General features: G+C 52.6%; 6 non-coding genes across 6 annotated transcripts; 4 read left to right on the top strand and 2 right to left on the bottom strand.

Annotated features, from left to right (window-relative positions):
- The first annotated feature begins 6,391 nt into the window (after positions 1–6,391).
- Positions 6,392–6,473, top strand: TRNAS-AGA. Its single transcript has one exon. It is a non-coding gene; the product is annotated as a tRNA-Ser (tRNA).
- Positions 6,474–38,959: 32,486 nt separating this feature from the next.
- Positions 38,960–39,032, bottom strand: TRNAR-UCG. The gene has a single exon. It is a non-coding gene; the product is annotated as a tRNA-Arg (tRNA).
- A 4,397-nt stretch (positions 39,033–43,429) lies between these two features.
- On the top strand, positions 43,430–43,501 carry TRNAD-GUC. The gene has a single exon. It is a non-coding gene; the product is annotated as a tRNA-Asp (tRNA).
- Positions 43,502–53,271: 9,770 nt separating this feature from the next.
- On the top strand, positions 53,272–53,343 carry TRNAD-GUC. Its single transcript has one exon. It is a non-coding gene; the product is annotated as a tRNA-Asp (tRNA).
- Positions 53,344–55,730: 2,387 nt separating this feature from the next.
- TRNAI-AAU lies at positions 55,731–55,804 on the bottom strand. Its single transcript has one exon. It is a non-coding gene; the product is annotated as a tRNA-Ile (tRNA).
- Positions 55,805–55,916: 112 nt separating this feature from the next.
- TRNAA-UGC lies at positions 55,917–55,989 on the top strand. Its single transcript has one exon. It is a non-coding gene; the product is annotated as a tRNA-Ala (tRNA).
- The last annotated feature ends 9,424 nt before the right edge of the window (positions 55,990–65,413 follow it).

The following is a 65,413-nucleotide window of genomic DNA, read 5'->3' on the forward strand; positions in this document are numbered from 1 at the left end:
GATCTACTGGCCACTTCCAGGGCGCAGAGCGGTGCCCTAGGACACGTAGAGACCAGCCTGCCTGAGCCCCGCAGCACCGCTGACCGGACTTATAACCTGGTCACCCCACTGGGAGCTCCAGGGTCCCCCTGTCACATGTGGTACCTGGGAGCTCTGGGATCCCCCCACAACAGCTGGGAGCTCTGGGGGCATCCCGCTGCTCACAGTAGCTGGGAGCTGTGGGGTCCATCCGTGGTGGCATGGGCCTGTGGGAGCCCCTTCCGCCACTGGTGGCTGATAGCTGTGAGGCCCCCACCGGCCGACAGCTCCAGTCTTGCTGCCCCAGGGCTGAGGTGGAAAATGTCACTGAGATCTCTGAAAGTCACAGATTCTGTGACCCCCTTTGTATAATCTTAGCCTTAATAGTTCTTGACTGTCTCTCTCAATCTAGTGGTCTGCTCTAGCGTGGATGGGACAGGGAAGACAGACGCTCACCCCCCAGCACAGGTTTGGGCAGAAATGGCTCTTGGGCTATTTGCTGTGCATGCAGAGGACTTGTCCAGGCCGGTGGAGCAGCTCTGCCAGATGAGGAGCTGGAAGAAGGAGACCTGAGCAGCCTGGACATCCCACTTTTTCTCCACAGCCACTGCCTGTCAGCAGGATTCCTCCTTCTCCTCAGTGAGACCAAATCTAAGCACCTAGATAGCTGGTCTGTCCGCTGCACCCCAATCCCTCATGCCTGAGCCTCCCTGCCAAGTCCTGTACCTGGCTCCAGAGAATTGTCTCACATCTCGCTGGGAACTCGACTTCTTGTGCCCAGAGAGTCTCGGCCCCACTCAGTAGAGGACGTGAGAAACACAGTGTCTGCCTTTTCCAAAGAAGTGCTTGGAGAGGTTTTGTTCCTGTGACCACGTGGCCTAACGGATAAGGCGTCTGACTTCAGATCAGGCGATTGAGGGTTCATGTCCCTTTGTGGTTGTACTTGTACAGTTTTACCTTTGTGCTGAACGTCCTGCTCCCTTCAGGGCTGGAACCTCTTCTTGGCTGCTCAGGCCAATGCTCTGGCTTCAGCTAGAGCCCCGGGAAGGAGTTGGGGGGTGGGTGTCACAAAGGCTGGGGCATGAGCCCCAGGTGCTTCCAGTCTCGCCTTTGCCGTTCCTGACTTGCCAAAGAAAATGGGTGGCTGCCCGGGCTAGAGTGTGGAGCAGTTTCCCTCTTCCAAGTGTGCGCCTGTCCCTGTGCTGGAGGGTACTTGCTACATAGCACCTTTGGAGCCTGGGTGTTTCTCTGCTTCTCGCCAGCTGGGGAAACACCTCTTGGGGTAAAATCTCCTGTCCCACTGCCAAAGTCAGCACAGTGAGTGGGAACGGTAAGAGGCCCCACCAGGGGGGCTGGCCCTGCTTTCCTACCATCTTCTCATGTTGGCCACATCAGCAGCTGGTTGTGGGTGGTTTTCAGTGGGTGTTCGGCATGCCAAGGAGCAGGGAGCAGCCTGTCTGAGCATCTCTGTGGCTGTCTGCTGGCCACGCATAGGCATGGTTCTCCCCTCCTCTTGCCCTGCCCTCGGTTGCTCTGTGGCTTTTAAGCCTTCCCTTGGAGCTGTCAGCACCAGCTGCCTCTGTCCTAGGTGCCCAGAGGAGGAGAGGTGTGCTGGGCTCCAGCCTGGGACTCTTCCTCCCTCCTGACTTTCCCTGACTATGAAACCTGGCCCTGACACGCCTTTCTTCAAGCGCCATATGGGCAAGAGGAAAAGTGTGGTAGAGAGCACAAGGGCCAAACTTGCGGGCATCAGAAATCCCAAACACCCAGTCAAACCATAGTCACTTCTAGACCCCATTCCAACCAAAGACCAGGCTCCAGTGGGTATGAGTCACTCAGCACAAGGTAAACAGCTCATTCTTATACAGCTGGAGACAGAAAAGCACTTGGCTCTCCAGGGATTTACCACAAGGTCTCACTGAGATTTGAACTCAGATTTCAGCCTGCCAACCCTTACACCATGGGCCCAGCTTGTGCTAGTTTTGCTGAACATTGGTGACCCTATCATAGAATACCAGACAGACTTTTGTCCCAGATCTCTAAATGGCCTCCTCAGGGACTGAGCTCACAAACCTGGGTTTAGCAGACCAATACTCAAACCACTGAGCTCTTCCTTTCTCACATGGTCAGCTTGTGTAAGGGACTGTTGGCCCTTTACTAAACCTGAGTGGGGTTTTTTGGTTGGCTAGTTCCCAGTCCCAATAGAAGGGGGAAGGGTCAATGGGAAATCGGGCCCCTGAGACTGACAGGCCCCTGGGGCAATGGTCACCGACTGGTAGGGAACAAGTGAGAATTTGTTAATGAGTAAAATTCCTGGTGAAATTGGCAAAGCTGTGGAGAGTTTGAAAAGTTCCAGTGAATTTACACATGAAGATACAAACAGAGAGAAAGAGACCATCACAGACTGCACAGGCCCACACAGACATAAACAACCAAACGCACACAGAGCCATAGACACATAAGGGAAAGCCACACAAAACATAGAAAGAACAAATCCACACCAAAAAATACAGCAAAAGCCCACAACAAGAAAGCACAAAAACCACATACCAAAAGAATACTTAGCAAAAAACAATCTGCATGCAAAAGTCACACACACACACACACAAAAGTATATGGCATCCACAAAAATCACACAGGACCCACATGCACATCAACATGACAGACAACAAAAACCCAACATACAGAAAGCCAGGGGAGGGTTTGAGTCTCACAGCGAAGAGGGTGAGCACACAGGTGGTTTGGGGAGCAAAGATTGAGGGGGAGTCGGGGGCAGTGCTCTGGGCTCTGCCTGACCCCTCCTGACACAGGTGGCTGGTGGAGAGCAGAGCCTGGTAGATCTGTGGAATCTGCCCTGCTCTCTGTAAAGCAAGGGGACCTTGGTGTCTTCTGAGCTGCGACTGTATTTTCTGCAGGGCAAAATGATTGGCAGAAGCCATTTGCTTAAAGGAAATTAGTGCTGTAGCTGAGGTTTAAACTCACAACCTCAGCATGACTCCACTCAGCACTGCTCTGTAAGTACTGGGCACTAACCCATTGCACCACTAGACCCTCTTGCCAGGGGCTTGTCTCCATCTTTCATGGATGGATTAGCAGAGTGGGGGTGGGGGTGCATTAGCTAAAACAAACCCATATTAAAGGCTGCAGGATGGCAGCAGCAGAGGTGGGGAGCCTCCTTCCATGTGATAGAGCTGGTTCCCCCTTCCGTTGCTGAGGGGAAGGTTGGTGCTTTGAGCCCACCCAGTGCTGGAATGTCTCATGGGTGAGATTAACGGGACTCTTGGGAAGGGAAGGGAAGTATTTTCTATCCCTGCCTAGCTCCATTGGTCTCCTGTGGCCCTTTCAGCTCTCTGCTCCCCTGTTGGGGAGATGCAGAGACAAGCCCCCATCTGGGTGAGTCACTGAGAGGCTGTGTCCCATGGCGTGTGTGGGGGAGAGGGGTAGGGGTGGGATGGGGCTCAAGGGGAGAAGGTTCTGTGTGACAGTGTGCGTGGGGGAGGGGGAGGGGGAGGGGGAGGGTGTGTTCCTTAGGATAGAAATGATGGAAAACACAGGGGTAGTGACAGTGAAGCCCCGTGTCTGAGTGTTATGACCCTGTGTGGTACTGCCGTTCACCTTCCCCTCCTATGGGCTCAGCTTTCATTGAATCCAGCATTTTTTCACCTGTCCTCACCACAGAGGTGTCCCACCTGCCTCAGCTACCGAGTGTCCCTCTGAGAGCCGCCGAGGACTGGAACTGATTTCAGCTGCTGGACAGCTCTGCTAGGTCTTTATTCATTTGCACAGGAAAATGCTGAGTGTTTAAATTCATTTCAAGCCCCCTGCCCCCATTCAGCGAACTCCTGAACATACAGGAGATGGGTCTGGAAATTGATTTTCATTCGAAAAAGTTTTTAAAGGGAATCATTTGGCTTGGAAGTAGGAACCCATCACCCTGCAGGGAAACATTCACTCACTGACCTACACTCACAACAGAGAGTGTCCTGTATAGCCCAGAGCAGGAACAGTTTTTAACCTGGGGGTTAGTAAACTTTATCTCTGTACAAACACCACAGCTTACAAACTCCCCACCCCCGCTCCGTGTCACCAGAGCACAACAACAACTCTCCTTGGAGCACACACAGCTCCCCAGCTCCCTGCCCGTCAGTCTCTCCAGCATTGCTCCAATCCCTTGAAGCAGAGTCTTAACCACAATTTACCTTAGGGCCAGGGCTAGTCCTCCAGTCCTCCCAGTGGGCCAATAATGTCACTCATACCGCCCAGAACCCGCCCCCCAAAACTCCACCCTCCACCTGCCTAAGGCTCTGGGAGGGAGTTTGGGTGGGGGGAGGAGGTCTAGGGTAAGGCCCTGGGCTGGGGATTGGGGTGCAGGAGGGGTGCAGGGTCTGGGGGGAGTTGGGTGCAGAAGGGGTGAGAGGCTGGTCTCTGGGAGGGAGTTTGGGTGCGGGAAGGGTTCTGGGGGGCAGGCTCTGGGATGGAGTTTGCAGCGCTGTAACAAGGGCAAGGCGAGTGAGGCACTTGCCTCGGGCGTGCAAAATGGAGGGGCGCAGCTCTACCACGATCAGAGGCGCTTCGGCGGCAGCTCTACCGCTGCCACTTCTTCGGCAGCAATTCGGCAGTGGGTCCTTCTCTCCAAGAGGGACTCAGGGACCCGCTGCTGAATTGCCACCGAAGGATGAATGAAGCGGCGGTGGCAATTCAGTGGCAGGTCCTTCCCTCCGACAGGGACTCAAGGACCCGCAGCCAAAGAGCCTGGAGCCGGCCCTTGCCTCGGGCACAAAAATTCCTTGTACGGCTCTGGGAGTTTGGGTGCTGGGTGCAGGCTCTGGGCTGGGGCAGGGGGTAGGGGGAACAGGAGGAGGGGTGGGGGTGCAGGCTCTGGGAGGGAGTCAGGGGTGCGGCGCTTACCTGGGGCTCCAAGGCGGGGTGGGCTGGGGGGCCTCCATGTTCTGCTGTCCCCAGGCATCACCCCCACAGTGTCCCATTGGCTGCAGGGGCTCGGGGCGGGGGCAGCGCGCGGAGGCAGCGACCCACCCTGCCCTGCCATGGGGAGGGGCCAGCAGCCACTGGAGCGAGCAGGCAGACGCTGCTCAGCTCTGCTGCACTGCTGGGGCCCCTGGGGGGGAGCGCCTGGGGGCAGCATGTGGGGCCAAGGGAGTGACCCAGTTCCCAAAACTGCTGGTGCCCCACGGGCGAGACCTGGGAACCAGGGCTGCCAGCCAGACAAACACCTTTAAGAGGAGGCGTCCCTCTCCCTGTCACAAACTGATCTTCCTCCTTCAGTTCAGTGACAGCCTGAATTGTTCCTTATCCCAGCAGAGCCAGAGGACTGAAACAGCAACATCAAACCCCTGTGTAGCTCGCAGGAATGGACATAAACACTCCCTGGTAGCTGAGGAGATGTTCAGCTTTGCCCTTGGTCAACTACAAGGCTAAAGGGAAAGGAGGTGGTGCCAGGTATAAAGAGTGAAACACGACACATCATAGTTATGCCCATGGTGGCTGCAAAATCTTTTGATGTACTTCTTCTTATCAGCAGTGTATTGTTTTCTCTGGAGCCTAGGCCTTGACCAAGAAATTTGTACTTTGCTAAAATAATCGACTGCCCCTGGTGAAGGCAATGGACTTGACACCCACTGGGGTGTCCCTACACAGGTACAAGTACTAACAACAGTGGCTGCCTTTTAGCCATAGATTATAAACAGGGCAATAAATTGAAACAAACCCCTGTTAAATCATTTCTCAGCCCGAGTCCTTCACCCACATTCCCTAGAGCATTGGGCCACCATGTGGACGTTTCATTTCTGACCTCAGTTTCACAAGGAGACACAATTTCCTTTGCACAGATCCATAAACAGCAAAACCTCCCTGTGTCTCTGGTCTGAGTCAGGGCATTCGATTCCAGTGAACCCTTCTCTCCTGCAGTGGCGATGGTCAGACAGAGGGGACGTGGTACCTGCATCCCTGCCAGGGAGATATTGGCTCAGCTCTTTCTTTCTGCTGCTGTTGTTAGTCCATAAAACATCAAGGGTGGAATGCAAGGCTGAGTTCATGCACCAGCCATCAGTGCCCCAGAGAAATCCTGCCCCCTGCTATTGGAACGATGTGCTGGAGATTTGACTAGGAAAGGGACTGTCTGAGTTGTCAGAGTGGGGAATGAACAACAATCTACAGCAATGTCGTTCACACAAACACACTCTAATCCTGCTCCAGCCAGAAGGGAAATGGGCAGGAATTCTCGCTGTTCAGCCCAGGACACACTTACACTGATGCGCAGTCGTGAGTGTGCTGGGGAAGCTGGTCTGAGCAAACAATTTGAAGTGACTATTCAGTGAGAACAAAATCATCATGCAGTGAAATGGATGTATGTTAAGTAGTTGTGGCTGAGTGGTTAAAGGGATAGACTAGAAATCTATTGGGGTCTCCCTGCGCAGGTTCAAATCCTGCCAACTATGCAAGTACTGCACTGCTGTTATTATTGTAGTCTTAGTGCCTGAGCATCCACAGTGCGAACTGGAGATAAATCTAGTTTTACTCTTTCTAAACTTAAAACGCTGCTGTGGCCCTGCTATACCACTTTGGAGTAGACAGTGACTGGAGGGATTTTCCCATCCCTGTAATAGCTGCATTGACAGAACAATTCTTCCTTTTCTTTAGCACTATCTAACCGGGGCTTAGGTCACCTTAACTATATGGGTTTGTGGGGGGGTCACACCCTGGGAGACATCGCTTTGCCAATTCAGTGCCCAGCGTACACCAGCCCTTAGATCCCTCTGGGTATTTCAATGCAGGCACTGACCTGTGAGAGGAAAACATCAGCTCACAAACACAGAGACTGAATTTCCCACATTTAATCTCGCTGCACTTTCCAGAAAGTCACAAAATTCAATTCATTCTTGCTAGGACAGAGAAAAAATAAGTGATACTAAGTTTTTGGCTTGATTAAATAAAATTAAGTGTTTAATTAATATAGTAAAAATCTGTCCTGATTCCTCTAACTAACACCATAGCATGAAATAGGAACAGAGACAAATCTTGCCAGTGACGACTAATTTCACAAATGATCTTCCCATTATTAATTTCCACATTGCCCCTATTGGAGGTCTGGGCACCTCCAGTGTCACTGCTCTGCATTCACCTTCCCCTTAGAATTGTTCTCGGATATTCCCAAATTTGGAAAACTGTGCAGTTCAGAATGTGAATAGTGACCCCGGCTCCTTCCTGCACCTGCTCTACATGGCTCCACAGCAGCTTCTCCCCCTGCAGAGTCACCCCAGCACTGCAGTGCAGCCACCCAGGGTTTTGCAAAAATTAATAATACAGAGTTTGGAGGAAAGTAAACATTTGTGAGTTGTGGAAATAGCAAAAGGCAACAGTTGTGGTGTTACAAGAAGGCAGTTTTTGGTTTAATAATAAAAACCCAGTTATATAAATGTAACTTTATGTGCAGCTCTGTGCACTCACGTTGGATGGAAGCTTAGTAATTAAATTATACAAGAGGGTCAGGTAAAGTGGCTGCTACCACCGCTATGTTTTGTCCCAAGAAGCCTTTATAGACATTCTGAGGGGAAATGGGCCCTTTGCCCACAGAAATGGTCTATAGGGGACGGCTGCAGGCAGCAGGTGGAGAGATAATCTCATCAAAATTATTTGACTCCTGGGTAATGTAAGCAAAATCACTAAAGGAATGTCCGAGGTTTCTATTGGCACTTAACTTGCCTGCCCCTGGCTGGCTCTGGTTGTACAAGATGGACGTGTAATCGGGGTACAGTTGTGTAAAAAAAAATTATTGCAGTGCAAGGGATGTTAGACAAAACAAAATGGTGTGTGTAATTGTGTAAGGTTTTAAAAACCTAAAGTGAGACTTATGGTTTGTAACATAATGTTATGAAGATTAAACTATGGAAGGAATGTGCGTTTTCCCAGGATGTGTGCAGTGTATATTGGAGAACATAGGCGGCAGGTTCGTATAATTTTTGGTGGGGCCCAAAATGGTGGTCCCCCCCCCGCTCTCACCCTGTAAGCCGATATAAAATGAAGCTACAGTGCGTCAGCACCACAAGATTACAAGGGTCAATTAAAAGTGGAAAGTCAGAAGCAGCACTTGCCTGCTTCAATATACGGTATTAAATTTTGTTGCACCTGTTGTGATAAAGTGGGAATGTTCTTAATGTTTTCTCTGAATACTGTGTGGGTGCCTCAGTTTCCCCTGCAAGGTGCCAACTGATGGTGTTGGGGACAAAGAGGTTAGGTGGCCTCCTTGTCCGGAAGAGACACAAAGGCCAGATGAGAGAGTGTCAGTTTGGAGCTGGCTGGGGAAATCGGGAGAGGCCCAGAACTTGGGTCTGCTCCCCACCCCCAAGATGGACCTGACTGAGGGGTCCTGTTTTCTGTACCTACAAGCTCTGTTTTAGACTGTGATCCTGTCGTCTAATAAACCTTCTGTTTTACCAGCTGGCTGAGAGTCAGGTTTACTGCAGAGTTGGGGTGCAGGGACCTCTAGTTGCCCCAGGACCTGCCCGGGCAGACTCGCTGCGGAAAGTGCATGGTGTGGAAGGGCATGCTGAATGTTCTAAGGTCAGACCCTGGAAGGTGTAAGCTTCTTGCCCTGGAGACAGTATGCTCAGAGAGAGGAGGCTCCCCCAGAGTCCTGACTGGCTTTGTATGGAGTAGTTCCAAAGCATCCCAGCATCCCCTTCCACACCATGAGCTTCCCGGAAGTCTGCACAGGCACTGACACTCCCTCCTCTGGCCTTTGTCTCTTTTCCAGGAATTAGGAGGCCACCTGATCTCTTTGCTCTCCAACACCTTCAGTTGGCAGCTTGCAGGAGAGTGGCCCAGGCCATCAGTTGCCTGGAGACAGGGTTGCAGCCATTCTCTGTGCAGACGGCATCACACTGGCCCTCTAGGGCTCTACAACAATCACACCCCCTTATCCCACCCTCTAGATCCTTGAGAAATGCATTGGGGAAACTGAGGCACCCACACACTATTCAGAGAAGAACATTCCCACTTTGTAACACCTGTATACAACTAGTTATATACTTTAAAGGGGTGTAAAATAATCAAGTATTGTGCTAAACACAATGATACTCCAAACTGACCACCAAATTTAAGTTGCATGTTTTTCCCCTCAGGTGAGGGCTCTGGGGTGGGGCTGGGGATGAGGGGTTCACAGTGCAGGAGGGTGCTCAAGGTTGGGGTGCTGGGGGCACAGGGCTGGGGATAAGGAACTTGGGATGCAGACAGGCTGCCCCAGGGCTAGGGCCAGAGAGGACTCCCCGCCCACCCCGTTACCGGCAGCAGCTAGCTCCAGGGGAGGGACCCCTCCTCTCCCCCCTCCCTGCAGCACACTCACTCTGCACCACAGTCACTGCACATGCTCCTAGGGACTCTCTCAGGTCCAGAAAGCCCACTCACCTCCCCTATGGTGGGTACCGGGTGTCACGGAGTCCCTGGGCGATGCTCTGGAACTGCTCCCCACAAAGCCAGGCAGGACCTTGGGGAGCCTCCTCTCCCTCGGAGCAGCCTGTCTGCAGGGCAAGAAGCTCATACGGCTTCACCTCCTGGGTCTCTCCTTGGAGCATTCAGCATCCTCTGCACCTCCGTGCGCTTCCCACAGCGAGCCCACCCCAGCGGGGTCCTGGGGAAGCCACAGGGTCCTGCCCCCCACTTCGCAGTCAGACGTGACTCTCAGCCAGCCAGTAAAACAGAGGTTTATTCGATGACAGGAACGGGGTCTAAAACAGAGCTTATAGGTACAGAGAACCAGACCCCTCGGCTGGGTCCATCCTGGGGGGCAGTGAGGCAGGACCCCCCATCTGCACTTCACTCCTCGTCCCCAGCCAGCTCCAGACTAACCACCCCCTCCTCCTCTGCTCAGCCCCTTTCCGGGCCAGGAGGTCACCTGACCTCTTTGTCTCCCACACCTTCAGCTGGCATCTTTGCAGAGGAGGGGCCCAGGCCATCAGTTGCTAGGATACAGTGTGCCAGGCATTTAGGTGCACTGGCCTTTTGCTCTGCAGCAAAGAACTGCATAGGGGACACTGAGGCACCAAAACAGTATTCAGAGAAAACATTAAGAACATTCCCAGTTCATCACACCGGGGCGGGGGGGGGCGGTTGCCATCATGTGTGGCCTCCCCACACCTGCTGCTGCCCCAGAGGGGCGGGGGAGAGAGCTCCCAAGCATGTGTGTGCCTCCTTCCTTCTCCTCTCTCCCTCTTCCCCTCCCCCGGTGCTCCAAGAGGCTGCTGATCTCTATAGCCTTAGGCAGAAGCAGCACAAACAAAGGAGAGAGTCATTGGCTGTTTTCTTTCAGGCAGGGAAGCTCTGAGGTGGGGCAGGGGAGAAAGCCAGCTCCAAATATTAGTGGAGCAGAGCCCTCAGCCTTGAATATTCCTGGGGCTTAAGCCCCTTGAGCCCATATAAGTTGGTGCCCCTGCAAATGTGCACCTGTCCCTGTGCTTGAGGGGGTTTGCTACATGGAGCCTGGGTCTTTCTCTGCTTCTCACCAGCTGGGGAAAAGCCTCTTGGGGTAAAATCTCCTGCCCCACTGCCAAAGTGAGCATGGATAGTGGGAACAGTATGAGGCTCCACCGGGGGGCTGGCCCTGCTTTCCTACCGTCTTTGATAATGGCCACAGAGCATCAGCAGCCGCCCCACATGCTGGTCTGTGGGTGGCCTTCAGTGGGTGTTTGGCATGGCAGGGAGCAGCCTGGCTGGGTGTTTTTGTGCCTGTCTGAAGGCCACACATAGGCATAGGCCTGCCCTCCTCTGGCCCTGACCTCAGTTGCTCTGTGGCTTTTAAGCCTTCCCTTGGAGCCATCAGCACCAGCCGCCTCTGCTCTAGGTGCCCAAAGGAGGAGAGGTGTGCTGGGCTCTGTGATGAAGTGGGGGATTTTCTTAGGGTTTTCTGTGTTTTCCAGTGGTTTGCATGCACAGGGAGTGGGAATCAGTGTCCCCGGGTGTTACTGGTTTAACGAGGTGAGTGGAGAGGGAGTTTGTTGTTACAGAGGACCGGAGAGGGACTTGGGACCCTGGCTGATGGCCTGGAGGACGGAGACCCCAGTGACTGGTGACCTGGTGACCCGGAGACCCAGCTCAGGAGTCACAGCCAGTTCTGGCCAGTGAGAGGAGAATGGGCTGCAGAGAGAGGACCCCGTGACCAACCTGTTCCAGTCAGAGGCGGGCGGAGAGGAGAGGAGGCCCAGGCAACCCTGTTTACCTGGAGAACAGACAATGGACAGAGGTGGGGCTTGGGGCCCGGGATATCGGAGGCCCAGCTGGGAAGCAGGGAGGCTCGGGGCTGGCAAGGGGAAGCAGGCAGAGCCCACCTGGCTGCAGGGGGACTGGGATGTGCTGGGCTGAGGGAGGCCAGGCCTGAGGCCCTGAGAGTTTCCTGTGCTGTGTTCAACTCTCAATAAACTCTCCTGTTTTATGGTGGCTGAGAGTCACTCCGGTCTAGAGAACCGGGTTGCATCAACCCCTTCGGGGGTGAGGAGGCCCAGGGGATCCAGAGCGCGTGGACTCCCTGAGGGGGCCCACGGCAGAGACAGACGTGCTAAGGCTCAGAGAGGTGCGGCTCCAGGAGGTGGAGGGGCCTGACCCTGAGAGAGAGTGGACCCCCGAGAAGGGCTGTCGCACTGAAAGGGGCACCCCCCATGGACCGCACAGGGCCAAGAGTGGGCAGGATCTGTGAGTCCGTGACAGGCAGTGACATCACAAAGGCCTTTTGCAGGACCTCAGACTATTGGTCAAAGGTGGTGGGGAGGTGGTGACCTCACAGAGAGATGCTGACATCAGCCAGGCAGGACAGGGGCGAGGGGCCAGGGAAACCTCAGAGACCCCTGTGGCTTTGCTTCAGCAAGTCTCCTTCTCCAGGTCTCTCTTTGAGGACTGAGAGAGTATTCGGGTTCAGGTACGTGAGCGCCAGGAGGAACCTCTTTTGAGTTTTCTCCTTCCCTTTTAGTGATTTTACTAGAAAACATCCGTCCCTGTTTAGAAGGTAAGAGCCTCCTCGAGGGAAGGGGTGTCCTGGGGGTGTCACAGTTCGGATGCCGGTGCCCCCCCATGTAAGGAAGTTCCCACCACCCTGCTCTGTGTTCACAGAGCGGGAGACAGCAGCATCCACGCCAGTGATTTGCTCCTGGCTGCCGCAGCAGAGCAGCAGGCTCAGCTGTCAGAACTTCCCAGAGCTATGAAAGGGGAGGGGCCCATGGCTCTGTAGCAGGAATGCAGGGCAGGCGAGTTCATGGCGGGCATTGTGGGATACTGGAGGAGGCCAGTTATGGTGATATAATGAACAGCAGCGCCTACACTGACACTCTCACTTTAAGTTTGCTGCAAAAAGCTCTAGACCGCTCATCAAAGTGGTTTTATTTTGTCAGCAAAACAGGGCAGTTTTGTCACCAGACGTGGCATTGCAGTGTGTGCACCAGCCACAAGCTGCCGACCGAGGGAGCGTTGTGTGTTTTTCACACACCTGAGCAATATAATTCTGCTGAAATAACTTTGTAGTGCAGACCTGGCCAAAGATTCACTCACACACACAGACACACACACACAGCTAGCAAGGAAAACCTCACCTGCTCCTCTGCTTTGCAGAATCCAAACACAAGCAAAGCTTGTCAGGCCCCAGTGAGGATGGCAGGGAGTCAGGTGTGAGTAGACACTGTACCTTAGTCACAGGCAGGTACTATGGTTTAGCTGGTTAAAGTACCTGTTTTGTAAACAGGAGATCCTGGGATCAACTCCCAGTGGTGCCTTGTTGAGATCATTTTAGAGCACCTGGTAATGGCTACTGTCAGAAGACAAGATTCAGAGCTAGATGGGCCTTTGGTCTAGCCCAGTGTGGTTTTTCTTATGGTTTAAATTACACTCACTGGCGCTGATAATAGAGTTACTGAAAGTCTGGGAGTTAAGAGCTGATAGGTCAGTGGTCCAAGCCCCTTGTAGGTGGCCCCCTCCCTGTGGGACAGGGCAGGTCTGGGCTCTTGCACCAAATGCTCATTGTGGCTGCCAGAATCTGTGGGCAGCTCATTTAGTTTACACCCAGGGCTGAGTCCTTGATTCACACATTGAGGATAACAACCCTTTGTTTCTCCTGATCCAATAACATGGAGACTGGGAATCCAACACCAGCCAAAAGTGATAATTTCGGCAAACAATCCAACATGAGGGATAGCTCAGTGGTTTGAGCATTGGCCTGCTAAACCCAGGGTTGTGAGTTCAATCCTTGAGATGACCACTTAGGGGTCTTGGGCAAAAATTGGTCTTGCTAGTGAAGGTGGGGGGCTGGACTCAATGATGTTTTAAGGTCCTTTCCAGTTCTAGGGGATTGGTATATCTCCAATTATTTCCTATATATTTCCAACATACTGTAAAATCCACATGCAGACTCATACACGAAACCTTGCAAGAAAATCTTCCTGAGGGGGTCTGAAGCACCTGCTGCTGGAGGGAAGGAGGGAGCCGTGGGTTGGGATTGAGGAGCAGCATGAGGAGGGGGGGCCTGTGGGTTGGGACTGAGGGGCACTGGGAATAGGAGGGGGATGTGGGTTGGGATTGAGGGGCACTGGGAATAGGAGGGGGCTGTGGGTTGGGACAGAGGAGAAGGGTGAAGAGGAGCAGGCTCCGGTTGGGAGTGAGGAGCAGTGAGCATAGGAGGGACTGAGGATTGAGTCTGAGGGGCACTGGGAGTAGAGGGGACATAGGAGCGGTCTGAAGAGCATCTTTGTTTGGGGATCCAGCAGGACAGGAGAAGGCAGCAGGTGATTCTAATTCCTTAGGGATATTCTCTGTGTGTGTGTGTGTGTGTGTGTGTGTGTGTGTGTGTGTGTGTGTGTGTGTGTGTTTGTGTGTGTGTGTGTGCAGGGAAGGAACATGCTCTATGCCCAGAGGACTTTATTCCTCCAGCCTGCAAGGACAGAGGGTACGTTTACACTTACCGGGACGGTCGACGCGGCGAGTTCGACTGCTCGGAGTTCGAACTATCGCGTCTGATCTAGACGCGATAGTTCGAACCCCGGAAGCGCTAGTTCGAACTCCGGTACTCCACCGCGGCAGGAGGAGTTGCCGGAGTCGACCCTGGAGCCGCGGAGTTTGTTTCCGCGGCGTCTGGACGGTAAGTAAGTCGAACTAGGGTAGTTCGAATTCAGCTACGTTATTCACGTAGCTGAATTCGCGTACCCTAGTTCGACCCCCGAGCTTAGTGTAGACCAGGGCAGAGAGGATGTCCAGGAGTGGCTCCTTCAACCCCGCCCTGGGCCCTTCTTAGGAAAGGCAAAATACTGAAGAGAAAGAGTAACACCAACGAAGACTCCCAAAAGTCAGATTTTTACAATCATAGTAAGAAGTTTATTAGCTGACCAGGGACTTGAAACCTGGACCCTTAGATTAAAAGTCTGATGCTTTGCCAACTGAGCTAGCCAGGTCACATAGGAAAAGTACAAGTTGGTGCAGAGGTGAAGCTAGTCAAGAAAAAGCGAGACGGCTACAATAGGGGAAACCTGCTGCTCTCTCTCTCTTCCCAGCCCTGGCCTGGCCTGGTATTAGTGCTGGTTAAAAAGAGGGGAAAATATCGGCATCTACCAGCCTTTCACAGCTGTACAAGACTCAGGCACAATACAGAGGTGCCCATCTGCAAGTGCCGAATGGTTGGATTGGCTTATGCAGCCTGTAGACGTCCAGGGCACACTGGGATATAGAGCCAAGTGTCCATCACCATCATCATTTCACAGGGATAATGATAATGATGGGAAGGTTCACAACTGACTCAGTAGTTGCAAACAAAGGTGCACGTTTGGCAGATACATTGGGAAATTCTGGCTCCTTCTCAGTCTCAGGTTGGCCACCCCGGTCTAGATGTAGAAGTTACAACATTTAAACTTGAAAGAGGGGCCAATTTCCCCATCATTTCCCACCTTTACATCCAAACATGATGACTTTCTGAATGAACCCTCCCCGTTCAGCCAGAAGATCTTGGGGTGGTTGTAGGAGTCACTGGGTAAAATTGTCTGGACTCTGTTCTGAATCAGGTCAGAGCAGAAGTACGTAGTGATCTAGTCTGGCTGTAAAATCTATATATCAACACCAAATATGGTGTGAAATTAATCCTCAGAAACGGCTGTTCCCCACCCAGATCCCAGCAAAGGGCTCCCCAAGGAAGGGGGCTGTTGAGGAAGGAAAGAAGAAAGATGTCCTTCTCTCCCTGGAGAAACTGGGCTCTGCGCTTTGGACAGAAAGGAGGGGAAGGAAATGGCCACACAATGACAGCGGAGCCTAAGAAATTAAACACAACAGGCTTCTGGGCACATTGATTCTGCACAGTGAATGAACCTGACCTCCCGTATCATGAAAAGCCAAAAAGCCGTTTCTTTCTATGCCCGGGAGAAAAGAGTTACAATCATTCCTGCCTGTTTACTTTTGAATTATTTTACCTTGTAAAGGAAATTGTAACAAAATTAGTCTGAACTTGAGCTGCCTGTTATTAAAAGCTGGTTCCCAATTCAGTTCCAACTGCCCTGCTAGAAACACCCCCAGGTCCCTGCTCACCCCAGGAAGAGGAAAAAGAGAAACCCCCACTGGGCACTGCCCTTGGCTCCAGGCTGCTGTCCCGGGGTGCGGGTGGGGACTGATTGTTTCCTGCTGAGGAGGGAGCCGGTAGAGGCGTCTGGTGCTCTGCTCCTAGCACCTGCCCGGCCCAGGCTGTCCTCTGCCTCAGCTGCTGCTCCCGGCCTGCTCTAGAGTCAAACACGCAGGGCCCCCAGGGGAACAGAGGCTGGGACAGGGCAGCAGCCTGGGCTGGGCTGGGAAGATGCTGGGAGTTCACGTTCCCTGAGAACTGGCCTGGCTCCCTTCTCAACAGCAAACAAATCAATGAACACAAATACTCCCTCGTATCTGAAGTGATGTTTAGTTTTACCCTTTGTTAACTACAAGACTAAAGGGAAAGATGGTGGTGCCAGTTATTAAGAGTGAAACACAAAACAATCATCATAGTTATGCCCATAGTGACTGCAAAATCTTTCTATATACTTCTTATTATCATCAGTGTATTATTTTCTCTGCTGTCTAGACATTGACTGGACCTTGACCAAGAAATTTGGATCTTGATAAAATAATCGACTATCCCTGGTTAAGGCAATGGACTTGATACCCACTCGGGTGTCTCCCTGCAGGTTCAAGTACTAACAACAGTGGCACCTTACAGCCATAGATTTTAATCAGGGCAATACATTGAAACAAACCCCTGTTAAATCATTTCTCAGCCAGAGTCCCTCACCCACATTCCTTAGGGCACTGGGCCACCACGTGGACGTTTCATTTCCCGCCTCAGTTTCACACAGAGACACAATTTCCTTTGCACAGATCCATGAACAGCAAAACCTCCCTGTGTGTCTTGTCTGAGCCAAGGCATTCGATTCCAGTGAACCCTTCTCTCCTGCAATGGTGATGGTCAGAAAGAGGGGATGTGGCCACCTGCATCCCTGGCAGGGAGATATTAGCTCAGCTCTTTCTTTCTGCTGCTGTTGTTAGTCCATGAAACATCAGGGATGGAATGCAAGGCTGAGCTAAGCTCACACACCAACCCTCTGAAACATTTCAGTGCCCCAGAGAGATCCTGACCCCTGGTATTGCCATGATATGGTGGAGATTCGAATAGGAAAGGGACTGTCTGAATTGTCAGTGTGGGGAATGAACAACAACCTATAACAATGTCATTAAGCACAAAAAGAACAGGAGTACTTGTGGCACCTTAAAGACTAACAAATTTATTTTAGCATGAGCTTTCGTGAGCTATAGCTCACTTCTTTGGATGCATAGAATGGAACACACAGACAGGAGATATTTATACATACAGAGAACATGAAAAGATGGAAGTATGCATACCAACTGGAAGAGTCTAATCAATTGAGATGAGCTATCGTCAGCAGGAGGAAAAAAAAGCTTTTTGAAGTGATAATTAAGATGGCCCATAGAAGATGTGAGGAGAACTTAACATAGGGAAATAGATTCAATTGCTGTAATGACCCAACCATGCTCAGTCTCTGTTTAGGCCACAGTTAATTGTGTTTAGTTTGCATATTAATTCAAGTTCAGCAGTTTCTCTTTGGAGTATGTTTTTGAAGTTTTTTTGTTGCAAAATTGCCACCTTCAAGTCTGTCACTGAGTGGTTAGAGAGGTTGAAGTGTTCTCCCACTGGTTTTTGAATGTTATGATTCCTGATGTCAGATTTGTGTCCATTTATTCTTTTGCGTAGAGACTGTCCGGTTTGGCCAATGTACATGGCAGAGGGGCATTGCTGGCACATGATGGCATATATCACGTTGCTAGATGTGCAGGTGTACGAGCCCCTGATGGCGTGTCTGATGTGATTAGGTCCTATGATGGTGTCACTTGAATGGATATGTGGACAGAGCTGGCATCGGGCTTTGTTACAAGGATAGGTTCCTGGGTTAGTGTTTATGTTGTATGGTGTGCGGTTGCTGGTGAGTATTTGCTTCAGGTTGGGAGGCTGTCTATAAGCGAGGACTGGCCTGTCTCCCAAGATCTGTGAGAGTGAGGGATCATCTTTAAGGATAGGTTGTAAATCTTTGATGATACGCTGGAGAGGTTTTAGTTGGGGGCTGTAGGTGATGGCTAGTGGCGTTCTGTTATTTTCTTTTTTAGGCCTGTCCTGTAGTAGGTGGCTTCTGGGTACTCTTCTGGCTCTGTCAATCTGTTTTTTCACTTCAGCAGGTGGGTATTGTAGTTTTAAGAATGCTTGATAGAGATCTTGTAGGTGTTTATCTCTGGCTGAGGGATTGGAGCAAATACAGTTGTATCTTAGAGCTTGGCTGCTATCCTGCTGACGATAGCTCATCTCAATTGATTAGACTGTTCCTGTTGGTATGCATACTTCCACCTTTTCATGTTCTCTGTATGTATAAATATCTCCTGCTGTGTGTTCCATTCTATGCATCCGAAGAAGTGAGCTGCAGCTCACGAAAGCTCATGCTAAAATAAATTTGTTAGTCTTTAAGGTGCCACAAGTACTCCTGTTCTTAATCCTAGTGACACTCTCCAATGGATCCCATCCTCCACCCACCATGAGTTAGGTAGGAACGGATCATTATTATCCCTACTTGAAAGAGGGAGAAGCTAAGTCTGAGAAAGGAGAATTAACTTGTCTTAGGTCACACAGCCAGTCAGTGGCAGAGTTGGGAATAGGACCCAAGAGCCCTGATTTTCAAACTAACCATCGGATCTTGAATTTCAGACACTGAATGACCTGAATAAAGTGCTCTCAGATGAGCTCCAGACCAAGAACAGTGCACAGTAATTATTCAGCAAGTATTTGAGGAGAACTGCAATGTTAGAGAGAATCATGAACTGCTCAGAGACAATTAATGCAGAGAAGCAGCAAAATTCATCAAACATATGACTGGTTCTGACTTATTTCCTTGGGCTTAAAAGAGAACAACAAGGACCTGAGTCTCCTCCCTGTCAATAACCCCCTGCTCAGCCAATCAGGGTAGAGACTGAGGATGGGAGGCTGAGGGTTCTCGCCCAAAGAATGGCCCAGGTCACCGGTGGGGATCACTGCCTGAGCACTATTTCAGCCCCACATTTTCGGGTGGACCTCCCACAGTGGGAGCTGCAGAGCATTCCCCTGAGACACATACGCACACCCCTCCTGGTGTTGGGAGGGGAACAGGAGAAAGGACAAAAGAAGAAAGAGACAAAGAGAAAGGAGGGAGGGATGGATGGAGGAAAAGGTGAAACCAAAAGGACAAACCCTAATGACCCCAGTGATTTTAAGGGACAAAATCCCAGGTGCGCAATAAAATTCTGCCTCCTTAAGCTCGTGTTTTCCATGCCTAGAATTCAATGGTCACCAGTTGGATCAGACTGAACAGGTTTCAAACCTAGAGGAGGCTCTTACCTTCTAAACAGGGACGGCTGTTTTCTAGTAAAATCAGGAAAACGGAAGGAGAAAACTCAAAAGAGGTTCCTCCTGGCGCTCACGTACCTGAACCCAAATACTCTCTCAGTCCTCCTGGAGAAGGAGACTTGCTGAAGCAAAGCCACAGGGGTCTCTGAGGTTTCCCTGGCCCCTCGCCCCTCTCCTGCCTGCCTGATGTCAGCATCTCTCTGTGAGGTCACCACCTCCCCACCACCTTTGACCAATAGTCTGAGGTCCTGCAAAAAGCCTTTGTGATGTCACTGCCACATCCCTCCCTCGCTGTGCTAATGTCCTGCCGCTGGCCAGGCACTTTGGAGGTTTGAGCTACTCCGTGTGGATCACCCCACTCAAGGAGCGTTCGTTCTAGGAAGCAAGCCGGCTAGACAGGAAAACATCGGACACAGTTCCCAATGCTACACTCAGTTTTTCAGAAATTAGTCGACTTTATGGCCAGAAGAGACCATTAGAGCATCTAATCTGACCCTTTGCATATCACAGGCCTCCTGTATGACACCAGAGCTACTTTTGGGGCAAACACATTTCAGAAAGGCATCTAGTCTTCATTAAATGACATCAGGAGATGGCAAATCCAACACTTTCCTTGGTAGCTTGTTCCTGTGGTGAAACATCCTCGCTGTTGAATATTTGTGTCTTAGTTGTAATATGAATTTGTCTCTTTTCACCTTCCAGCCATTGGGTCTTGTTATGCCTTTCTCTCCTCAATTAAAAAACCCTTTAATACCCAATCTTTTGTCTCCATTAAGGCCCTTCAACACTTCAATGAAGTCACCTTTCAATCTTCTTTTGATAAGCTAAACAGGTTGAGCTCGTTCAATAGCTCACTAAAAAGCATTTTTCTCCAGCCCTCAGAACACTTCGTGGCTCTTTGGTCATCAGATTCCTGAACTGCAGCTGGATGAGGTTCTTGTTCTTCTGCACAGCATAGCTCCTGGAGAAGAGGGATCTGCAAATGTACATTCGTATGATACCTTTGTTTAACTGATGAAAACATAAACTAGACACTTAGAGGATTGGAACTGATTTCAGCTGATGGACAGCTTTGCTAGGTTTTTATGCATTCGGACAGCGAAATGTTGAGTGTTTACATTGATATCAAGCACTCCTGTATAGAGGAGCCCCTGAACATAACGAGAATGGAAATGAAAATGTTGTCCTTTTTTTTTTAAAAAAAGAAAGAGGGTTATAAGAGAACACGGGGGTTTGAACTGAGGACTACTTAAAATGCAGTCAAGCACTCTAATACTGAGCAATAGCCCCATGACAACAGGAGTATGGAATCATGATGTCCAGCACTTTGAAGGACAGACCCTGCTTCATCGAGGTCCTTTGCCATTCCCAGACCACAGGTGGTTTTAAAAATGGGGTTTGATTAAACTTCTTAAATGTGGCAAACACCACAGCTTGCACACCCACCGATATAGCTTCTCCCACTGACATAGCTGCCACCTCTTGGGAAGTGGATTAACTGCAACCACAGGAAAACTCTCTCCCCTCAGTATAGAGGAGTGGTTCTCAAACTGTGTCAGGACCCCAAAGTGAGTCATAACCCTGTTTTAATGGGGTCGCCAGGGCTGGCATTAGACTTGTTGGGGCCTGGGGCTGAAGCCAAATGTCTGAGCCCCACCACCCAGGGCTGAATCCCTCAAGCTCTGGTTTTGCCCTCCCCTAACTGGGGCAGGGCTCAGGCTTTGTCTCCTCTGCCTGTGCTCAGTGTAGAGGGGCTTGGTGCATCTTTCTAGGATCATGTAGTAAGTTTTTTTTTTGGCAGAAGGGGGATGCAGTGAAAGGAAGTTTGAGAAACCCTGGCATAGAGCCTCTGAATATGTCTAGACTTGGCTCCCTGGGGCAGATCAGACACTGAAAGTGCAGCCATGGAGACACCACACACCAGCCTTGCCTAGCAGGCAAGAATCAAACCTCTACAGAAAGACGCCTGTTGCTTTCTAACCCATCGCCCTAAGCCCTCAGCCACCACCACTCAACAAAGGGGCTTTTCTACACGATGGTTCTGGTCTCACTGAAGGGTCATTTCCAATTGTTTGCTCAGACCAGCATTAGGGAAAATGGTGCCCTGGGCAAAGCTTGTACTTTGCACTTCCCCATTGCCCCTGGACGATCCCCACTCCCCCTTTACCGCTAGATCCTGCACTCCCAGCCCTTGCACCTCCTTCACCCCTAACTCCTGCCCCCTCCTGTGCCCCCTTTGCCCTTAACTCCCTGGGCCACCAGCCATTGCCCCTCTCCTGCAGCCCCTTCACATGGCTCCAGTGCTGGGGGCCCCGCACTTGTTCTCCCTTTCCCTGGGCTTTGGCATCACTAGCCCCTGATTAACGAGTAGGGTTCAGTGGTCCCCAAAAAGTGGGGCATGACTCCTAGGGGGACACAGAGGAACATTCATGGAGTCAATGAAATCAATTGAGCTTCTTCAGTCTTTCGCTGTAGACATTTTCCTTGTTTTTAAAGGCAAAAATCCTGAACTTTCCAATGGGAGCTGCTGCTTCAATGTTCAGTTTGGGGAGGGGTTTGGCTGCACTCAGAGATCTGCCCGCGGGTTACAATCTGCGATCCGAAGGGTCGAACGCAAACAGCGTTTAGATGGGACCGTTAGTGCCGCCCCCGTGTGGCCAAAGATTAGAACTGACCAGCAGAGTTTACAACCGGAGCCTGGGACGCTCCTGAACAAACTGGGCACAAAGCCTCTCGCGTGGGATCCTCGCTGTGCAGCAGGAGGCGGAGGGAAGCTGATTGTCAGGGCTCAGGGCAGTTCCCTGCCATGCTGAGCCGGTGTCTGTGCTAAGCTCGGCATCAATCAGGTGATTCTGGGCAGTTCGGGGTCCCCGGGCTCCCAAAGGGGGGGTGAAGCAGGTGACCCCTGGAGCAGGGTAAAGCTGCAGGTTGACAGTGGAGTTGCTGCCCCTGTGAACAGCTGCTGTAGCACCGCCTGGGCAGGACAGGGAGAGCCAGTTATACCCCCCCCCCCCCAGCCTGTATCGGGGGATGGGAGCACTCACACCCTGGGGACCCACCCACCAGAGATCTACTGGGGGGGAGAGTGGCACCCACACACCCAGGATCTTGTAGAGCATCCACACTCCAGGATCCTCTGCAGAGGGATGGACACCCACACATCCAGGATTCTGTAGGGGGGGGCAGAGGTACCCGGACACCTGGGCTGGGGGATGGGGGGCACCGAAACATCCGGGATCTTACATGAGAGGACAGCGGCGCCTGCACCCCGACATGAGACGGGGGCGGGGGAAGCAGGAGCATTTCCCAGTTCCAGGCTGTCCCCGTCTGGCCAAGGCACAGAGCTCACAAGCAGAGTTTAAAGCTCCAGCTGCCAGACTGTAAAACAAGCTGGGCCCTGTGGCTGGTGCCTGTGATCCCAGCTCCTGGGGAGGCTGAGGCTGGTGGATCGCTGGAGTTCTGGGCTGCAGGGGGCTGTGCCGATTGGGTGTCCGCACTAAGTTCAGCATCAATATGGTGATCCTGGGGAAGCTTGGGGTCCCCAGGTTGCCTAAGAAGGGGTGAACCGTCCCAGGTCGGAAACGGAGCAGGTCAAATCTCCTGTGCTGATCAGTAGTGGGATCACGCCTGTGAATAGCCCCTGCAGCGTAGCCTGGGCAAGACAGTGAGACACAGTCTCTATTTATACAGACACCCCCCCCCCCGCAGAGCTTGGAGGGCAGGATGGGAGCACCCACACGCTGGGGATTCTGACTTGGGGGGAGGGACACCCAGGGGCGGCTCTAGAAATTCCGCCGCCCCAAGCGGGCATGCCTGCGGGAGCTCCGTCCGAGCCGCGGGACCAGCGCACCCGCCGCAGTCATGGCTGCGGGAACTCAAGCAGAGCCGCGGGAAGAGGGGACCTTCCGGGACCGCAGTGATGCCTGTGGCAGGTCCGCTCGTCCCGGGGCTCTGGTGGACCTCCCGCAGGCATGACTGCGGAAGGTCCGCCGGAGCCAAATGCCGCCCTGCCACGACAATGCTGCCCCACGCGCCTGCTTGGCGTGCTGGGGTCTCGAGCCGGCCCTGGGGACACCCCCCTGCAACACAGTTCTTGAAAAGATGAACAGAGACACCCACACACCACAGAGCCTGGATGGGGGCAGGGGAACCACACACGGGAGCTAGTTCATGGGGTGGGGGACACACCCATATGCTCCATTGCACCATTCTTAATGAGAAGAACGGGGGCATCCACACAACACGGATCCTTAGCGGGCAGGGGGACACCCACACACTCCACTATTAACCAGGAGGGACAGGGGCACCAGACACCCCCAGTAACGTGGAGAACACCCACATCCACCGGATTCCTCATGGGGGGTAAGACAGAGGGGATTGTAATGGGGCCCAGCGCACCCACGCACCAGGGATTGTTAAGGGTTGAAGGGACAGGGACACCCACACACTGAGATCACGTCCTTGGAGGAACGCAAACCCTCCACAGAAGGACCTGGTCTGTTCCATGCTGGCAGCCCAGCCTGGGTGAGTCAAAGTCTCTTTTTATACAGACACGCCCCAGAGATCCTGACTAGGGGGAGAGAGACACCCACCCACCAGAGATCCTTAATGGTCTAGGGTGCACCCACACACCAGGGATTCTTATGGGTGGGAGGAATGGAGACAGCCAGACACACTGAGATCACTTCCTCCCAGGAGCCTGGGCCAGACAGGGAGACACAGTCCCCCTTTACAGATCTGCCAGACAACCTTCCTCCCACCCACTCCACACAATGTTCTTATCTGGAGGTGAAGCCAGGGAAACCACATGGAGGATTCTTATCTGGGGAACTGGGGGCACCCACTTACCACCAGAGATTCTTAAGGGAAGGAGGAACAGGGACTCCCACCTCTGTAGCATGGGGGTGGGTCGCCTGCTGGGATCATCGGGGCATATTTCACCTCGTCAGTTCCCTGCCATTGCCTTGGGGGCTCCTTGTTCGCTGCCTCTGGCACCCAGTTTAGCCTCCTTCCTGAGGGCTGAAACGCTTTGATCTATCTAAGGTCTGTGGGATCAATACGTGTCATGGTGTAATTCTGTGTTATTCGGGGGTCAGACTAGCTGAGCTAATGGCCCCTTCTGCCCTTAAATGCCATGAAAACATTTCCCTGGTTTCTCCTTGTGCCTGACAGACACGATGGTGAGGGGCCCAATAGAAGCTCCTGGACACAGCGCTCTGGCTCTTACTTTACTTGGTGACATCAGCGCTTTCCGAGCAAAGCTGCTGCTAAAGTGCTGGATTTGGGGAACGGATCGGCTCCGATTCAGAGATCTGCCTGTGGGGTGTGAACCTGCAATGAGTAGCGGGAAACGCAACCAGCAACGGGAGGCGTTGGCTGAGCTCCAGGCTGCCCCCGTGTGGCCAAAGCTTAGAACTGAGCAGCGGAGTTTAAAGCTGGCGCTGGGAGGGACCTGAACACGCGGGGCACGAAGGCTCCTGTGTGTAACGCTTGTTGGGTGGGCAGGCAAGGGCAGCACCTCCCCACAGTAGCACAGACCCCACCTACTCCCACCTGGCTGGTGGGAGATGGAGGCAGCAGACACTACCACTCCCATGGTGCCGTAAGGTTTTCAGGTGGGGTGCCCCCCACCCAGGGTTGGGCTCCAGGGGAGGTTTGGCATCTTAAGGGACTGGGGGGGAGGGGGTTGGTTGGAGGAGGTTTGAGGACCAAGAGCGAAGGGGAAGTTGGACACTTGCCAGAATACCAGAGAGACAAGGCAGGTGATGTGATACCTGTTACTGGACCAGCTTTGGAGCCACACAGGGTTTTCTTCATGCAGAGGAAACGAGCTCAGAGCATCACAGTTCAATAGAAGGTGGAACGCTCTGCCCCGAACACCGGACATTCCCCTACTTCCTGGAACAGGGGGGCCTGTCCCCATTGTCCTGTAAACAGCCCCACCATGTACCCCAGAGGTGGCTGCATCTTAGCACCAAGACACCAGTGGTCACTGCTCCAGAGGAGATGGTACATACAGGCCACTTCCCTACATGGCCACCAGACATCACAGACTGTGCACTGTCTTAGCTGGTCCCACATGTTACTGCCCCAAGAGGTGAGGTACACACAGGCTACTACTCAAACTGGGCCCCTGGGGTCACTGCAGCAATGGTTGGGGGGGATACATGCAGGGCACTGCTGCACATGGCCACCAGGGGGCACTGCTGCAATGGTGGTGGTGGTGTGGGGGGGATGATAAACAGGCCACTGCCTGAAGTGGCCACTACCACAATGGTGTGGGGAGAGGGGGAGGGAGATACCAATAGGGCACTGCCACACCAGGGCACCACGGGGAGGTCACTGCTCCAATTAGTAGAGATACACATCGGGTAGTGCCCCAACCGGGGGCCCTACCCCAGAGAGAGAGGGGGCTGGGGAGAGAAGAGGAAATCAAAGGCCACTGCCTCACTTAGCCACCAGGGGTCACTACCTAAATAGCGTGGGGACACACACAGGGCACTGCCCCACCTGACCAGCAGGGGTCACTGCCCCATTTGGGGGATATACAGAGGGTATTGCCCCATGGGGATGCCAGGGATCAGTGCCTGCCATAGCTGGCACAGGGGTAGAGGGGATAGGGTGACCAGATGTCCTGATTTTATAGGGACAGTCCCAATATTCGGGGCTTTTTCTTATGTAGGTGCCTATTACCCTCCACCCTGTCCCGATTCTTCACACTTTCTATCTGGTCACCCTGCAGGGGGGAGGGAGGGGGCTACACAAAGGGCCCTGCCATACTTGGCCACCGGTGCACATCCCTAGTGGGGGAGTGACACACACCAGGAGCAGGGCTCACTGCCACAAAAGGGTTGGAAGATACCCAGGGCACTGCCTGACACGGCCACCCAGGCACCCTGCCACCTTGGGGGAGGTGAAGAACACACCTCAGGCACTGACTCCTCTGGCTACCAGTGGTCACTGGCCCAATGCAGGGGTTGGGGGGAGTAAATACACACAGGGGACTGCCCCACCTGGGCAACACGAGTCACCGAGATGAGAGTGGGATACGCAGAGGGCACTGCCCCAATGGCTGATATACATACAGGGCCCTGCCTCACCTACCCACCAGCGCGCTCAGGCGCAATGGCAGTGGTGGGGTCACATAGGCAACTGCCCTCAGTGGCCACCAGGGGTCGCTGCAGCAATGCTAGGGGGGGATACATGCCAGGCATTGCTGACCCTTGACACCAGGAGTCACTGCTCCTACAAAAAGGCACCTACAGGACACTCCCGTGCCTGGCCAGCAGGGGTCACTATCAGTGGGGAGGGGCTACGGGGAAGCAGAGAAAGAGCAACTAACTGCAGTGGGGAAAATCGTCATCTACAGGGGAGAAAGAATGGACTCCGCTAGGACATCGCACCAACTCCAGCCAGGCTGGACACCAGCAATTCGGGGCTGGGGCAGCTCCAGCTAGAGGCTGGGCGGAGGCAGGTGACCTCGGTCTCTGTGCTGAGCAGGCAGAGAGGAGGGACAGGGAACCCCCCGGCCATGGTCTTGCTGCCCAAGTAGGGGGAGATCTGTGGCAGGCTTTGGAGTAGCTGGTTCAGCAGCCGTGAGCCGCACGCTTGTCCCTGCCTGAGCTCTCCAGGAGCACATAACACACAGGTGCGCACTGGATGTAGGCACCAGTGTAACGACAGGGCCAGACTCTGCTGAGTGCTGCCTGCGAGAGACAGGGGCAGAGTCAGACGGGCAGATGGGGGCAGGAGATGACAGGGACAGCGGCCATGAGCTGAACCCATCACAAGTCCAGCCTGTGATGTCACCATCTGTCCCTGCATCTCTCCATCTGTCCCGCTGTCCATCCAACTCTCAACCTCCCATCCATCCCCAATGTATGCCACCCCCCCCCCACCCATCTGCCTCACAGGGTACGTCTACACTACGGGATTATTCCGAATTTACATAAACCGGTTTAGTAAAACAGATTGTATAAAATCGATTGCGCGCGGCCACATTAAACACATTAAATCGGTGGTGTGCGTCCACGGTCCGAGGCTAGCGTCGATTTCGGGAGCGTTGCACTGTGGGTAGCTATCCCATAGCTATCCCATAGTTCCCGCAGCCTCCCCCGCCCCTTGGCATTTCCGGGTTGAGATCCCAGTGCCTGATGGGGCAAAAATCATTTTCGCGGGTGGTTCTGGGTACAGCCTCACCCCTCCCTCCCTGAAAGCAGCAGACAACCGTTTCGCGCCTTTTTTGCTTGGTGAACTGTGCAGACGCCATAGCACAGCAAGCATGGACCCTGCTCAGCTCAATACCGCAATCGTGGATGTTTTAAACACCTCGCGCACTCCCGTGCAGTATATGCTGAACCAGGACCTTCGAACCGAGTCTAGGAGGAGGCGGATACGGCAGCGCGGCGATGACAGTGATGAGGACGTAGACACAGAATTCTCTCAAACCGCGGGCCCCTGCGCTTTGGAGATCCTGATGGTAATGGGGCAGATTTTATCCATTGAATGCCGATTTTGGGCCCGGGAAACAAGCACTGACTGGTGGGACCGCATTGTGTTGCAGGTGTGGGACGATTCCCAGTGGCTGCGAAACTCGCATGCGTAAGGGCACTTTCATGGAACTTTGTGACTTGCTTGCCCCTGCCCTGAAACGCCATAATACCAAGATGAGAGCAGCCCTCACAGTAGAGAAGCGAGTGGCGATAGCCCTGTGGAAGCTTGCAACGCCAGACAGCTACCGGTCAGTTGGGAATCAATTTGGAGTTGGAAAATCTACTGTGGGGGCTGCTGTGATGCAAGTAGCCAAAGCAATCACTAAGCTGCTGCTACGAAAGGTTGTGACTCTGGGAAACGTGCAGGCCATAGTGGATGACTTTGCTGCACTGGGATTCCCTAACTGTGGGGGGGCGATAGATGGAACCCATATCCCTACCTTGGCACCGCAGCACCAGGGCACCCAGTACGTAAACCGGAAGGGGTACTTTTCAATGGTGCTGCAAGCACTGGTGGATCACAAGGGACGTTTCACAAACATCCACGTGGGATGGCCAGGGAGGGTTCATGACACTCGCGTATTCAGAAGCACTACTCTGTTTAAACGGCTGCAGCAAGGGAATTACTTCCCAGACCAGAAAATAACAGTTGGGGATGTTGAAATGCCTGTCGTTATCCTGGGGGACCCAGCCTACCCCTTGATGCCATGGCTCATGAAGCCATACACAGGCAGCCTGGACAGTGGTCAGGATCTGTTCAATTACAGGCTGAGCAAGTGCAGAATGGTGGTGGAATGTGCATTTGGCCGTTTAAAGACGCGCTGGCACACATTACTGACTCGCTCAGACCTCAGCCAAACCAATGTCCCCTATGTTATTGCTGCTTGCTGTATTCTCCACAATCTCTGTGAGAGTAAGGGGGAGACCTTTATGGCGGGGTGGGAGGCTGAGGCAAATCACCTGGCCGCTGATTACGCGCAGCCAGACACCAGGGAGATTAGAAGAGCACACCAGGAAGCGGTGCGCATCAGAGAAGCTTTGAAAAGGAGCTTCATCAATGGCCAGGGTACAGTGTGACTGCTGTGTTTGTTGATGAACACCCACCCCCCCTTGATTGACTCATTCCCTGTAAGCAACTCTCCCTCCCCCTTCGAGTACAGCTTACTTATGCAAATAAAGTCACTCTCGTTTAAAAATCATGAATTCTTTATTAATTCATTATAAAAAGAGGGAGAGAAGTAAGGGTGTGGTTTGGGAGGAGGATAGGAAGGACGGAGAAGGCCATTAAAAAAATTTCACATTAACGACAGCCTTCTGGTTGGGCTGTCCACGGGGGTGGAGTGGGCGGGTGCACGGAGCCTCCCCACACGCGTTCTTACACGTCTGGGTGAGGAGGATATGGAACATGGTGAGGGTTGAGGGTGGTTATACAGGGGCTGCAGCGGCACTCTGTGATCCTGCTGCCGTTCCTGAAGCTCCACCAGACGCCGGAGCACGTCAGTTTGATCACGCAGCAGCCCCAGAGTTGCATCCCGCCACCGCTGATCTTCCTGCCGCCACGTCTCATCTCGGTTGTCCCTCCTGTCCTCACGTTCATCCCTCCTGTCCTCACGTTCATCCCTCCTGTCCTCACGTTCACTGGCCTCTTTCCTGTAATTTGATACCACGTCCTTCCACTCATTCAGATGAGCTCTTTCATTGCGTGTAACTTCCATAATATCCGAGAACATCTCATCTCGCGTCTTCTTTTTCCTCTGCCTTATCTGTGCTAGCCTTTGGGATGGAGGAGGGATGGTTGAAAAATTTGCAGCTGCATGAGGGAGATAAATATTTAGAAAGATACATTTTACAGAACAATGGTTATACTCTTTCACAGTGAACAGCACTATTCACCTAGCACATGTCATTTCCCTACAAGGTCGCTTTTTTCATCTTAATAGTGAGTGCTTGCAGCTCTGGAGTTACAGATCTCACAGACACAGATCCAGGCATCAGAATTCAGCTTGCATGCGGCCATGGTAAGCCACTGTCTTTCAGCTTCTGTAGTGATTTACCCCTCCCCCCCAACGCATGGCTAATACCACGCTAGCTCCCTGCTAATCAACAACCTTCCCACCCACTCTCTTAATGGCTCTCCATGCGTGGCTGGTAGCTTGGGGAAGATCGCCGGTGACCAAACACAAAAAAGATCATCGGCATTTCACTCCTCCCCTCCCCCCGCTTCGCTACGTGCAGGAAAGGTTTTTTTTTAAGCTGCTGCAGTCCACGAACCCAGTAGAAAAATGGCCACCACCCTTACTTAAATTCCTGATTTTTAACCAGGTTATCCTGAATGATATCACTTTGCTGAGGATAACACAACAAGATAAAGAACGGATGCTTCTTGAATGCCAGCAGTCACCGGGACCATACGCTGCTATGCTTTGCCACGCAATGATACCTGATTACTTGCTACATGCATGGCATGGTAAAGTGTCCTACCATGGTGGGCGGAACAAGGCTGCCTTGCCCAGAAACCTTCTGCAAAGGCTTCTGGAGTACCTACAGGAGCGCTTCATCGAGATGTCCCAGGAGCAAGGGGATGGGGGAGCTGGGGGTGTATCGGGGGTCGGAGCCGAGAATTGGGTGGAGACGGGGCTGTGCCACTGCTGCCTGGGGGGGGGAGGAGCCTCTGGCTTTTTTTTTTTGGCTCTGCCACCGGCTTTTTTTTTTTTGCTCCACCCCCTGCGTCCCGATATTTCATCTTTGACATCTGGTCACCCCAGCCTGGTGTGAGTGAGGATGTCTGGACCAAGGGGCCAGGGACTGGCCTTTGCTGGAGAAACCACTGTCAAGTTTGAGCCAGTTAGGACAAGTCAGCAAATAAGAACAAGCTCAGGTCTCAGTAACTGCGGCAGGTAGCAAAGTCCTACAGGGAGCGGTTTCTGGCACTACACCTGCACAGCTCTGCTCCCCGGCTCTTCTCGGGTTCCTGCTCTCTCCTTAGCTCCGCCCCACTCTGGCCCAGGCAGTTCCAGCTCCATGCACTCTGTTAGCAATGCTACACCCTGACCTGTATTCAGGCACCCGGGGACCATGGTGTAACGGGCAGTACTCAGGACTCTGAATCCTGCAATCTGAGTTCAAATCTCAATGGGAATTTGTATTGGCTTGTGATAAAGCCCTGGAGCTCCCAGTGCTCAACTTCCTTCTGTGCAAGAGCCAGTCTTTCCCCTCCTGCTGGGTGACTCACACCTTGTAGAGCCAGGTCTTTGGCTGGGGTGGCTGCAAAGGGTTGGGGCTGTGGAACTTGCTATGTTGATGGTTGGGCTTCACCTGCTGCCCACAAGTTTGGCCCTTGTGTTTCCTGCCACACTTTTCCTCTGGCCCATATTGCGCTTGAAGAAAGGAGGGTCAGGGCTGGGATTGATAGTCAGGGCTTGGCAGGAGGGAGGAAGAACCCCAGGCTGGAGCCTGTCACAGGGTCCCTCCTCTGGGCACTCTTCTCTATTTGGTTGTCATGATTTTTGTTGCTATGGCAACTGAGTTAGATTATTAGGGGATAGCCCAGCCAGTTTCGGCTGGTTGGGTGAGCTGTGTGTCTGTAAATAAAATGGTAGTTTTGTTAGCTGTCTGCTGTCTGGCCTCAAGTGATTTCTTCCTAAACCGGCTGTGTTTTGTTCTCTGACAGTAGCTAATACCAGGTACCCCAAGAGTTACTCAACAAGGCACCACTGGTAGTTGAATCCAGGATCTCCTGTTTATAAGGCAGGTGCTTTAAGCCAGCTAAGCCATGGTGCCTGCTTATAACTAAGACACAGTGTCTGCCCACAGCTGACTCCCTGCCAGCCCCACTGGGGCCTGACACGCTTTGCATGTGTTTGGATACTGCAAAGCAGAGGAGCAGGTGACGTTTTCCTTGCAAGCTGTGTGTGTGTGTGTGTGAATCTTTGGCCAGGTCTACACTAATTCTTTCAGCAGAATTATATTGCTCAGGTGTGTGAAAAACAGACAACGCACCCTCGTTCGGCAGCTTGTGGCTGGTGCACACACTGCAATGCCACGTCTGGCGACAAAACTGCTCTGTTTTGGTGACAAAATAAAAACACCTCGACGAGAGGCCTAGAGCTTTTTGCAGCAAACTTCAAGCGATAAATTGTCAGTGTAAATGCTGCTGGTCATTATATCACCATGACTGGTCTCCACCAGTATCCCACCATGCCCGCTGTGAACTCGCCTGCCCTGCATTCCTGCTACAGAGGCTGGGCCCCTCCCCTTTCAGTATCCCCCTGCTCCAAGGGAAAGTTCTGATAGCTGAGCCGCTATCTACACCGGGATTAGGTTGATAGAACTGCATTGCCAGCCCAAGTAATGTAATTACACCAACCTAATTTTGTAGTGTAGACCTGTCCAAAGAATCACACACACACCTTGGGAGCAAAACTTCACCTGCTCCTCTGCTTTACAGAATCCAAACACGAGCAACACTTGTCAGGGCCCAGTGGGGACTGGCACAGAGTCAGGTGTGTGCAGATACGATACTGTAAGTAACAGCAGGCACCATGGCTTAGCTGGTTAAAACACTTGTTTTGTAAACAGAAGATCCTGGGTTCAACTCCCAGTGGTGTGTTGGGGAGTGGCTTTTAGGGCACCTGGTATTGGCTACTGTCAGAAGACAAAAATCAGAGCTACATAGACTCCTATGCTGCCCCTTCCTCCTGCCCTTACGGTCATTACAAAGTGGCAAGGCAGAGCCCTCCCATTTTTAAAAGTCCTGGGGTGTTGTTCCCCCCTGTTCAGGCACCCCTGGGGCCCTGCACTTCACACAGCTCTTCCTGATTTCAGCTGTTAGTGAGGGAGCCTCACTGCTAGCGCAGACTGGGCAGTTTGTTGCATGAGAGACACTGTCCCAAAGCAGGACGAACGCTTAGAGCTGGTTATCAGTGATTTGAGATCTGTTGGTCTGCAGCAAGACTCTCCATTGAGTCTTAACCAGCTCTGTTATTATACAGGGAAGAACAAAAGGGTCAAATGGGGCCTGGAACCCTTAAGAAGGATCCACCCCACCGAGTACAACACTTGTCGCTACCTGCTCTCAAGCTCCACAGAGACTGTTTTGAGGTCACTCCTCGCCTTTATCAGCCTAGGGAACTGGGAGAAAAGAAATTAGCAGGTGCTCCAGTGGAGCAATTGGTTAGCACACAGTACTTATAGGGCAGTGCTGAGAGGAGCTATGCTGAGGTTGTGAGTTCAAGCCTCATCGGGAGTACTGGTTTTCATTAGCCAAGTGGCATCACCCCCTCATTTGGCTCTGCAGAAGGTAGAATTCCAGCCCAGGGACACTGAGGAGGGGAGGAGTTAAAAATGCCCCCTTCACTTATTACCTCCTCTCCAGAGCACAGGTCAGAATCTACCATCCTTTCTCCCCCCCAGCCCCTGTGCCAGGATCCCTCAAGCAGAGCCTGGAGTCCTGCCTATGGCGTCTGTACTATTGACAAAGACTAAGTGACAGGGACAAAACACTCAAATCCCGCCTGCTGCGGGGAGCCAGGTTTGCTCTTCAAATTCTGTCGTTGGTACATTTCCAGGTCTGGGAATATCCCACAACAGCATTTAATGGGAAGCTGCCTGCAGAACAGTTACACTGCACAGAGCTCCTGCGGAGGAGGGGTGGGAATTAGTAACATTTTGAAGATTGTTTGGGAAATGAGCCTTTGCTGACAAGGTTTGTCTCTGTTCATATTTCACCTTCAGGTGTTATGTTGAGGGATCTTTAGTGTATTTTTGTGAGGTTAATAACTATCTCCTCAACTTTATTTATTCAACTTAAAAATTGGTCACTTGATTTTTGCATCTCCCTGTGAAAATACAACTGACGTGTGGCTTTCTACAGGGGGTCATGAAGTTAAAGTTAAGGAATTCAGTCTCTGTACTTCTGCGGGGGGGGTTGCTTTTTTACAGCTGCCTCAGGGCCAGGCACACTGGGCTGTTAGCTGCACCCACTGTCCTTGCCAGGGGCCCCTGCTGAAGCCTGGGCGGCTGCACTGCCGTGCTGGGGTGATTCTGCAGGTGGAGAAGCTGCTGTGGAGCAATGTAGAGCAGGTGCAGGAAGGAGACGGGGTCACTATTCACATTCTGACCTGCACAATTTTCCAAATTTGGGAATGTCCGAGAACAATTCTAAGGGGAAGGAGAACGCAGAGCAGTGACACTGGAGATGCCCAGACCTCAAATGGGGGCGGCGTGGAAATTAATAATGGGAAGATCATTTGTGAAATTAGTCGTCACTGACAAGCTTTGTCTCTGTTCCTATTTCACACTGTGGTGTTAGTTAGAGGAATCAGTGCAGATTTTTACTATATTAATTAAACACTTAATTTTATTTAACCAAGCCAAAAACTTGGTGTCACTTATTTTTTCTCTGGCCTAGCAAGAATGAATTGAATTTTGTGATTTTCTGGAAAGTGCAGAGAGATTGAATGTGGGGAATTCAGTCTCTGTGTTTGTGAGCTGATGTTTTCCTCTCACAGGTCAGTGCCTGCATTGAAATACCAAGAGGGATCTAAGGGCTGGTGTACGCTGGGCACTGAACTGGCAGAGTGACGTCTCTCAGGGTGTGAACCGCCCCCCCAACCCATAGAGTTAAGGTGACCTAAACCCTGGTTAGATAGTGCTAAAGTAAAGGAAGAATTGTTCTGTCCATGTAGCTATTACAGGGATGAGAAAAACCCTCCAGTCACTGTCCACTCCAAAGTGCTATAGTAGTGCCACAGCAGCATTTTAAGTGTAGACAGAGTGAAAGTAGATGTGGCTCCAGTTTGCACTGTGGATGCTCAGGCACTAAGACTACAGTAATAATAACAACAGGGCAGTGCTTGCGTAGCTGGCAGGATTTGAACCTGCATGGGGAGACCCCAATGGATTTCTAGTCTGTTGCCTTAACCACTTGGCCACAACTACTTAATACACAGTTGTTTCACTACATGATGATTCTGTTCTCACTGAATTGTCACTTCAAATTGCTCAGACCAGCTTCCCCAGCACACTCATGACTGCACATCAGTGTAAGTGTGTCCTTGGCTGAACAGCGAGAATTCCTGCCCATTTCCCTTCCGGCTGGAGCAGGATGAGAGTGTGTTTGTGTGAACGACATTGCTGTAGATTGTTGTTCATTCCCCACTCTGACAATTCAGACAGTCCCTTTCCTAGTCAAATCACCAGCACATCATTCCAATAGCAGACGGCAGGATTCCTCTGGAGCACTGAAATTTTTTCAGGGGGCTGGTGCATGAACTCAGCCTTGCATTCCACCCTTGATGTTTCATGGACTAACAACAGCAGCAGAAAGATAGAGCTGAGCCAATATCTCCCTGGCAGGGATGGAGGTGCCACGTCCCCTCTGTCTGACCGTCGCCATTGCAGGAGAGAAGGGTACACTGGAATCGAACGCCCTGGCACAGACCAGAGACACAGGGAGGTTTTACTGTTCATGGATCGGTGCAAAGGAAATTGTCTCTCTCTGTGAAACTGAGGAGGGAAATGAAACGTTCACATGGTGGCCCAGCGCCCTAAGGAATGTGAATGAAGGACTCTGGTTGAGAAATTATTTAACAGGAATTTGTATCAATGTATTGCCATGATTAAAATCTATGGCTAAAAGGCAGCCATTGTTGTTGGTACTTGTACCTGTGTAGGGACACCCCAGTGGGTGTCAAGTCCACTGCCTTCACCAGAGGCGGTAGATTAATTTAGCAAAGTACAAATTTCTTGGTCAAGGCCTAGGCTCCAGAGAAAACAATACACTGCTGATAAGAAGAAGTACATCAAAAGATTTTGCAGCCACCATGGGCATAACTATGATGTGTCGTGTTTCACTCTTTATATCTGGCACCACCTCCTTTCCCTTTAGCCTTTTAGTTGACCAAGGGCAAAGCTGAACATCTCCTCAGATACCAGGGAGTGTTTATGTCCATTCCTGCGAGCTACACAGGGGTTTGATGTTGCTGTTTCAGTCCTCTGGCTCTGCCGGGATAAGGAACAATTCAGGCTGTCACTGAACTGAAGGAGGAAGATCAGTTTTTGACAGGGAGAGGGACGCCTCCTCTTAAAGGTGATTGTCTGGCTGGCAGTCCTGGTTCCCAGGTCTCGCCCGTGGGGCTCCAGCAGTTTTGGGACCGGGTAACTCCCTTGGCCCCACCTGCCGCCCCCAGGTGCCGCCCCCCCCCAGGGGCCATATCAGTGCAGCGGAGCTGAGCAGCATCTGCCTGCTTGCTCCAGTGGCTGCCGGCCGCTCTCCATGGCAGGGCAGGGCGGGTCTGTGCCTCCGCGCGCTGCCCCCACCCCAAGCCCCTGCAGCCAATGGGACACTGCGGGGGTGATGCCTGCGGGCAGCAGCACGCGGAGGCTCCCCAGCCCACCCCACCTTGGAGCCCCAGGTAAGCGCCACACTCCTGACTCCCTCCCAGAGCCTGCATCCCCACCCCTCCTCCTCTTCCCCCACCCCCTGCCCCAGCCCAGAGCCTGCAGCCAGCACCCAAACTCCCAGAGCCAGAACAAGGAATCTTTGTGCCCGAGGCAAGTGCTTCACTCACCTCACCCATGTTACGGTGCTGCAAACTCCATCCCAGAGCCTGCACCCCAGAACCCCTCCCCCACCCAAACTCCCTCCCAGAGACCAGCCTCTCACCCCTTCTGCACCCAAACTCCCCCCAGACCCTGCACCCCTCCTGCACCCCAATCCCCTGCCCAGGGCCTGCACCCTAGACCTCCTCCCCCCACCCAAACTCCTTCCCAGAGCCTTAGGCAGGTGGGGGGTGGAGTTTTGGGGGGCGGGGTCTGGGCAGTATGAGTGACATTATTGGCCCACTGGGAGGACTGGAGGACTGGCACTGGCCCTAAGGTAAATGGAGGTTGAGACCCTGCTTTAAGGGATTGGAGCAATGCTGGAGAGACTGACGGGCAGGGAGCTGGGGAGCTGTGTGTGCCCCAAGGAGAGTTGTTGTTGTGCTCTGGTGACACAGAGCGGGGGTGGGGAGTTTGTAAGCTGTGGTGTTTGTATAGAGATAAAGTGTACTAACCCCCACATTAAAAACTGGTCCTGCTCTGGGCTATACATGACAGTCTCTGTTGTGAGGGTAGGTCAGTGGGTGAATGTTTCCTTCTAGGATAATAGGTTTGTAGTTCCAATACAAGTGATTCCCTTTAAAAACTTTTTCAAATGAAAATTGATTTCCAGACCCATCTCCAGTATGTTCAGGAGTTCGCTGAATGGGGGCAGGGGGCTTGAAATGAATTTAAACTCTCAGCATTTTCCTGTGCAAATGAATAAAGACCTAGCAGAGCTGTCCAGCAGCTGAAATCAGTTCCAGTCCTCAGCGTCTCTAAGAGGGGCACTCGGTAGCTGAGGCTTGTGGGACACCTCTGTGGTGAGGACAGGTGAAAAAATGCTGGATTCAATGAAAGCTGAGACCATAGGAGGGGAAGGTGAATGGCAGCACCACACAGGGTCATAACACTCTGACACGGGGCTCCACTGTCACTACCCCTGTGTTTTCCATCATTTCAATCCTAAGGAACACACCCTCCCCCCCACGCACTGTCACACAGAACCTTCTCCCCTTGAGCCCCACCCCACCCCACCCCACCCCACCCCACCCCACCCCACCCCTACCCCTCTCCCCCACACACGCCATGGGACACAGCCTCTCGGTGCCTCACCCAGATGGGGGCTTGTCTCTGCATCTCCCCAACAGGGGAGCAGAGAGCCGAAAGGGCCACAGGAGACCAATGGAGCTAGGCAGGGATAGAAAATACTTCCCTTCCCTTCCCAAGAGTCCCGTTAATCTCACCCATGGGACATTCCAGCACCGGGTGGGCTCAAAGCACCAACCTTCCCCTGAGCAACGGAAGGGGGAACCAGCTCTATCACATGGAAGGAGGCTCCCCACCTCTGCTGCTGCCATCCTGCAGCCTTTAATATGGATTTGTTTTAGCTAATGCAACCCCCCCCACTCCACTAATCCATCCATGAAACATGGAGACAAGCTCCTGAAAACAGAGACCAATAGTGCAATGGGTTAGTGCCTAGTACTTCCAGAGCAGTGCTGAGTCAAGTCATGCTGAGGTTGTGAGTTCAAACCTCACCTAGAGCACTACTTTCCTTTAAGCAAATGGCTTCTGCCAATCATTTTGCCCTGCAGAAAATACAATTGCAGCTCAGAAGACACCGAGGTCCCCTTGCTTTACAGAGAGCAGGGCAGAGTCCACAGATCTACCAGGCTCTGCTCTCCACCAGCCGCCTGTGTCAGGAGGGGTCAGGCAGAGCCTAGAGCACTGCCCCTGACTCCCCCTCAGTCTTTGCTCCCCAAACCAGCTGTGTGCTCACCCTCTTCGCTGTGAGACTCAAACCCTGCCTGGCTTTCTGTATGTTGGGTTTTTGTTGTCCGTCGTGTTGATGTGCATGTGGGTCCTGTGTGATTTTTGTGGATGCCATATAGTTTTGTGTGTGTGTGTGTGTGTGTGTGTGACTTTTGCATGCAGATTGTTTTTTGCTAAGTATTCTTTTGGTATGTGTTTTTTGTGCTTTCTTGTTGTGGGCTTTTGCTGTATTTTTTGGTGTGGATTTGTTCTATGTTTTGTGTGGCTTTCCCTTATGTGTCTATGGCTCTGTGTGCTGGGTGGGTTTGGTTTTTGTTTATGTCTGTGTGGGCCTGTGCAGTCTGTGATGTTCTCTTTCTCTCTAGTTGTCTCTCTGTTTGTATCTTCATGTGTAAATTCACTGGAACTTTTCAAACTCTCCACAGCTTTGCCAATTTTCACCAGGAATTTTACTCATTAACAAATTCTCACTTGTTCCCTACCAGTTGGTGACCATTGCCCCAGGGGCCTGTCAGTCTCAGGGTCCTGATTTCCCATTGACCCTTCCCCCTTCTATTGGGACTGGGAACTAGCCAACCAAAAAACCCCACTCAGTTTTAGTAAAGGGCCAACAGTCCCCTTACACAAGCTGGGCCTGTGAGGAAGGGAGAGCTCAGTGGTTTGAGTATTGGTCTGAAAACCACCCACAGCCAGCTGCTGATGCTCTGTGGCCAACATGAGAAGATGGTAGGAAAGCAGGGCCAGCCCCCCTGGTGGGGCCTCTTACCATTCCCACTCACGGTGCTCACTTTGGCAGTGGGGCAGGAGATTTTACCCCAAGAGGCTTTTCCCCAGCGGGCGAGAAGCAGAGAAACACCCAGGCTCCCAAGGTGCTATGTAGCAACCCACCTCAAGCACAGGGACAGGCGCACACTTGGAAGAGGGAAACTGCTCCACACTCTTGCCCGGGCAGCCACCCATTTTCTTTGGCAAGTCAGGAACGGCAAAGGTGAGACTGGAAGCACCTGGGGCTCATGCCCCAGCCTTTGTGACACCCACCCCCCAACTCCTTCCCGGGGCTCTAGCTGAAGCCAGAGCATTGGCCTGAGCAGCCAAGAAGAGGTTCCAGCCCTGAAGGGAGCAGGACGTTCAGCACAAAGGTAAAACTGCACAAGCACAACCACGAAGGGACTCGAACCCTCAATCGCCTGATCCGAAGTCAGACGCCTTATCCATTAGGCCACGTGGTCACAAGAACAAAAGCTTTCCAAGCACTTATTTGGAAAAGGCCGACACTGTGTTTCTCACATCCTCTACTGAGGGGGGCCGAGACTGTCTGGGCACAAGAAGTCGAGTTCCCAGCGAGATGTGAGACAATTCTCTGGAGCCAGGTACAGGACTTGGCAGGGAGGCTCAGGCATGAGGGATTGGGGTGCAGCGGACGGACCAGCTATCTAGGTGCTTAGATTTGGTCTCACTGAGGAGAAGGAGGAATCCTGCTGACAGGCAGTGACTGTGGAGAAAAAGTGGGCTGTCCAGGCTGCTCAGGTCTCCTTCTTCCAGCTCCTCATCTGGCAGAGCTGCTCCACTGGCCTGGACAAGTCCTCTGCATGCACAGCAAATAGCCCAAGAGCCATTTCTGCCCAAACCTGTGCTGGGGGGTGAGCGTCTGTCTTCCCTGTCCCATCCGCGCTAGAGCAGACCACTAGATTGAGAGAGACAGTCAACAATGATTAAGGCTAAGATTATATAAAGGGGGGGTCACAGAATTTGTGACTTTCAGAGATCTCAGTGACATTTTCCACCTCAGCCCTGGGGCAGCAAGACTGGAGCTGTCGGCCGGTGGGGGCCTCACAGCTATCAGCCACCAGTGGCGGAAGGGGCTCCCACAGGCCCATGCCACCACGGATGGACCCCACAGCTCCCAGCTGCTGTGGGTGGATCCCAGAGCTCCCAGCCACCACATGTGACAGGGGGACCCTGGAGCTCCCAGTGGGGTGACGGGGCTATAAGTCCGGTCAGCCATGCTGCGGGGCTCAGGCAGGCTGGTCCCTACATGTCCTAGGGCACCGCACTGTGCCCTGGAAGTGGCCAGTAGGTCCCCCCTGCTGCGCCGCTGACCAGGAGCCGCCCGAGGTAAGTCTGCACCCCAACCCCCTGCCCCAGCCCTGAACCCCCCGAAACCCAGAGCCCCCTCTTGCACCCCAGAGCCCTCACCCCCGTGCCCCAGCCCAGAGCTTCCTCCCACACCTGGAACCCATCATCCCTGCCCCCACCCCAGAGCCATCACCCCATCCTGGACCCCGACCCCCTGCCTCAACCCACAGCCCCCTCCTGCACTCTGAATCCCTCGGCCCCACCCTGCAGCCTGGAGCCCCCTCCTCCACCCCAAACCCCTCATCTCCCCACAGCTCCCACAGGCAGACCCTGGAGCTCCCAGCAGCCATGGGTGGCCGGGGAGCCCCCACAGCCCCACCCCACTGCCTATGGACCCTGCAGCTCCTACGAGTGGACCCCAGAGCTCCCAGCCGCTGTGGATGGACCCAGGGTTTCCCAACAGGCCTTGATGGGTGAGGACCCTGCAGCCCCACGTCATTGCTAACAGACCCTGCAACGCCGAAGCCCCTGGAGCTCCCAGCCGCCCCAGGCAGGAGAGGAGCCCCCAGCGCTCAGACACCGCAGGCAGAGCCGGGAGCTCCCAGTCACCGGGGCGGGGGGGTGAGGAGAAGCCGCAGCCCCCGGCCATTGCAGGTGGCCCCGCAGCTCCCAGCCGCCACGGGCGGACGCCAGAGCCCCCAGCTGCCATCGGGACCCCCCGGCCGCCCCGGGCAGGACCCGTCACCCCGCGACCGGCAGAAAACAGCCGCGCGCGGAAGCCCCTCGCGCCCTGTGACCCCCCCGGTGCTGCGGCTTCTCGCCAGGCGGGAGGCGGCGCCGCTGCTGTGGTCTCGGTTCCTCCGCCCGGCAGCGGGACCCGGCCCCGCGCGCCGCTTCTCGCGGGCGGCGCTGAGCGCACAAGTCCCTGGCGGCTCCTCCCCGCATCGCTATCAGACAATGTCACCAATGGGAGCTGAGCCTGTCAGAAACATCAATTGGGGAGGGCCCAATGGGAGACCAGCTTTCAGAGACACGCTCCGCGCAAGGGCCAATGGGAGATCAGCTATCAGAAAAGACTAGGCAGGCCAAGGCACCAGCCAACCAGGAACCGCCCCTGATCTGAAGCACCCAGACAGCCCCGACCTCACCTGTCCTATGCCCCACTGCAGCAGCCACCACCACAGACGCTTGTGTCACTCCCCCCAACAACCCCCAAAGCAGAAGTCGCAATTTCCCTCCCCCAAGCCAACTCTCAATTTACATAAGAAGAATTCTACCAAAAATAGAAAAACAAACCTACCTGCCCTCACCCCCAGCCCCTTCCCCATGTCTGGCCACATGCTCCAAGCTCAGGGTGACATCACACACCCATCGGGGCAGGCTCTGCTCAGCCCGGCTCCCCACAGCCTGCACTAAACATGTGGGGCCCAACCCCAAAACTTACTCATATTTTACCCCAATGGTCTCAAACTGCCACTTTTAATATGCAAATAAGGTGCTGCCACACTCAGGCCACTCCCCAGCTCTCCAGTGGAGCCACCCGATAGAAAACCAGGTGATATTTAAATTAGCCAGGACGTCGCTCAGTCATTTCGTCTGTTCCCAGCAGGTGGCGCCGGAGAGCTCCGAGCTCACTCACTTCCCTTTCTCGCGTCGGCTTCAGCCCTCGGGTTACAAACGCACCAACCGGGGAGCAGGAGGGCGGGGCTGCTCCAGGGTGACCAGATGTCCAATTTTTAAAGGGACAGGCCAGTTTGGCTGGACTTTTTCTTATATAGGAGCCTATTACCCCCCCACCCCCATCCCGTTTTCCACAGTTTCTTCAATGACACCCTATGGGGCAGCTCTGCGGGGACGGACTTGCACACTTGGGAGCCATCAGCCGGATCTGCATGCCTGGGAAGCTGCGTCCCTCCAGAGGTGCTTGGGAAGCCAAAGGGGCCGTGGGTGAGTTTGTGATGAGGTGAGTGTGAAGTGTGGAAGGGGGAGGGTGGCAAGAGGAGGTTTTGAGAGGAAAAAAGGTGCTGCTGAGCTGGTAGGGGAGGGCAAGGTCCCAGGCGGGTGTTGTGTGAGGAGCTGTGTAGGCACGGAAAGGCGTCGTGCTGGGCAAGGGCAGGTGAGGAGGGCCAGGGCTTTTCCCAGGGCTGTTGCTGCGGCCAAAGCCTTTGGGAAGCAGAAGAGGGCCAGGGGTGTTGTTGCCTGCTGGGGCCCATGCGACGGTGTAGGTGTACGCTGACCATAGCTGGTCTGTGGGAGCTGGGACCCCTCACCGTGCCCCTTTCCTCGTTAGTATAGTGGTGCGTATCCCCGCCTGTCACGTGGGAGATCGGGGTTCGATTTCCCCGACGGGGAGGCTGACCCCTTTTGAAGGGGGGACAAAGAAATCCCTGGCCTGCCCACCACATGCCTTCCATTCTCCTTCTACGGCCACTTCCCTTCGCACCCCGAACTGATGACTTTCACCTCCAGAGAGACAATTACCTCGCAAGGACACGCTCGCCCTAGCCAAAGCCTCCCCCGGGGCCTGCACGTGGGGGCACGTTTCAGAGCGGCAAAGGGAAATAGGCTGGCCAGGGTCATGAGGACAATGGCCCAGACAAACGGGGAGGGACTTGGTCCAGGGGTGGAGGCAGACAGAAAAAGGGACAGGCATGGGATTGGCTTCCTGTCTTTTTTCCTTTGCTCAGCATTTGACCTGTGACTGTAATGGGGAGACGAGAAAGACCTGTGGCCGCCGGCGAGGTAGGTGGCCGCCCCGAGAGCGCAGAGTTGAGCATTTTCCGCTGGGTTGCTGCCTGCGCCCCCAGCACCTGGCCGCTGCCTGCGCCCCCAGCGCCTGGCCATGATCGTATAGTGGTTAGGACTCTGCGCCGTGGCCGCAGCAACCTCGGTTCGAATCCGGGTCATGGCATTAATTTTTGGTGGGGAGGGGCTATCCTGCAGCACGCCTCGTGGCTCAGTCTGATGGCGTCCGTTTGCAAAGAGAGCCATCAGCCGGTCCTTAGTTTCTGCTTGGTAAAGGCAAGTCAGTGGGGTCCATCGGTCAGAAAAAGAGTCCCAGGACTTCTTGCTGGGCGCCAGGGTCCAAAAGCAGCGCATTCCCTCCTGGAAAGGGCTGTGTTTCGAATGTCCGTCCAGTGCGCGTTGAAGGGAAGGATCTGCGTGCCTGGGAAGCTGCGTCCCTCCAGAGGCGCTTGAGAAGCCAAAGGGGCCGTGGGTGAGTTTGTGATGAGGTGAGTGTGAAGTGTGGAAGGGGGAGGGTGGCAAGAGGAGGTTTTGAGAGGAAAAAAGGTGCTGCTGAGCTGGTAGGTGAGGGCAAGGTCCCAGGCGGGTGTTGTGTGAGGAGCTGTGTAGGCCCGAAAAGGCGTCGTGCTGGGCAAGGGCAGGTGAGGAGGGCCAGGGCTTTTCCCAGGGCTGTTGCTGTGGCCAAAGCCTTTGGGAAGCAGAAGAGGGCCAGGGGTGTTGTTGCCTGCTGGGGCCCATGCAACGGTGTGGGTGTATGCTGACCATAGCTGGTCTGTGGGAGCTGGTGCTACTCAGCATGCCCCTTTCCTCGTTAGTATAGTGGTGAGTATCCCTGCCTGTCACGCGGGAGACCGGGGTTCGATTCCCCGACGGGGAGGGTGACCCCTTTTGAAGGGGGGACAAAGAAATCCCTGGCCTGCCCACCACATGCCTTGCGTTCTCCTTCGACGGCCACTTCCCTTCGCACCCCGCACTGATGACTTTCACCTCCAGAGAGACAATTACCTCGCAAGGACACGCTCGCCCTAGCCAAAGCCTCCCCCGAGGCCTGCACGTGGGGGCACGTTTCAGAGCGGCAAAGGGAAATAGGCTGGCCAGGGGCATGAGGACAATGGCCCAGACAAACGGGGAGGGACCTGGTCCAGGGGTGGAGGAAGACAGAAAAAGGGACAGGCATGGGATTGGCTTCCTGTCTTTTTTCCTTTGCTCAGCATTTGACCTGTGACTGTAATGGGGAGACTTGAGAAAGACCTGTGGCCGCCGGAAAACCTGCGTCTTTTCCGCTGGGTTGCTGCCTGCGCTCCCAGCGCCTGGCCGTGATCGTATAGTGGTTAGTACTCTGCACCGTTGTTGGTGTCACTGGACGTAGCTACCAGGTAACTCGGGGTGGGGGGTGGAAGACCACGATTGTCGATGAAGCCCCCCTGCTCTGGGTCTAAGTGAGCCACAGTAACTCCATCTTGTGAACTTTAACCAGCCTACATACTAACAGCCTAAAAGCAGAATATGTGAGAGTCAGCTTTTCTAGCAGACAGCTGCGGTCCTGCTTAAACTAGCAAAAGTAGTGATAAGACGGGGAGGAAAGCGGGAGAAGTCTTCATGTGCCTGAGCTGACAAGGCCAACAGATAAACATGCGGATGAGAACTTTTCTAACAAGCTATAATGTAATTCCGAATGTAGCTGCAGTTAACAAGGGAGGGGTAGGGGGGAATGAAGCAAAGGCTTTTACAAACAGCTTGACATATAAAAAGGGAAAATTGCTTGGTTTTGTTGCACTGGATTTGAGATACTGTTTCTCCTAGTGCCTGCTTTGAGATCTCAAATAAACTTTGTTTTTCTTCTCCACCTTGGTGTGTTTATTGGAGCGAAGCACACCGGGCAACGAACCACTGTTGCTGTCGCCTCAGGCCTTTGTGCCGGCAACAGTTTTGGCATCCCTGGGTGGGCTCGAGGCAAAATTTAGCCTTGCCCGGATCCCTCCTGGTGGCCGACGGATTGCGACAACGACCGACGCCCAGCGCGCACCGGTGACTTCATCGGGGGCCTCGGCGGAGACGTGGTTTGGTCGACCCCGGAGGGCACAACGGTGCAACGCACAGATAAGTGGAGAAGCAGTTGCGGGCGACTGTGAGGAACCGGTCCTGTGAATAAGGTAGGAACGGTCCAGTGGTGTGGACTTTTTGCCTGTTAGGACCTGGGGATGCCCAGTTTCTCCATATTCATAGAGTATGGGACAGGGACAGAGTATAGCCAGCAGAACACAGTGTACACCCCTAGAATGCATTCTAGCCCACTGGGATGTGTTCTCATCAGATTCAATGCTTAGAAGTAAACTAAAAAGGTTCTGTACAGTTGACTGGCCTCAATATGAGCTAGAGGACCAGGAAAGGTGGCCACCAGAAGGATCACTTAATTACAACACGATCCTTCAATTACTTTTGTTTTGTCAGCGAACTGGTAAATGGAATGAACATCTCTATGCATATATGTTTATGATGTTAAGAAATAGGACTGATATTTTATATAAGTGCCATTTGACTCCGACAGACTCGGTAGTAACTGCTGCCAATCCCCAGAACCCTCCCTCGGTTGTAATGGCAGAATCGGTGTCCCCTTCGGCTCCAACACCCCCACAGGTTCCAGGGAATGCCCCCTCGGTGGGATTGTATCCGTTGATTACTGAGAATGTGGTAGCCCGTCCTGGAACACAGGAGCGTGCAGCCCAGATTGTGCCAGTGTACTCTCATGTTCCTTTTAACCCTGTTCACCTAGCTGCCTTTAAGGCAGAAGCAGGGGAATTCTCAACGAATCCAGGTTGGTTCATTTCAATCTTTGAAGGGTGTCTAGCTAGCCATAAGCCTGACTGGGATGATTGCAACATACTTATGAGAACTTCGTTGTCTGAAGTGGAATTGAGTCAAGTTATAGCTAAAGCTAGAGAGGAGGCACAAAGAAGGTATAATGAGGATAGAGAAGGAAAACCCTTGCCAGAAGCTGCTGTCCCCACAGTGGACCCCGGGTGGAATCTGAATGAGGAGGGGGGTTTGAGGATGCTTAACTCCTATAAGGAATTGCTTATGTATGGCCTCAGGCACTCGGCTGTCCGACATAACAACTGGGCAAAGCTGTATGAGCTAATCCAGGAATCAAAAGAGAGTCCAGTGGCTTTTCTACAGCGCATTCGGGACTCCATCCGGCAAAGTACTAGCGCAGACCCAGACGATCAGACAACTGAGGCAATCATAAAGGGTATCTTTACTAGCCGTGCGGCCCCTGATATTAAAAGGAAATTGCAGAAAAAGGAGGATTTAATGGGAATGTCTATGGCTCAGATTTTGGAGACTGCCAACAGGGCCTATGCCCTTAGAGAGGGAGAGAAGGAAAAAAGGCAAGTGAAAATGATGTTAGCGGCGGTGCAGGCCGGCGGCAGAGGAAAGTCACAGAAAGGTGAAAGGGGCCGGGGAATGAGAGGCCGTGGATGTGGACACCCCGGTTCCCAGGAAAGGCGTTTGGGTCGCAACCAGTGTGCCATATGCCGGAAGGAGGGACATTGGAAAAATGAGTGCCCTGAAAGGGAAGATACCCCCATGATGGCAGCAGAGGATCAAGGTTAGGGGTGTCAGGGGAGACGGACCATCCTGCCCCTGGAACCCCGAGTAAAAATGAGGGTGGGAAATTCAGAAATAGACTTTTTAGTAGACTCTGGAGCAGCACGAACTGCCGTGAATCAACCCCTTCAGCTGCCAATAGCAGACTCCCTTACAGTGGTTGGTGCCACGGGGAAAGGAACCAAGTGCCCAGTATATGCCCCAGCGGAATGTGCCTTGGGAAACACAACTGTATCTCACAAGCTGGTTTACCTCCCTGACTGTCCAACACCCCTATTAGGACGGGACCTGCTTTGTCGTTTGGGTGCCACTCTGCATTTTACTCAAGATGATATAACCCTTACCTTACCCCCTGAGAATGCCTGGATAATGGCCCTTGCAGTTGAACCCTCAGCCATGCAAGCCCCAGAGTGGAGCCAGTGGGAGGACCAGGTGTATCCCCTTGCCTGGGCATCAGGGGTCCCTGGAAGGGCAACCCATCACACCCCTGTTAATGTTCAACTTCTCCCAGGAAAAAGCCCAGTGCGGATCAAACAGTATCCAATTAAAAGGGAAGCCAGAGAGGGACTGAAAAAGACTATAGCTCGATTCCTAGAGCATGGGGTACTACGAGAATGCCAGTCAGCTTGGAACACCCCCATCCTGCCCGTGCAAAAGCCCGATGGGACGTATCGGCCGGTACAGGACTTGAGAGCAGTCAATGAGCGGGTTAAGACTCTGCACCCCCTTGTTCCAAATCCGTATACACTGTTAGCTTCTATAGGGGGGCAGTATACCCATTTTTCAGTCCTAGATTTGAAGGATGCTTTCTTTACAATTCCAGTTGATACCCAATCTCAGGAGATTTTCTCCTTCGAATGGGAAGACACTGGAAGGGTTAAAAAACAGCTCTGCTGGACTGTGTTGTCACAGGGATTTAAAAACTCCCCTACGCTTTTCGGCCAGGCGCTGGCCAAAGACCTGGAGGAGTGGAATACTCCGGACGGGATCCTCCTCCTGCAGTATGTAGACGACCTGTTAATTGCGGCTGTGGGATTAACCCCTTGCCTCCAAGCCACTGTGAGCCTCTTGAACTTTGTTGGGCTCCGAGGATACCGGGTGGCTCGGAACAAGGCTCAAATTGCCCTCTCAGAAGTACAGTACTTAGGGTTTCACATAAGGCAAGGAGAACGGCAGCTCTCTAACGAAAGAAAGGAGGCTATTTGCCAAGTTCCTATCCCAAGCAACCGGAAAAGGCTCAGGGCATTTCTGGGCATGGCAGGCTTTTGCAGAATGTGGATCCCAGAGTTTGGACTGTGGGCAAAACCTCTGTATGAATGTGTTAAGGGAGCGGATCATGACCCCTTTCACTGGTCCCCAGAAGCGGACAGGGCATTTAAAATCTTAAAGAGGAAGTTAATGGAGGCTTCAGCCCTGGGTTTACCGGATCTATCTAAGCCATTCCAACTGTATGTACATGAGAGAAAAGGGGTAGCCCTGGGAATGCTTACTCAGCTGTTGGGTGCTTGGAAACGTCCTGTAGCCTACTTTTCCAAACAACTGGATCAAGTTGCCAAGGGGTGGCCAGTATGCTTGCGGGCGGTCGCAGTCACGGCCCTGGTGCTTGGGGAAGCTGAAAAATTAACACTGGGAGGAACTGTTCAAGTGTATACTCCCCACATGGTCCAAGCCCTGCTGGACACTAAGGGTGGTCTCTGGCTCACTCAGGCTCGGGTGGCTCGGTACCAGGCAAAATTGTTAGAGAACTCTGAAGTTACCTTGCAAACCTGTCCCACCCTTAATCCAGCTACCCTGCTACCAGAAACAGAGAAGCAGGAACATGACTGTCTGGATGTCATAGATGCCCAATACTCCAGCCGCCCAGATTTAAAAGATCAACCGCTCTCAAATGCAGACTGTGAGTGGTATACTGATGGGAGCAGTGCTGTCATAGATGGGCAAAGGAGGGCGGGCTATGCTGTTGTGACCCTCTACGATACAGTGGAAGCAGAGAGTTTACCTGCTGGAACATCTGCCCAGCTTGCTGAACTAGTGGCCTTAACCCGTGCACTTGAACTGGCAAAAGACAAACGGGTTAATATTTTTACTGACTCAAAATATGCTTTTGGGATATTGCATGCTCACGCTGGTCTGTGGAAACAAAGGGGAATGTTAACTGCTCAGGGTTCTCCGGTCAAGCATGGGTCTCAAATTCTCCGGCTTTTAGAAGCAGTACAGCTCCCCTCAGCAGTAGCAGTGATGCATTGCAAAGCTCACCAGAAGGAGGACCAGGATGTAACCAAGGGCAACGCTAGAGCAGACAGGGAAGCCAAGCGTGCTGCTACCCTGAAATCACCAACAGAGGAGAATGCCCAAATGCATGCCCTCATTCCATCAGTGGGTGAGCTTGCAGCCCCTAAGTACTCCTCTGAGGACAGAAACCTGGCTGACAGGCTTGGTCTCCAGGAAAAGGAGGGATGGTTTTACTCCACAGAGGGAAAAGTCCTCCTGCCCAAGGGCTTAATCCGACCAGTGCTGCAAAAACTGCATCAAACCACCCACGCAGGCAGGGAGGCTCTTACTCAGCTCATGAGCAAGTATTTTCTAACCTCTGGACTTAGACCCCTAGCATCCCAGGTACAGGCTGAATGCCTACTCTGCCAAAAGAATAACCCTCGACCGGGAGTGCCAGTGCTGCCAGCCACCTTGGAACCTACCCCAGGCCCAGGATTGGTGTGGCAAATAGACTTTACTGAGTTTCCTAGAACCAAAGGGTACAGGTATCTCCTCGTCATGGTGGATCGATTCAGTGGATGGCCCGAAGCCTTCCCATGTCGTAACAACACTGCCAAAACAGTGTCTACCCTCGCTTGAAACTGGGCGGTTTCAAAGTGAGGACCCGCATGTATTCTGCCACCATGTCCTATGGGATCTCACCCCCACTTTGAGCTTGTGGGTTCAAAGATGGGGACCCGCAGGTATTCTGCCACCATGTCAAAGGTCTCACCCCCACTTGGAACTGTTGGGCTCCAATGTGGGGACCTGACTTGGTTTCCCTTTAAACTACCATGTCCTGGTCTGCACCCTCACTTGAAACTGGGGGGTTTCAAAGTGAGGACCAGCATGTATTCCCCCACCCTGCCAAAACAGTGGCTCTTAAGTTTGTCAAGGAGATCATTCCCCGCTTTGGGCTCCCCCAGTCAGGGGCGGCTCTATAAATTAGGCCGCCCCAAGCAGCGCGGCGCGCTGCGCCGCCCTTCCCCGGTCCCGCGGCGGGTGCTGTGGTCCCGCGGCTCCGCTTGAGCTGCCGCAGGGATGCCTGCGGGAGCTCAACCGGAGCCGCGGGACCACGGCACCCGCCGCAGGCATGACTGCGGCAGGTCCGCTCGTCCCGGGCTCCGGTGGACCTCCCACAGGCATGCCTACGGAAGGTCCACCGAAGCCAAATGCCGCCCCCCTGGGAAAGGGCCGCCCCACGCGCCTGCTTGGCGCGCTGGGGTCTAGAGCCGGCCCTGCCCCCAGTGGATGGAATCTGACAATGGGAGACACTTTACATCTCAAATTGTTCAAAGGATTTCAAATGTCTTGCAAATCTCCTGGAAGCTCCACACACCGTGGCGACCACAGGCCAGTGGTGTAGTGGAACGTACTAATCAGACACTCAAGCGACACCTCTCTAAGATTTGCCAGGAAGCCTCTCTTAAGTGGCCTGATGCTTTGCCCCTTGTGTTACTCCGCATTCGTGCTCTCCCCAAGGGCAGGTTAGGGCTTAGTCCCTTCGAGATTATGTTTGAAAGGGCATGGCCTCTGGATGGTACACCGGTTCTGTTAGGGGAGTGGGAGGTAGGCTGCGGGTTTTTGTCTCAGTACATGTGCTCTCTGTCTGCTGTTCTTTCTTCTCTTCACAGGTATACCAAAGATTCACAGCCTCCTCTACTGGATACCCCGGTCCACTCCTTGCAGCCAGGCGATTCTGTACTCGTTCGGACCTGGAAGGACGAGCCTCTCCAAGAGAAGTGGAAGGGACCCTACACCGTCCTGCTTGTTTCCCACACGGCGGCAAAGGTCGAAGGACACAAGAACTGGATTCATCACTCTCGACTGAAAGCAGTGCCTGCTCCTGAACAGTGGACTGTGCAGCCTGCTAAAGAAGCAGCTTCTAGCGATGATTTGGGACTTAAACTGCTATTCAAAAGACAATAAGGGTCGCTGGGAATGCCCTGTGATCTCTCTGAACAGCCACAGCGCACTTCCCACGAGCACCCTGAGCATTGGTTTTATCTATTCACAGAAGGCCGACCTAATTTCTGGTCCTGGTCTTTTTATTTTCTGCTTTGTTTGGTGGCTTTCATTCTTATCCATTGGGCATTTGGGTTGCTGTAATTGCCAGTATGGGTTCAGGTTTAGGGTCTTTCACAGCATTCTTTTTTGTCACAGAGGCATTCCTTCTGTTCCCTCCTGTTACAGCCACAGCACATGCAGAATGGGGACCTCTCCCTACAGATATGGCTACCAATACATATGAAGCCCTGAAAATTGCTTTTGCCCGTGAGTTTAATCTCTCCAACTGTTGGATATGTGCCCAGATTCCCCATCATTCAGCGGGGCTGCCCTGGCGTGCCGTTCCCCAAAATTGGTCTGATATTTGCCAGGAAATATTGATAACTTCTTATAATATACGGCAGCCTTTTATGTCGGGCAGAGTTGGAGGAAGCCTAAGCCATAATTGTTCTCAGGAGCGCTTTTATAGTTTGACTAACAGCTCCTGGCAACCCTTTGGCAACCTCTTACAAAAACCTACCCCCATCAGATTTCGGGTTGTACCCCAAGGTCTGCTTTGTTTTAGGGAGCCTTCTTCACCTAATGCCCTTTGGTTTGCAGGTAATAGTTCCTGTCACTATTACTTGTCTCCAACAACTAATGTTACAATCCCCTTTCTCAACAGCACTGGCCAGGATACTGGGGAAGGACTCCAGTACTGGCCCCCTCATATTGCCACCCAGCGCCAGCAGGGGATTAATGGGCTGGTTGCTAATGGACAGGCATTTTTTATATGTGGCCGTAATGCCTACAAGTGGCTCCCACATGGGTGGCATGGAAGTTGCTATAAAGGATTCCTTGCCCCTCCCCTCTGTGTTGTAGCCCACGCTCCCTCAGGTCGCCCCAGGTACTACCGGTCCCTGAGAGCTACCCTTGAACCCATTGGTGAGGGAGATAGATTGGAATGATATTCCTCCCTTCTTATGGAGTAGGACAAATGGCCCAACTTTATAAGAGACTTTCTGTATTCCTTACTCAGTTTGCCAATGACACCCTGGCCATAGACAAAGGCATAAATTCTGAGTTATACCAACTCCGGTTATTATCCCTGCAAAATCGCCAGGCCCTAGATTATATTTTGGCCTCACGGGGCGGGGTCTGTGCCCTTATTGGGGACGAATGTTGTATTTATGTCCCAGAATCTTCACAGGATATTAACAAGCACATCCTGTCAGCTGAACGGGCCTTTAACCTGTGGAAGGCCCAGGAAGCAGAACCTACTATTTTTGATTCCCTCTGGGGTTGGTTACCTGATCTAGGGGGATTAGGGGGAGGTATTGTTCGCCTCCTGCTCACAGGTATTGTAATCTGTTTTGTTCTCTTTCTTTTGCTCACTTGCTGTAAAGCACTTATACATAAGCTTTGTACCCCCCATTCCCCAGATGTTCCCTTGTGCCCCTTAATTGATGACCCTGATTGTATGGAACTTAATCACTTTTTGTCTTCAGAGTATGAGAAAACTCTGCCAAAGGTTGTTGAGTGTTCTCAAAGGAGGAATTGTTGGTGTCACTGGGCGTAGCTACCAGGTAACTTGGGGGGGTGGAAGACCATGAGTGTCGATGAAGCCCCCCTGCTCTGGGTCTAAGTGAGCCACAGTAACTCCATCTTGTGAACTTTAACCAACCTAAATGCTAACAGCCTAAAAGCAGAATATGTGAGAGTCAGCTTTTCTAGCAGACAGCTGCGGTCCTGTTTAACTAGCAAAAATAGTGATAAGAGGGGGAGAAGTCTTCATGTGCCTGAGCTGACAAGGCCAACAGATAAACATGCGGATGAGAACTTTTCTAACAAGCTCTATGTAATGCCTAATGTAGCTGCAGTTAACAAGGGACGGGTAGGGGGGAATGAAACAAAGGCTTTAACAAACAGCTTGACATATAAAAAGGGAAAATTGCTTGTTTTTGTTGCGCTGGATTTGAGATACTGTTTCTCCTAGTGCCTGCTTTGAGATCTCAAATAAACTTTGTTTTGCTTCTCCACCTTGGTGTGTTTATTGGAGCGAAGCACAGCGGGCAACGAACCACTGTTGCTGTCGCCTCAGGCCTCTGTGCCGGCAACACCCTGGCCGCAGCAACCGCAGTTCGAATCCAGATCATGACATTGCTTTTTGGTGGGGAGGGGCTATCCTGCAGCACGCCTCGTGGCTCAGTCTGATGGCGTCCGTTTGCAAAGAGAGCCATCAGCCGGTCCTTAGTTTCTGCTTGGTAAAGGCAAGTCAGTGGGGTTCATCGGTCAGAAAAAGAGTCCCAGGACTTCTTGCTGGGCGCCAGGGTCCAAAAGCAGTGCATTCCCTCCTGGAAAGGGCTGTGTTTCGAATATCCGTTCAGTGCGCATTGAAGGGAAGGATCTGCGTGCCTGGGAAGCTGCGTCCCTCCAGAGGCGCTTGAGAAGCCAAAGGGGCCGTGGGTGAGTTTGTGATGAGGTGAGTGTGAAGTGTGGAAGGGGGAGGGTGTCAAGAGGAGGTTTTGAGAGGAAAAAAGGTGCTGCTGAGCTGGTAGGTGAGGGCAAGGTCCCAGGCGGGTGTTGTGTGAGGAGCTGTGTAGGCCCGGAAAGGCGTGGTGCTGGGCAAGGGCAGGTGAGGAGGGCCAGGGCTTTTCCCAGGGCTGTTGCTGCGGCCAAAGCCTTTGGGAAGCAGAAGAGGGCCAGGGGTGTTGTTGCCTGCTGGGGCCCATGCAACGGTGTAGGTGTATGCTGACCTTAGCTGGTCTCGGGGAGCTGGGGCCACTCAGCGTGCCCCTTTCCTCGTTAGTATAGTGGTGAGTATCCCCGCCTGTCACGCGGGAGACCGGGGTTCGATTCCCTGACGGGGAGGGTGACCCCTTTTGAAGGGGGGACAAAGAAATCCCTGGCCTGCCCACCACATGCCTTGCATTCTCCTTCGACGGCCACTTCCCTTCGCACCCCGCACTGATGACTTTCATCTCCAGAGAGACAATTACCTCGCAAAGACACGCTGGCCCTAGCCAAAGCCTTCCCCGGGCCCAGCTTCGGGGCCTGTACGTGGGGGCACGTTTCAGAGCGGCAAAGGGAAATAGGCTGGCCAGGGCCATGAGGACAATGACCCAGACAAACGGGGAGGGACTTGGTCCAGGGGTGGAGGAAGACAGAAAAAGGGACAGGCATGGGATTGGCTTCCTGTCTTTTTTCCTTTGCTCAGCATTTGACCTGTGACTGTAATGGGGAGACTTGAGAAAGACCTGTGGCCGCCGGCGAGGTAGGTGGCCGCTCCGATAGCACAGAGCTGAGCATTTTCCGCTGTGCTGCTTCCTACACACGCAGCGCCTGGCTGTGATCATACAGTAGTTAGTACTCTGCGCCGTGGCCGCAGCAACCTTGGTTCGAATCTGGGTCACGGCACTGCTTTTTGGTGGGGAGAGGCTATCCTGCAGCACGGCTTGTGGTTTTTCCATCCTGGTGTTACAGAGATAGTGTACTTTCTTTCTTTCTTTTAATAAAATCCTTTTCTTTTTAGAACCTGATTGATTTTTTCCCTTGTTTGGATTTTCAGGGGAAATGGAGGGGGAAAAGTGAATCCCTCTTTGCTTGATTCAAGGAGTTTGAACCAAGGTATCTTTCCCAACAACTAGGAGAGGGGGAAGAAGGTGGGGGAATGGTTTATTTCCCGTAGGGTTAAGATTCAAGGAGTTTGGATCTGTGTTCCCCAGGGAAGGTTTGGGGGAACAGGGCGTGTGATAGACACTGGAACTTCTAGAGGGTGGCAGCTTTACCAGATCTAAACTAGGATTTAAGTTGAGAGGGGCCCATGCAGGTCCCCATCTTGTGGATGCTAAAGTTCGAAGTGGGGAATAAACCTATGACGGGGCGATGCCCGCATACTCCGAGCCTGTCGAATAAGGGCTCCTGATGAGCGTGGTGGACGGGAGAGTTGGCCATCTGACTTTTGGCCTTGCTGCCCGTAGCGGTCAGGCCGAAAAATCAAAAGCCATCCTCCCCAGGCCCACAGCCACCCAGGGGCTCCTCTGCACCATCTTGCCTCCACGAGTGCCGCACTCTGACCAGCTGAACCAGGCAAGCCACGGGAAACTTCTCAAGGTCTTCCCCTGGTGTGGGCTTGGATGCGAAAAGCACCTGGCCGTTCATCAGCTGTTGCAAGAAGTGTGCAGAGTAGGAGTAGCGATGGGGCTGTAGCTTTCCACAGCATCTCAATTTGGGCAGCTTTCCATTCCCCTTTTCTGTGTAATATCCCTCCCATGGGTTTCACTTGCGGAGCTGTACGACTCTGGCAGGGTGGCCATTTAGAAATCTTTTCCTTGCTTTTCTTTTTCGCCTGGCCCCAGCGTTAGGACCGTCTGGGTGTTTCAGTGTGTGTGTTTTCCCATTGGGAGGCATTTGGAAGTTTGGAAGGGGAGCCGAAAGAGGAGTCTTTTTCACAAGCAAGTTGGCTTTCTGCACAGGTAGGGCCCTTGGCCGTAAAGCTTAGCTCCGTCAGTGCGTCTGCATGGGGTTCCTCCAGTGCCTCAAGAGCCCGTGCTAAACTCTCGGTGTGGGCGTTTGGCTTGCGCCAGTCAGAGTGCGGTGCCTGCGTCTTCCCAGGGCCGGCTCCCATGAGGCGCGCATAACTTGGGAGGAAAGGGGTAGAAGAGAAAGCAAGTGAAGCTGACTTCGAGTGGTGGTGCCCCTGGGCGGAGTGGTCCTCCTGCTCCTTCCTGTCGGAGGGGTGGGCTTGGGGGGTCTGGCTGTGGGCGGTGGGAGGATGGTGTCCAGGGAAGTCCCAAAGGTCACCCTGCACCGGCGGAGTGTGAAGCCTCTCCCCTAGGTTGGGGTGCCGAGTATTAAGCCTTCCTCTGTGGCTTGGGCTGGGGAGCGTGATCCGGCGTCGGGTACATTTGGGTGGAGCTGGCAGCCGGCAAGAATTCGGGCCATCAGGTCAACCCTCTGTGGACAAAGGGGGCGAGCCGGCAGGCCTGCGATTTTGGCTTCGCGGGCAGGCAGCTCAAGCCTGGCCTCCTATGAGCCTGGAAGGCAGCCGGCCGGGCTCACCCGTCTCCAAGTTCCTTTCAGGCAGCAGGTGGAGCGAGGAGCCCAGGGAGGGGAGCCCAAGGAGGTGTCAGGAGCCTGGTCCTGCCCGGCGCCTGCGCTCAGCAGGGCTCTTGCCCGCTCCCTGCCCACCTGGTTTTGGCCTCTGCCACCCCTAGCAGTCAGCCAAAAGAGCGGAAGCCACCCTCTCCCTCCCGGAGTGGCCAGCATAGGGCTTGAACCCATGACCTTGGCGTTATTAGCACCACGCTCTAACCAACTGAGCTAGCTGGCCGATGGCAAAGCCTGTCTTGCCTGACCCTTCTGGAAGGAGTCACTGGCTGGCATGGGGAACGATGTGGCCTCAGTTATCGAATGGATGGATCGAGACCCCACCTGCCAAGGTAGGGGAATTAGCTCAAGTGGTAGAGCGCTCGCTTTGCATGCGAGAGGCAGCGGGATCAATGCCCGCATTCTCCAGCGGCAAGGAACCCCCAGGACCTTCTCTTGTCCTTCTTTTAGAAGCCATGGACAGTCAGCCGGCTCAGCTCCTCCAGTGGCCTCCATCCCTCTCCCCGCTTGGCCTCCCAGAAAGCCAGCCCTTGCGGAGCACAAAGCTCTTCCTCCCCGGCCCTTCTCCCCCTTGCGCTGACTGGGAGGCTGGAGACAGCTGGGGGAAGTTAGCTAAAATGGAAGAGCAGGGGAGAAGTAGTCAGACCCATGCACACATTCTCCAGCCTGCTCTGCTCTGCTCTGCTTTGCTCTGCTGGGCTGGGCTCTAGTGGGGGACCTGCACCTTTCTTTCTGAGCTCTCACTGGAGCACAATCCCTTTCCTCCTCCCTCCCTGCTAGTCTACGCCAAGCTCATTGGCTGGGAGGGAGAGCCACTCAAATACAGAATTACTCACATCCCAGGGGTCCATGAAGGGAATGAGGAGATGGGCGGGGTGGCACGCGATACCAGCTCAGCTGAGACCCTGAGACCTCGCAGCCTCCTGATCTCAGACAGCATGGCAGCTGTGGAGCAGAGCAGAGCACACAGACAGCTTGGAGACAGCCAAAGCGGGGAAGGGCTGTGTTGGTCTGTAAGAGGGAGTCGGTGGCTGTCTATCCTGGTGGAGGCAGGGTCGTTTTTCTGTATGCTGGGCCAGGGGCCAGGGAGCCTGCTAGATTTGCTGAGCTGGGCCTGCTCCTGGCTTTGCTTGGGTTAGAGGAAAGTGGTGAAGATAGGAACGGCCCTCCTGGGTGAGACCGATGGTCCATCTAGGCCACTATCCCGTCTTCTGACAGTAACCGATGCCAGGCGCTTCAGAGGCAATGGCCAGAGCAGGCAATCGTCAAGTGATCTATCCCTGCGTTGTCTTCTGAAGTTTGGTGCTTGTTTCAGGGGCTAACTCTCAGCCCAGACACACTCCAGGGAGGGAGCGTTGGTGTTTGTGCCGAGGAGCGTGGCTGGGACTCGGACCCCCTTCCCCAGCTCTGGGTAGTGCCTCCCCCGCCCCCCATTTCAGGCTGTGTTCTGCTTAAGGCCACAAAGCCCTTGCCTTTTTTTGCCCGGTGCCTGAGAGTCAGGCCAGCTGCGGGGAATTAGCTCAAGCGGCAAAGCGCTCGCTTTGCATGCGAGAGGTAGTGGGGGACGCCGCCCGCATTCTCCGAGCCTGTTGACTAAGGGCTCCTGATGAGCGTGGTGGACGGGAGAGCCGGCCATCTGACTTTTGGCCTTGCTGCCCGTAGTGGTCAGGCCGAAAAATCAAAAGCCACCCTCCCCGGGCCCACAGCCACCCAGGGGCTCCTCTGCACCAGGGCCGGCATTATGAAGCGCGGGGCGTGTACTCACTGGGTGGTGCTCCGAGTCTTCGGCGGCAGGTCCTTCACTCACTCCAGGTCTTTGGCGGCACTGAAGGACCCGCCGCCGAAGTGCCGCCGAAGACCCAGAGCGCCGCCAGATGAGTAAAATTTAAAAAGGCGCCTCTAGCCAGGGAAGGGATTCTCACTGGACGTGGGGCCCTCTTAGGCGCGGGGCCCGATTCGGAGGAATTGGTGGAATAGGCCTAAAGCCGGCCCTGCTCTGCACCATCTTGCCTGAGCGAGTGGAAGTGGAGCCTGGAACTGAGCTGAGGCGCTGAGGGTTATTTGCTCTGCGCACTTCACACGGAGGTAAACACACGGGGCACAGATCTTTGAGCACAACCCTTGTCCTGAGGAATGGAGGGGGCTGCACAAAGAGAGACCGGCTCTCCCTGGCAGGGCTGCAGCAGCTCTTCACAGGGTCAGTCCCACTCGCAATTCGTACCAGAGTTTTGAAAGCCTCCTTTTCTGGCCTTTAGGGAGACTGGCGGCCCCAAACTTCCCAGAAACCATCATAGCAAGGCCAACCTGATGACAGACACCTGCTCAGCACCCCGGGGTGCAGCCCTGAACTCCGGCAATCAGCTACGCTCAGCTGCCCACCCAACAAGCATTACACGCAGGAGCTTTCGTGCCCTGCGTGTTCAGGTCGCTCCCAGCGCCAGCTTTAAACTCCGCTGCTCAGTTCTAAGCTTTGGCCACACGGGGGCAGCCCGGAGCTCAGCCAACGCCTCCGGTTGCTGGTTGCGTTTCCCACTCCTCGTGGCAGGTTCACACCCCACAGGCAGATCTCTGAATCAGTGCCGAACAGTTCCCCAAATCCAGCTGATGGGAGAGAGTTTTTCTGTGGGTGCAGTTAATCCACTTCCCAAGAGGTGGCAGCTATGTCAGTGGGAGAAGCTATATCGGTGGGTGTGCAAGCTGTGGTGTTTGCCACATTTAAGAAGTTTAATCAAACCCCATTTTTAAAACCACCTGTGGTCTGGGAATGGCAAAGGACCTCGATGAAGCAGGGTCTGGCATTCAAAGTGCTGGACATCACGATTCCATAGTCCTGTTGTCATGGGGATATTGCTCAGTGTTAGAGTGCTTGACTGCAGTTCAAGTAGTTCTTAGTTCAAACCCCCCTGTTCTCTTATAACCCTCTTTCTTTTTTTTTAAAAAAGGAAAACATTTCCATTTCCATTCTCCATTATGTTCAGGGGTTCCTCTATACAGGAGTGCTTGATATCAATGTAAACACTCAACATTTCGCTGTCCAAATGCATACAAACCTAGCGAAGCTGTCCATCAGCTGAAATCAGTTCCAATCCTCTAAGTGTCTAGTTTGTGTTTTCATCAGTTAAAAAAAATGTACATTTGCAGATCCCTCTTCTTCAGGAGCTATGTTGTGCAGAAGAACAAGAACCACATCCAGTTGAAGTTCAGGAGTCTGATGACAAATGTTCTGAGGGCTGGAAAAAAATGCCTTCTAGGGAGCTATTGAACAAGCTCAACCCGTTTAGCTTATCAAAAGAAGATTGAAAGGTGACTTCATTGAAGTGTTGAAGGGGCTTAATGGAGAGAAAAGGTTGTGTATTAAAGGACTCTTTAATCTAGCAGAGAAAGGCATAACAAGACCCAGTGGCTGGAAGGTGAAAAGAGACAAATTCATATTACAAATAAGACACAAATATTCAACAGCCAGGATGATTCACCGCAGGAACAAGCTACCAAGGAAAGTGGTGGATTGTCCATCTCCTGATGTCATTTAATGAAGACTAGCTGCCTTTCTGGAATGTGCTTGCTCCAAAAGTAGCTATTGTGTCATACAGGAGGCCTGTGATATGCAGGGGGTCAGATTAGATGCTCTAATGGTCTCTTCTGGCCATAAAGTCGACTAATTTCTGAAAAACTGAGTGTAGCATTGGGAGCAGCATCTGATGTTTTCCTGTCTAGCCGGCTTGATGCCTAGAACGAACGCTCCTTGAGTGGGGTGATCCACAGGGAGTAGCTCAAACCTGCAAAGTGCCTGGCCAGGGGCAGGACATTAGCACAGCAAGGGAGGGGTGTGGCAGTGACATCACAAAGATTTTTTGCAGGACCTCAGACTATTGGTCAAAGGTGGTGGGGAGGTGGTGACCTCACAGAGAGATGCTGACATCAGGCAGGCAGGAGAGGGGCAAGGGGCCAGGGAAACCTCAGAGACCCCTGTGGCTTTGCTTCAGCAACTCTCCTTCTCCAGGTCTCTCTTTGAGGACTGAAAGAGTATTCGGGTTCACGGACGTGAGTGCCAGGAGGAACCTCTTTTGAGTTTTCTCCTTCCCTTTTCCTGATTTTACTAGAAAACAGCCGTCCCTGTTTAGAAGGTAAGAGCCTCCTCGAGGTTTGAAACCGGTTCAGTCTGATCCATCTGGTGACAAAGTCTAAGCATGGAAAACATGAGCTCAAGGAGGCAGAATTTTAGTCCGCACCTGGGATTTTATCCCCTAGAATCACTAGGGACATTAGGGTTTGTCCTTTGTGTTTCACCTTTTCCTCCGTCCCTTTCTCCTTTCTCTTCTCTTGCTTCTTTTGTCCTTTCACCTCTTTCCCTCCCAACACCAAGAGCGGGGTGTGTGTATGTGTTGCGGGGGAGTGTTTGGCAGCTCCCACTGTGGGAGGTCCACCCAAAAATGTGGGGCTGAAATAGTGCTCGGGCAGTGATCCCCACCAGTGATCTGGGCCATCCTTTGGGCTCCCTGGTGAGAACCCTCAGCTTCCCGTCCTCAGTCTCTACCCTGATTGGCTGAGCAGGGGGTTATTGACAGGGAGGAGACTCAGGTCCTTGTTGTTCTCTTTTAAGACCAAGTAAATAAGTCAGAACCAATCATATGTTTGATGAATTTTGCTGCTTCTCTGCATTAATGGTCTCTGAGCAGGTCATGATTCTCTCTAACATTGCAGTTCTCCTCAAATACTTGCTGAATAATTACTGTGCACTGTTGTTGGTCTGGAGCTCATCTGAGAGCACTTTATTCAGGTCATTCAATGGATGAAATTCAAGATCCGATGGTTAGTTTGAAAATCAGGGCTCTTAGGTCCTATTCCCAACTCTGCCACTGACTGACTGTGTGACCTAAGATAAGTCAGTTCTCCTTTCTCAGCCTTAGCTTCTCCCTCTTTCAAGTAGGGATTATAATGATCCTCTCCTACCTACCTCACGGTGGGTGGGGATCCATTGGAGAGTGTCACTAGGAGTAGTGCATAATATGAGGTGTCCTATCACATTTACTGAGAGCAGATTATAACATAATAGAATAGCTGAAAGTCTATTTTATTTGTATTTTTTTTATTTTGCAATTGTTAAGAGCAGCAACTACTTAGCTCAGACTGAAGCATCTTATCTAATGTTTGTGATCTAAGTGTCTCCCCTCTGTGTGTGACGAGACAATTTAACACACTCTGACAAACAGGAGATGCTTTTGTTTTGCAACAAAATATTTTTGCAAAGAACTTTCATCCCACTTGTTTTGATTTCGAGAAACAAACTGGTTTAGTCTGAAGGGGATTTTCTGACATTGAGCAGGTGCAGTGTGTCCCGTGACACCCGCCCGCTATACGGTGGCCCCTGCTGAGGGCGCCCTTGCTGCAGCTGGTTCTGCTGGCGCCCTGTGGTTGCCCTCGTTCGGCCAGGAACAAGCCTCAGGTGAGCTGAAAAGAATCCTGTCCAACCAAATCTGGCAGCTGCCATCATGTAGCCCAAAGTCCCCACACCTGCCGGGGAAACAAACCAGCCACCATAAAGTGGTCCATTGTCTCACGCGGGGCCAGAGCCTGACACGGCACCTGTGGGCAACCATTGCTCTGAACACGCCGGCCATGCACACGCTGGCCAATTCCTATGAAAGATGTCACTGCACGTCTCGGTACTTAAAAGGTACCTGTGCCACTGGCAGTGAGTTCTGGGGACAGTTGCTCACTTTCAGTGAATGTAACTGTACGTAACTGTATGTGCAGCTCTGTGCAGTCACATTTGATAGAAGTTTGGTAATTAAATTATACAAGAGGGTCAGATAAAGTGGCTACTACCACCACTATGTTTTGTCCCGTGAAGCTTTTACAGCCATTCTGAGGGGAAATGGGCCCTTTGCCCACAGAAATGGTCTATAGGGGACAGCTGCAGGCAGCAGGTCGAGAGATAATCTCATCAAAATTATTTGACTACTGGGTAATGTAATCAAAATCACTAAAGGAATGTCCGGGGTTTCTATTGGAACTTAACTTGCCTGCCCCTGGCTGGCTCTGGTTGTACAAGATGGACGTGTAATCGGGGTTCAGTTGTGTAAAAAAGAGTAATCGCAGTGCAAGGGATGTTAGGCAAAGGAGAACTGTGTGTGATGATGTAAGGTTTTAAGGACCTAAACTGACACTCATGGTTTGTAAAACTCTTGTTTTGTAGGTTTAAGATGAATTGGTTTGGTTCTGCTTTGTTGGGATTTTTTTATAATGCCACTGAAAATCCATTTGAATCATTCAAAGTGGCAAAACTGCCAGACACCTTTTGCCAGACACAGGTAACTAGTGTTGTTTGGGTTTGGGATTTAGCATTTAACCCTTAACGTACCTCACTACTCTATAAAGTTCAAGACCAAAGTTATGGTTGTAGTAAGGGGCAGCCAGAACCAGAAGGATGGAGAAAGAAACATTGGTTGGACAGATGGACGGATGGACAAACCGAATAATTAAGCCTCTGTTTTAAAAAAAAAAAGGCTTAAAAACATTAAAAGGAAAAAAGGGGCAAAATGTTTCCCCGTTTACCAAAATACCTCAGCCTAGATCTGCCCTTGGGGTTGGGGGGCACCGATTCCAGGGTTCGCCTAGGGCACCAGTTGCTGGCAGCTAGTCTAGAGCTGCCCCTGCCCAGAGGCCTTTATTCCTCCAGCCTGCGAGGATGGGAGATGGGGGGGGTGTCAGGAAGTTGCCCCTTCAATCCCACACACAAAAGGACCTTCTTAGGAAAGGCAAAAATCTTGAAAAGAAAAAGTAACGTCAAGAAGGACTTCAAAGACAGAGCTTTTTAAGATCTCAAGGAATAGTTGAGTGTCTCACCAGGGACTTGAACCCTGGATTCTCAGATTAAAAGTCTGATGCTTGGCCCACTGAGCTAGCCAGATTCCCAGAAAGAGTCAGCAACTTTATGTAGAGGAGAAACTACTGAAGAAAAAGAGAGTAGGAAACAATAGAGGAAACCTGCTGGTCTCTCTCCCCACAGCCCTAGCCCTGGCTTGCTCCTCCCGCCAGCGCCCTGAGGCATTTTGCCAGCACCATGCCCCAGTCAGCTCCACCATCCCCAAATGCTAGAAGGCCCAGCTCAGGAACCTGGCTGCTCTTACAGCCACCTCTTCTGCCCTGACCAATAGGGAGGAGGATTGAGGGACAGGCCAGTAGGAGTTGGGAAAATTAAGCCTATATGTTTCTGTTTGGTTTTGAACCAGGGACCTTTTGCGTGTTACGCAAACGTGATAACCACTACACTACAGAAACTCTGTCCTAAGATACTCCTCCTCCCTTCATAAAAACATAAGAATGGCCATACTGGGTCAGACTAAAGGTCCGTCCAACACTGTATCCTATCTGCCAACAGTGGCCAATGGTGGGTGCCCCAGAGGGACTAAACCTGACAGGTAATGATCAAGTGATCTCTCTCCTGCCATCTATCTCCACCCTCTGACAAACAGAGGCTAGGGGCACCATTCCTTACCCATCCTGGCTAATAGCCATTCATGGACTTAACCTCCATTAATTTATCTGCAAAAAGAAAGAGGAGTATTTGTGGCTCCTTAGAGACTAACAAATTTATTTGAGCATAAGCTTTCGTGGGCTAAAACCCACTTCATCGGATGCATGCAGTGGAAAATACAGCAGTAAGATATATAGATATAGATATACACAGAGAACATGAAAAAATGGCTGTTGCCATACATACTATAATGAGAGTGAGCAGTTAAGGTGACAAGTATCAGAGGGGTAGCCATGTTAGTCTGGATCTATAAAAGCAGCAAAGAATCCTGTGGCACCTTATAGACTAACACCTATTAGTCTATAAGGTGCCACAGGATTCTTTGCTGCTTTTACAGTTAAGGTGAGCTATTATCAGCAGGAGAAAAAACCTTTTGTAGTGATAATCGGGACGGCCAATTTCCAACAGTTGACAGGAAAGTGTGAGTAACAGTAGGGGGACAAATAAACATGGGGAAATAGTTTGACTTTGTGTAATGACCCATCCACTCCCAGTCTTTATTCAAGCCTAATTTAATGGTGTCCACTTTGCAAATTAATTCAAATTCAGCAGTTTCTCGTGGGAGTCTGTTGTTGAAGGTTTTTTGTTGTAATATTGCGACTTGTAGGTCTGTAATCGAGTGACCAGGGAGATTGAAGTGTTCTCTGACTGGTTTTTAATGTTATAATTCTTGACATGTGATTTGTGTCCATTTATTATTTCATGTGGAGACTGTCCAGTATGGCCAATGTACATGGCAGAGGGACATTGCTGGCACATAATAGCATATATCACATTGGTAGATGTGCAGGTGAACGAGCCTCTGATAGTGTGGCTGACGTGATTAGGTCCTATGATGGTGTCCCCTGAATAGATATGTGGACAGAGTTGGCAACAGGCTTTGTTGCAAGGATAGGTTCCTGGGTTAATGTTTTTGTTGTGTGGTTGCTGGTAAGTATTTGCTTCAGGTTGGGGGGCTGTCTGTAAGCAAGGACAGGCCTGTTCTCCCAAGATCTGTGAGAGTGATGGATCGTCCTTCAGGATAGGTTGTAGATCCTTGATGATGCACTGGAGAGGTTTCAATTGGGGGCTGAAGGTGATGGCTAGTGGGTTATGTTCCTTTCTTTGTTGGTCCTGTCCTGTAGTAAGTGACTTCTGGGTACTCTTCTGGCTCTGTCAATCTGTTTCTTCACTTCAGTAGGTGGGTACTGTACTTGTAAGAACGCTCGATAGAGATCTTGTAGGTGTTTGTCTCTGTCTGAGGGGTTGGCGCATATGTGGTTGTATCTTAGAGCTTGGCTGTAGACAATGGATTGTGTGATGTGGTCTGGATGAAAGCTGGAGGCATGTAGGTAAGTATAGTGGTCAGTATGTTTCTGGTATAGGGTGGTGTTTATGTGACCATCGCTTATTAGCACAGTAGTGTCCAGGAAGTGGATCTCTGGTGTGGACTGGTCCAGGCTGAGGTTGATGGTGGGATGGAAATTGTTGAAATCATGGTGGAATTCCTCAAGGGTTTTCTTTTCCATGGGTCCAGATGATGAAGATGTCATCAGTATAGCGCAAGTAGAGCAGGGTCATTAGAGGATGAGAGCTGAGGAAGCATTGTTCTAAGTCAGCCATAAAAATGTTGGCATACTGTGGGGCCATGCGGGTACCCATCGCAGTGCCGCTGACTTGAAGGTATACATTGTCCCCAAATGTGAAATAGTTATGGGTGAGGACAAAGTCACAAAGTTCAGCCACCAGGTTTGCCATGACATTATCGGGGATACTGTTCCTGATGGCTTGTAGTCCATCTTTGTGTGGAATGTTGGTGTAGAGGCCTTCCACCTCCATAGTGGCCAGGATGGTGTTTTCTGGAAGATCACCAATGGATTGTAGTTTCCTCAGGAAGTCAGTGGTGTCTCGAAGATAGCTGGGAGTGCTGGTAGCATAGTGCCTGAGGAGGGAGTCTACACAGCCAGACAATCCTGCTATCAGTGTGCCATTGCCTGAAATGATGGGGCATCCAGGATTTCCAGGTTTATGGATCTTGGGTAGCAGATAGAATACCCCTGCTGCTTTTTTGGCCTGTCTGGGAGATTTTTGTCAGTCCTGGCACACAAAAAGGGTATCATTGCGAGCGCCCACGAAGGTGAGATGAATTTTTGCCTGCCTTGCTCAGCTTGACTTGCTTCCTTACCCCATTCCTGCCTTATATCCTGGGTCGCCTGGTGGCTGAAGATGGTCCATTGTCTCAAGCGGTGCCAGAGCCTGACACAGTGCCCCGGGCAGCCTTTGCTCTGCACATGCCGGCCGTGCACATTTGCAAAT

The sequence above is a fragment of the Mauremys mutica genome, unplaced genomic scaffold (assembly GCF_020497125.1).
Source record: "Mauremys mutica isolate MM-2020 ecotype Southern unplaced genomic scaffold, ASM2049712v1 Super-Scaffold_100214, whole genome shotgun sequence".
Lineage (NCBI taxonomy): Eukaryota > Metazoa > Chordata > Testudines > Geoemydidae > Mauremys > Mauremys mutica.